This window comes from Madurella fahalii, assembly GCF_045866475.1.
Source record: "Madurella fahalii IFM 68171 DNA, scaffold_1, whole genome shotgun sequence".
NCBI lineage: Eukaryota > Fungi > Ascomycota > Sordariomycetes > Sordariales > Madurella > Madurella fahalii.
In genome coordinates, this window is record NW_027263971.1 from 7302057 (window position 1) to 7373477 (window position 71421).

General features: G+C 45.7%; 9 protein-coding genes across 9 annotated transcripts; 2 read left to right on the forward strand and 7 right to left on the reverse strand.

Annotated features, from left to right (window-relative positions):
• Positions 1–798: 798 nt before the first annotated feature.
• On the reverse strand, positions 799–1863 carry MFIFM68171_02132 (uncharacterized protein; the record flags this gene model as incomplete). The annotated part of the gene is made up of 1 exon (XM_071057554.1): positions 799–1863. One exon carries the CDS (start codon positions 1861–1863, stop codon positions 799–801), a length of 1065 nt encoding a protein of 354 aa, XP_070913655.1.
• A 5332-nt stretch (positions 1864–7195) lies between these two features.
• On the reverse strand, positions 7196–8043 carry MFIFM68171_02133 (uncharacterized protein; the record flags this gene model as incomplete). The annotated part of the gene is made up of 2 exons (XM_071057555.1): positions 7196–7663; positions 7825–8043. 2 exons carry the CDS (start codon positions 8041–8043, stop codon positions 7196–7198), a joined length of 687 nt encoding a protein of 228 aa, XP_070913656.1.
• A 1278-nt stretch (positions 8044–9321) lies between these two features.
• MFIFM68171_02134 (uncharacterized protein) lies at positions 9322–10153 on the reverse strand (the record flags this gene model as incomplete). The annotated part of the gene is made up of 2 exons (XM_071057556.1): positions 9322–9621; positions 9701–10153. The coding sequence occupies 2 exons, from the start codon at positions 10151–10153 to the stop codon at positions 9322–9324; spliced, it is 753 nt and encodes a 250-aa protein (XP_070913657.1).
• A 3266-nt stretch (positions 10154–13419) lies between these two features.
• On the reverse strand, positions 13420–14754 carry MFIFM68171_02135 (uncharacterized protein; the record flags this gene model as incomplete). Its single annotated transcript, XM_071057557.1, has 3 exons — positions 13420–13443; positions 13569–13929; positions 14087–14754. 3 exons carry the CDS (start codon positions 14752–14754, stop codon positions 13420–13422), a joined length of 1053 nt encoding a protein of 350 aa, XP_070913658.1.
• Positions 14755–16142: 1388 nt separating this feature from the next.
• MFIFM68171_02136 (SMODS and SLOG-associating 2TM effector domain-containing protein) lies at positions 16143–17327 on the reverse strand (the record flags this gene model as incomplete). The annotated part of the gene is made up of 1 exon (XM_071057558.1): positions 16143–17327. One exon carries the CDS (start codon positions 17325–17327, stop codon positions 16143–16145), a length of 1185 nt encoding a protein of 394 aa, XP_070913659.1.
• Positions 17328–20063: 2736 nt separating this feature from the next.
• On the reverse strand, positions 20064–22058 carry MFIFM68171_02137 (Inactive tetrahydrocannabinolic acid synthase; the record flags this gene model as incomplete). Its single annotated transcript, XM_071057559.1, has 2 exons — positions 20064–21441; positions 21547–22058. 2 exons carry the CDS (start codon positions 22056–22058, stop codon positions 20064–20066), a joined length of 1890 nt encoding a protein of 629 aa, XP_070913660.1.
• A 1583-nt stretch (positions 22059–23641) lies between these two features.
• MFIFM68171_02138 (uncharacterized protein) lies at positions 23642–24271 on the reverse strand (the record flags this gene model as incomplete). Its single annotated transcript, XM_071057560.1, has 1 exon — positions 23642–24271. The coding sequence occupies one exon, from the start codon at positions 24269–24271 to the stop codon at positions 23642–23644; it is 630 nt and encodes a 209-aa protein (XP_070913661.1).
• A 4677-nt stretch (positions 24272–28948) lies between these two features.
• Positions 28949–32854, forward strand: MFIFM68171_02139 (uncharacterized protein; the record flags this gene model as incomplete). The annotated part of the gene is made up of 4 exons (XM_071057561.1): positions 28949–29097; positions 29149–29354; positions 29445–29840; positions 29904–32854. The coding sequence occupies 4 exons, from the start codon at positions 28949–28951 to the stop codon at positions 32852–32854; spliced, it is 3702 nt and encodes a 1233-aa protein (XP_070913662.1).
• A 7119-nt stretch (positions 32855–39973) lies between these two features.
• MFIFM68171_02140 (uncharacterized protein) lies at positions 39974–41452 on the forward strand (the record flags this gene model as incomplete). Its single annotated transcript, XM_071057562.1, has 2 exons — positions 39974–40680; positions 40735–41452. 2 exons carry the CDS (start codon positions 39974–39976, stop codon positions 41450–41452), a joined length of 1425 nt encoding a protein of 474 aa, XP_070913663.1.
• Between the last annotated feature and the right edge of the window lie 29969 nt (positions 41453–71421).

Sequence of the window (71421 nt, forward strand, 5' to 3'; positions counted from 1 at the left end):
CGTGGGTCACGTGACTAGAAGGATTTTCCTCAACGCGAGGAAGCAGCGCTTGTTCGCTTTCCTTCTGCTTCCTCGCGCTACGTCTTGTATCTAGAATTGATCTGATTACATCTACTGATGATCCACAGCCTCAGATACCTGCCATTGGCCCCGATCTAGACGTGAAACCCTCACACCTATGACGCGTCTGGTCCTAGGATAGCTAAGTCCAGAACCGACTGCGCCAGGGTATCTTGAGCCTTCCACCGGGGTCCTTTGCCTGGATTGTCTCCCAGGTCAACAATCCGGGCGCGTGGCCGCTGCTCTGTTACGCTGCCTGGCACGCGGCTGACGGCCTGGCATTGCAGTACACTGAGCGACTGGGGAAGCTAAGGGACCTGGTGGAGATGGCGGGCGTGCTGGGAGCGGTGGCAGACCAGTGTGAGTGTAGGTATTTCGGGGGGCGCAGTGCAGGTCGATTCTGGAATCTGAGACAATGAATCGATGCTAGGGTAATTGGGTAGTAATTCATTGTTAGATTGTTGGAGCAAAAATAAGCAAAGCCTATATCCGTGCTTTCGTAGGCAGCCGAGCCCACTTGTGCAGAGCTCCTGTGTTAGACCGTTCTTTCGTGGCAGTCTGCCGTCAATCCGATCCCAACCGAGACAACATAAACCCAGGCACATCATACATCATAACTATACATGTTTGAGCAACAAAAGGAACATATTTTAAGTCCAGGACAAGCATTCTGATTGCCCGCCCCGCGCCCTAAATTGTGGGGATAGCCGATGCGATAAAAGTAAACATCGCCCTTACCTAGATCGTCGTAAAGTACTGACTTACATGGTATGCAGTGGTGTTGTTCTGCTGATCTTTGCTCCACTGGGACACTAGGAGGTGTAGATCGTCCCGAGCGCTGGTAGACCACGGATGGACGAACCCGCCGTACAAGTTCTGCCCAGTTGCGTTGGATATCTGCACTACCTCGTCCGACCACGGCTGATCGGGACCGCGCGCCGTACGGGACACGATAGCGTTGCGGTCCACGTTCAGGTAGACCATCACCCAGGTTCCGTCGTTGAGTTTCCTGACCGATGGCTCGCTAAACCACCCTTCGAGTATTGGCGTCGGAGGGTGGCCCCAGGCCCAGTCCGTGCCGTCCCAGCCCCAGCCCTCGTAGGCGCTGTAGTCCAGGATGGCGTTCCACAAAACACGTTGCAGCATCATCGGGCCTTGCTGGCGGCCGGAGCGCACCGAGAAGATATAGACAAAGTCTCCGTCCCGCTGCATAGACCACATCTGGAACGGATCGGCGTTGCCGTGATCGTTCCACCACTTGTGGCAGATGCGCATAAATCGGTTCCCGTCGTCTGAGACGGCAAGGCCCGCATAGTTGGTCCGCCAAGGCTGCGGAGGTGCATGCCAGTCCCTGATACTCATATAGGATAACACATGCCGGCCGGTCTCCGGGAAGCTGATAGCGTCGTTAGGGATCACGGTGATCTCGAACGTGTCCGCCCCGTCGTCACCATTGTGGCCGTTATGCATGAGCTCGGGAGCGTGGCCGTCCCCCAGGACGCCGGCAGCGCTGTCGAAAACGACACCGTTTGGTGCCGCCGGATGGATGGCGGACCGCAACATGACGGGAGACCGCCAGTCGTTGTTCTGTTCGGGCCGTGCGGTGGCATACGTGTCGCCAAAGAAATAGCCGACGGCACCGTTCTCAAGGATGTAGGGAATCCCTAGGTCCGTCCCGGCGACAAACCATCTGGCATTGGGGTCCAGGTCCTCGCCGGTGAGGCGCTTTTTCCACACAGCCTCGCTGTGTGTGGGCCGAAGTAGAGTGGTAGTCGCGAAGAGTAGACTAGTCAATGCGTGCATCGTCCTTTTTCTTTTTAATTTTTTTGGTAGTGGGCGATTCGAAAACGATCAGGTATGTTCAGAAGACGTTTGTCGAGCATATCTTGTTAATATAGTCGAGCACCGGACCTGGGTATGCGGTTAGTTGCCTGAGGGTAAAAGAGTTCCGAGGATCTTTTAACTACGTCATCCAAGAATGGTGTTAATAAGCGGGTCCCTAGAATGCCGTACTATTTGCAACGTCTCCCGTACAACCACACCTGCTTGATTCATTCCATCCTAGCCCCGAGTCGTGGAATTGAAATATCGAGCCTTAATTCGCTTGCTGAGCAGCAGGAGTGGCCCCACCTAACAGTCCATATGAGTCAATCGGGCGTGACCAGGATAATCCCAACACAGTAAATACTACCTTTTTCCTGTTCAGTGAGGTTGCAACGGCAGCGAACTTGCTGATCCCTTCGCATAGCTTTCTGATCGCCATCCGGCTTTTATAAGACGAATGAACACTCGCCGCTGATGTATGACTTCTTTTCGACTTCGACGACGGACTGCGGCGTGCATCGGCTGGATGACCGAGGACGCTGACACCATGATACGGTTGGAGGTATAGTCAATCAGATTTCGGCAGCCTTAACGCCCTCCCGCGGAGACTCAATACTAATTAGCATACGACCCTTGGAGATATCCTTGTCGAGCTAACCAGCCAAGATTCTTCTTGTTAGCTGAGTTGTCCACGACAACAGTGATCTGGATACGACACACCTCGATGATGTACACGGCCGGTATCAAACGAGAATCGGGCGTCAATCTCGGTGTATACTCTTCTCTAAATAATCCGGGGCATCTCTGTGCCGGAGCTGACCAGCAGATGCTCGTTGGTCAATCCTTCGTACTTTAAAGGAACCACGGCCGGGCGTGGCGTAGCATGTTGCGGCTTGTAAGTAGTCTGTGACGAATTTCAGCCGACTGAACTAAAGCCACTGGACGCTCTGGGTTCTCGTTAATGTAAAGCTCTATGGAGGCTCGTTTGCGTTCGCCGGAGGAGAGAACGCTCAAAAAGCACACCTTAAGCGTGAGGTCGACTGCCGCGGGCTCTACCGTAATGGCATCATGACCACGATCACGTGTGGCGAGAGGCTGGTATGACAGCGGAGAGGTATGCGGGGCGGGCGAATTCTTGGAAGGAACCTGGCGTTGGGTTGCTTGCCGTTGAGCCTGTCGTGAACGGGAGCCGGTGCACTGCAGACGTCTTCGCCGTTTGGGTGCCGTTCCGCTGGTTGTTGGGGCCGAAGTGCTGATACTACGGCGCTTCCCTCGTGCCGGCCGGACGACGTCATCATCCTTGCCCAGCTTGGCGTCACTTCCCACTACAGGAGAGCAGACCTCGCCATCGGTATCGCACCGTAGACGACGGAGTCCTATTCCAGGGGGCCGGTTTTCTTTCTTGAAGACCCTAGTTCCTCTATCTTGGACATTTATGCAACCCGTTCCTTTTCCAGTCATTTCAGTCATTTCCAGCCCCCTGCCCCACGTGAGGTTGGGTAAGCCTTGCGGCGGCCGAATTCCTGGCTCCTTGGGGATTGCCCAGCCGCCGTTTCGGCTATACGACGCCATTTAGAGCTCCCGGGGCGACAAATGAACTCCACCTGCCAACTACGTAAATTACTCCGCTTTGCTTTATTGCTGCTACTTATGTTTTAATTAGCCTGCTTACAGACTACTGATTAGTTACTCCAAAGTCGCGAATGCTTACTTGCCTCAACTTCGGCACGTCTTGCCTTATTTGCGTGACCCTGCCGTCCGTAGCAAGCTCGATCCTCTCCATATCGCCCAAGCCACCAACGACTGCAGGACCTGAAATGCATGTGGTCAAATGAAATGCCGCATGCTGCAAATCCGACCTGTTACAATCATCAATTTAGTATGACCGGCAATGGATGCGAGACGCTACGGCAACGTGATCCCGCCTTCGAGGCCAAAAACAGGTTCGAATGAGGGCCGATAGCATGCTGCATGCATCCGGTACTTGGAGTTGAAGTTCGCAACGTAGGAACGTGGCAAGAAATCGCCGGACATTGAAGAGCGCAGAAGGTATTTGGTTCTGTGCTATTTTGGTGGTGGGCGATCTCAAAAGACGCTCGGACAGTCTGCGAGTTTCGGGCTGTTCCTGTAATTTTCTGCACCTCCAATCAACCGGGTACGTCAGTATGACGTCTCCCAACGTCACCATCGAGCCCTCTCGTCGCCGAGACAGCCTCGATTTACCCCGCCGCACCTGACTGTTGCTCCGCCGCTGCGCCGCCGCTGCGCCGCCGCTGCGACTCTTTGCTTGCCGAACAAACACCTCGTACTTTCAATCAGCAGATCTCGCTTTAGCTGCCGAAGATGGGACGCTGAACACTTTGGAGAACATAACCAGGGGACCGGTATCACCTTCTTTTCGGGTAGGAACCGCTAGGTAATATATCCAGCTCATAGAGCAGCTGCTCTTCTCGCTCTCGCAACTATTTCGCTTCCTCGAATCGCTAGATTTAAGAACAGAGCGATTCCAACAGGTTTTTATAGCGTTTCGAAGGCGAAACCTGAGGGTCCAACAAGGTATAAGAGGGTATAGGCGGTCGAACAGCTGCTGTAGGTGACTCAGATCGATATAGCGTTACAGGGTAAGTAGGGGATTGCCGCCCGTTTCCTTGGCTATCTTCTCCGGATCCAGGGGTTGTAGGGGTGCTCAATGTATACGCCATCTCGGTCAACAGTGGAACGAGAAGGATCAGAATTATAAGGAGTTGTTCACAGGTACGTCGAGGGAGTTAGGATACGATATACCAGTACCGATAAATTTAACGATTATGGGGAGAAGAAGTCTTTACGAACAGCCTCCTTCTATTGATAGAGACTGATCCTTACGGATCAGAAGTTCCCCCGTATATGCAGCTGCCACGCAGAGTTCTTATCTACCAGGTAACGTGACATTATTGTAGGGCATTCGCCCGGTCGTCCTAATTCTGTCAAGAGGCTCTCGTTACAAGTTCAATGCAAGGAAATAAGAATAAGAGAGAGTTTTACCCTCATCTCCAAATTCTAGACAGTGATAATAAGTTAAGCAAGCAATGACATCTAGCACGTATATACACACAATTAAAATATACGATCAATTGCACTTACTTTGAAAAAACGTTTTGCACTTAAGATATAAACCCTGAACCTCATCCCTATCAATCTTCCAACCTACCACTGTACTTGCCGACCGTGTTCTCTGTTGCAAGAGTCTTCCGCTCTCATAGGTTAAGTAGTTCTATCCTAACCTTCCGCTTCTCACCTTGCCCTGTGCTAGGTAAAAAGGAGGTCTTTGCCTCTTGACACGAGTTTACTACTGTAATCGAAAAGGTTTAAAACAAGCTAATAGATTATGCTAATAAGGTTAAATACGAAAATATATTCCCAGTATACATTCTTTCAACCTTGTTAACTCTCTTTAGTAATGAGGATCATTAGTTTAGGAACTTGATCGAGATCAGGATCCAGAGGTTAGAGAGAGAGTTCAAAGAGAGAGCAAAGCGAGTGCTAATCGAAGCATATAAGCAATACTAACTACATCAGCTACTCTTAAATAGGGTATAAAGAGTAGTAACTAACTCTTATATTTTAACTGAGATTCTTCTGGACTTAAGTTCTTAGAAGAGAACTCTATAGAGAAATAGGAGTTAGGATCTAATTAAGAGCGAGATTAAAGAGGAGATTAATAACTTTATATAAGAGAGTAAGTCTATCTAGTATCCTAAATTTAATAGATAATTACTAAGGTAATTATAACTATTTAACCGAGAGAGAATATTCTTAGTAGTATAAATATAGCTACCGCTATTAAATTCTCTTTTAATTAATATGAGATTTCCTAAGTATTTAGCTAATATCTACTGATATCGAGTAGATCTAGAATCAAGTATCTGAGCTTATAGAAAAAAGCTAGTTTAGTTACTAGGACAATCTAATTAATATAAATCTCTTAATATACTATAATTATGTAATAAAGATATTTGTAACGAAAGCTACTACGCAAGACCGGGAGAACCGGCCGAATGACGGTGGATGATGTCACTATACTAGAGTAGATAAGAACCCCGTGGGAAACCCTCTCACGTAGGGAACTTTTGATCCGCAAGGATCAGTCTCTGTGTAGTCAATGACAATAGGAGGCTGTTCACCACGATATCGCCCGCTGGCCAAGGTCTTTTCGGTACTGAGACATCGTAGTCCATCTCCCTCAACGTGTTTCCAGAACAACCCACTTACAATATTAGAGTCTAAAGAGGATAATTTACTTAAAATATACTAGGCTCAGCTAAATATAATCTACAAAGCTCTTGATATTCAGTATATCAGTAAAGAGGAGTTAGAAGATATAGAGAGAATTGAAGTTACTAGAAATAGAAGTTATATAGCGAGTTTCACTCGTTATATTCGTGGTACTACTCTACATTCAGATAGTTCTCAGTCCTAGGAGCTAGAACAAATGCTAATTTCCACTCAAGGATTATAGGGGTAGATAAGAAGGAGAGTTAGCACTTTAAAAAGGGGTAGTGAAGTGGGGAATAGTGCACTGGCCGGATAGCACTCTAAGACAACTCCGGGACTTCGGGTCCGGCGGTATAGGTTCAGGGTATCGGGTTCCCGGCCCTCCAGGCTGGATCAAGTGATCGGACTAAGGACCCACTTTTTTCTGTATTTAAGACTGTCCTGACTGTTGACCTTGACAGTCAAGGACAATCAAGATCAACAGTTCAACCAATTCTTTCTTTCGATTTGCTTGCTCCATTGGGAGCTGTCTTTGCGGCCTCCCTCTGATCAGAGGGAGTCCTGCCTGTCTTTGTTGCTACTTTGTCCAAGCCGCGTTGCTGGGAATCCTGGTTTGTTGTCAGGTTTCTCAGTCGTTGTCCCTCCCTTTGTTTTGTTATCTTGTTTTGTTGATGGAGTGGATGTGTGTTTTCCGCTCCATTTCAGTAGTTCAAACATAAGTTAGCCAAATCTAGATAGTAGTGATAAGGAGCTCGGTTATAAAACAGGGTAGGGGGAAAGGCAAGGGGCGAGGAAAAGGAAGTATTAGAGGCAAGATGTTACTGAGGAGAGTGACCATGATACTGCCCTTCACAGTACATAGAGAGAGAGGGCGATAAAAAGAAGTGATTACTGTAGGCTTGCAAACGGATCATAGGAATATAAGAGAGTCAATATAATTGAATTTATTGCAGATGATGGTTATAAGGGTGATTACACTAATTGATATAGGTCTAATCACTCAAATCGTGGTAGGTAATACCCACCCGAAATATTTTGGACCTATAGGTTATGGGTTTTACCCATACCTACCTACATACATTTGGGTACCCACCCGGCCTACCCACGGTTCAACGGGTTTAACCCATTCGGGTACCCACGGGTTTTTCCCTGGCCTAGACAGTGCGCTGCGGTCCAGACCCCACGTGACGACGGACAGGGCGCCCATGACACCCGCGACGGGAGGCACCAGCTTGACCAGCTGGGACTTGTCGCAGATGTCCAGGAGGAACGCAATGTAGATAAACGCGCCGGCCGCCGGCAGCCAAAAGACGAGCGGGGCCACAGCCGCCTTGGCGCCCCGCGGCAGAGCACTGTCGTCCAGCTGCCAAAGTGCAAGAGTAATGCCCGCCAGGACACCGAGACCCACGATGCCGGCAATTACCCAGTTCCGGCGCGCTTGAACCGCCAGAGGCGAGCCAGCGGAAGGCGGCAATGGCCGACAGCAAGATGATGAGCGGCGGCGCGGCGCTGCGCTCTCGACGAGCTGCAGACGGCGACAGTGAACCCGGTCAAGACACACAGAGCGGCGCTCGCAATAGCAGCGACGGGGAGCACGTTGTAGTACCACCACGGGAGATTGTCGCGGACGGACCAGGTCGCGGCAACGGCGACAGGGAGTCACATGACAAAGACCGCGACGCACACCTTGACAGGCACGGGCAACAGCGGGCTCTCGGCGAGCTTCCAGGTTGCAACGGCCAGGCCCGCCGCGAGGGCCAGGACCCCGGCAATGACCAGGGCAACCGGCAGGCCACTTACGAGATAGCCGAGCATCTTGAGCCACCGAACGGCGATGCCGTTGAGCTTGCTCGTGCTGAGGCCGCGGACGGTGCTGGGGAGCACCAGCGCGCCGGAGATCGTCATCCTCATCGGCTCGAAATCACCACCTTCTCAGATCAACCAACAAATCTCGGAGGCCACTCGCAGCCAAAGAACAGGATGACAGGCTCTGCTACGAATGCAAAGTTTTGGGCAGGAGCTTCGGTGGGAACAATGGGGACGATGGGGACGATTTAGTCTCCAACCCCGCTGCTGCACTCTTTGAGCCGCTCATATGGACAGACTACCCAGGTAGTGTGTAGACCAGGAACGAGATGGATCTCAGCACGAAATACGTGGAAAAAACCGCGAACAAGCTGAGATACACAAGCATCACAACAATCTACTGCCATTGCTTCAGGTTTCCACCCGATTTGCCCCCAAACCTCTGCTAACTAGAAGTCCCATCCCAACTTCCATCGCCCCTCAAACCAACCCCTTCTCCATCGACCCCCCACAACCCCCCTTCACCACCATCCTCCTACGGGTACCCCTACGGACACCCCTCCGGCTTCTTCGGCTCAGGCTGACACCACTGCTCACATCTCCCCACAGCCACCGTAATCATCCCCGGGCCCACAGTACAATACAATGCACCCTGGTAACAGTATGGCTCCCACCCTTCCGCGGGCAACCCGGTACAAGGATCCGGCTCGCAATTCTCCGCTTGAGGTGGGCGTGGCGGCGGACACTTTGGCTTTGGCGGTTCGGGCTGACACCACTCCTCGCAGCGGCCCATGGGCATGGTGACCATACCCGGGCCTACGGTGCAGTACAAGGCGCCTTGGTTGCAGTAGGGTGTCCAGCCTGAGAATACGGGCATGTCGGCGCAGGGTTCGGGGTTGCATGGTTTTTTTTCGGTTTCGGTTTGAGGGGTGGGTGCAGCGTTGACGGGTTGGGAGAGGGGGGCGAGGAGGAGCGCTAGGAGACTCAGCGTGGATAGGAGGTTGGGGGGCATGTTGTTTTGCGAGAACGGTGAGTTGATCAGGGGTTGGTGTAAGTGAGATAGGTATGTTGAAAGCACGGCTGAGGAAGTTGCAAAGGGGCGTGATGTTGGTGTTTTAATAGCAACTGAACCGAGCTGTCCTGTTTTGACAGCTCGGGTTACCTACATTGCCGAATGTACTACCGGTTTGGGGTGGAAGGTATGATGCCGATTGGATGTTTATATTGAATCAGTAAAGTTCCGACCAGCCCCACCAACTCAAGTCTCGGCAAATTCCAGCTAGGTGGTCTGGGCCCATCAATAACTCAACTGGCCATGTTATAAATGAACCTAGTACTAATTTAAGATCATGTCAATGAAACAATAAACACCCCTTCTCAGCACTCCTTGATCAGCCACTTGAGGTTCAGCGTCGCGGCATTCTCAATCTGGACCGGTACCCCCGAGCCCTTGTCGGTCCAGGAACCGGCTTTCATGGCGGCGGGCCCGCTCGAAAAGCGGGCGTCTGCCTCAAGGCTGTAAGTGACAGTGAGATTCCCGACCTCCCCGTTGGCGTCGGCGCACGGCGAGAAGGGGTTTGTCGGGCCCGTCCCGAAGTTGATGGTCGCCGCCCATTTGTTATACTTAACGACGGGGGTATTAGTTGGGTTGAAGACAGACCTCGAACTTCCTAGAGTCTGTTTTCCATTGTTTTATATCAGTGACAACCAAACTCAACAGATCATGGGATTCCAAGTAAGGGACTTTGGAACTTACCCCCTTATCCAAGCCCTCCCACTTCGCACTCCCCCTCATCTTCAGCTCACTACCGCGCCCAATCTCCACATCCACATCCAAGACGCCGTCCCACAGCGAGACCTGCCATCCGGGCTCGAGCTTGTCGACGAAGAAAGTGATAGTACAATCAGCCTTAGCGTTACTCCCAGGTTCAGCCGAAATGTCCAAGTCCGGAATAAGAAGTTGCACATCGTAATCGTAGCTGCACTTCCACTTGCCCATGTAGTTGTGGCGAATCTTTCCACCTGCCGGGCACCCGGTGCCCGAGAAGGTGGGTGTTAGGATTCGAGGCATCGGCGGTCCTGTGTAGTCCCTCTCGTTGGCTCGGCAGAGTGCCTCCAGCTGCTCGGGCGGAATCCAGCTTTGAGGGGCGGCTTTTGCGCCAGTGGCGATGAGGCCAAGTCCGCTAAGGGTAAGGGAGAGAAAGCGCATTCTCTCTAAGTCTGGCCTGAATAGGTGTACTTTTGTGGAATAGTGCAGAAAAAGGAAAAGCAGTGCAAAGGAAAGGAGATGTCACCGGGACCTCTCTTCAAAAGCATTTCCAGGTTTTATTGCTTTTCCAACCTTTCTTGCCCACAGAGCCAATTCAGATTGCCGAATGCCTATATCCGTTCCGGGATCGTTGGCAATGCCAACGGCACATCCCACCAACGACGCAGTGCCGGGTGCTACTACCTGCCAACGGGTATTTAGCCGGACCAACCCAGGCCACAACCCACTTGGTTATTACTTGCAACACAGAGCGCTGCCAGGTGGATGTGAGATTGGAGGCATAGCCTTTTCAAGATGCATGGGAAGGGAGGAAACGTTGACGAGTCTTCTGCTAGTCCCTGGCAAAGAATGTGCAGTCGGTCTATGTCTCTTAGGGGGCAGGAAGTATTGCTATTGCGTCAAGTACCTAAGGGAGTATGTAGCCTGTGTCTAGACTGCCTATCACTTTCCTGTCCAGCAGGTGAAGCACATTTGGTCCGAGCCCTTTCCGCATCTCACCCAAATATTGCCTGAGTTACGCTCCTTGAGGGGACTGATGCGACATGTCTCACACACGCTGATATGTGCAATTGCCCACTCCCTTCGCTCCATTACAGCGTCGCTTACAATCTCAGGTACGGTTGTTCCCAGAGAGCGCAGAAAGGTGGAATGGTAAAGGAAGGCACAGCGCGTGAAAACGAGAAACTCGATGAATCGTCCGCGGATAGTCCTAGGGACGCTCGAAGCGTCAGGGATGATATGCTTGATGACTGGGATGCTATAAGCCAACTTTGCAGATTCCGTGAAGTCTGTGATGAACTGCTCCGTAGACTTCCAGGCTATACTTCTGTGAGCGGCCCGCGACTGGATATTCTGCACTCCCAGTATGGTATAGGTGTGAATCCGCTTGGCGATCTCGATACGAAGACCCTTCTCTAGGCCGAGATAGTCTGCTAATTTGTAGATAGCGACACCCTCTATGATCGGGTTGAAGCCGGACCTGTCCCAAGACTTGTCGCGGAACCGTAGACCGCGGATTTGACGGATGACTATATCCCTGTCAGTGAGATACCTTGCTATGCACCGCCTCCATGCTTATCTTACGATCTCCCGAGTATAGGAAACGCAAAGTCTTCTCGACTAGATCCGGGTCTTGATCCTAGAGGACGACTTCATTTGTTTGAGCTTCCTAGGTACACAGGAAGTTAGCACTTGGAGTATTCAGATCAAGGCGGTGTTGGGATGGGGGGAATGGGAATATTGCCAGTGTGCTTTCGAATGGAGAGAGCGTACCTGGAAGTCGCCCGTGAGGGCTGCCTTGAAGAAGCTGGAGCGGCTGCAGAGTATGAGCTTGTGAAGCTTCCACTCTCTATCTCCACACTTGACGGTGCAGTCGGCGAGGTATCCAGACTCGAAGATTCTACCAAGAAGCTTCGGTGAGCCCCAGCGGGTCGGGCCGTAGCCGTAGAACTATCCGTAACAGCTTTGAGGCCGCGTAAGTAACGGTACGGTGGCACATAACTGGCTCACAGGTTGCGTTCAGGTTTGCTGGCAGCCGCCAAGTGTCAGAGACGTTTTCGGTGAGCATCGTGCAGTTGTTGGTTTGTTTGAGAAGACGCCGTCTCGGGTAAGGTACCTATTTCAATGGTGCGCTTCCGAAGCTAAACGTTGGAACGGTCCTTGTCGCCCTTCTATACGGGCTTAGGTGCGGTAGTTGGACCTATTATTGCCTACTTGCTTGCAGAAGTTGACCTGTACGTGAGTCTTCCGAGTGTGAGCCAACAAGGGCACCCAGGTAAAGGAGCGTGATTTCGGCTGCGGAATAATCTGGGCTGGTTGTGCGGAAGTGGGGATGACCCTGGTCTCGGGTAAGGCACCATCCAGTGGGGCGTTTCCGAAGTAGTGGAATGTGCGTGGAGCTACACCTCCAACGGGGTATTTATAATTAGCTCGGTCAGGAACCACTGTTACTGTTCTCGCACTTTCTTTACCAGGACATAACAGTGGGCCCTGACCAAGCTAACCATAAGTACCGAGGCAGAGGTGTACTAGCCTTCCCGCCCCATAACTGGACCACTCGACGCAAAGTGGCCGGCAGTTTCCCGCAACCCCATGTCCTAGCAGCTTCCCGTTGAAGGGATTGGTTCCCGCCCATGGTGTGTGCCGAGGCGTACCAGCGAGGCGGGAGCGTTGACGCCAAGCAGATTCCCGTCGCGATTGTCTTAGTTCTCGTTATCAAGTTTAGCGGCGGCCAAAGGCATGCCATCAACTGCAACGCATCGCCATTCGACATGTGCTTCTGTTAAACAAATACAGATAGTATTACGGCGGTACGAAAAGTTGTTGAGTACACTACCTCGCGCCTTGGGTGAGGTCAGGCCTTCCGGTCGTTTCGTTCCGATATCAGGCATCCTCGGGCAGACTGGGCCAGTCGCAAGTTATTGTATCTGATCGGTCTAGCAGCTGGTTTGCCCTTACCGGGAGAGAGGGAAACCGTACGAAGTGCTGCCAGCAGGGCCGGCCACATGATAAAGTTGAGGACCATGGGGTGCAGCACGGATAGCTGATCCTGCGCCGGCCGTAACCAGCCAGGTATCGCCTCAAAGTGGTTTCGGCATAGCTCGACTATCCAATCCCACCATCCACCAACATACATGCACAGACGCAAAAGCCCTCATGTGATAGCCCGTCTCCTTGATGCTCTGAACAACTCTGGCAGCCTACCCGGATAATGCCGGCACTTTATCAAACTCGTCCTGGTCAAAGAGTGCTCCAATATAAGCACGCTCTCCCAGCACCCGAGCCCAGTCAAATCTTTGTCTCGGTTGTTCCTGTGCTCCGGAGAGGCTACCCTGTGCTGTGCTGTCAAAATCGGTGTGAATAGCCACCACCTTCCACTAGGATACAAAAGTTGGGTATGCTGCGGAAAGCCCGGGTTCCCATGGCCATTGCAGATGCCATCACGTTGGGCGCCCTGCCGGTCGTGCTCATGGGAACTTCGACAATGCCGGCGACATGCAGCTTCTGCGGGCAGCAAGATGGTATATAGACGTGCTGCCTCCTAATTAGGCTTCCAGTCTGTGACGACGCTATAGAATCGGGTATTGGGACCTCCACCCTCTCCGTATTGTAACATTCGCAAGCCGGGGTTGCCCAGTTCAAGCGCCCGACAATCCTACCATTTTTGACCAGAATTCCAACACCATCTCCACTTGTAAACCCATAGCTCAAGCCGGGAATCCGGTAGGCGACTGAGTTGCGGACCTCAGCTGGCGGCTTATAGAAAGCGGCGCGGTAGAGGTAGGTATCGCAGCATGCCCCGCAAGAGACACCGATGAAGCCGCCAAACCAACCCAGATGGACGGTGCTCCCATACATTTGTAGAAAGGTAAGCGGCAGTCAAGCCTGCTTCTCTCTCGAGTGACGCCCGCTGCAGATTCAGAAGCTGAGCGACGCGTCGAGCGCCCGAGAGATCCCTTTCGTTCACGGGCCCTTCGTCCGGCCCCGCGTTGTACCAGCCTTGCAAGATGTCCTCCAGCTCCTGTCTTCGGTCCTCGTCTCCCAGGACGTCCGAGACTTCGTCTTCGGACAAATGATACAGCCTACAGCCGACGGTGGTGGCAAAACGGACCGCGTCGGGGCCTGTGAAAGTGAGGACGGTCAGGGCGACCTGGGCCCAGTTGGCCATGGAATCGGCGTGCCTAGGCGACTGGTAAACAAAAGAAGCCTTGCCGATTCTGGGCCAGTTTCAGGCTGGGGAGGCCGGATCGGAGGACAAAGTCTTGATCAAACGTCGGTGGGCTAGTTTGACGTCCGAGGCCGAAGGTTATGACATCGTTGAACCCATCCTAGGTAATCCTTCGCCATTCGTGACAACGGCCATAAGGCTCTGACGTCGGAGTCATGAGGAGTGGGCTGTAATCCCCCGATGCCAAACAGACCGAGGCAATCTGCACGATCGCCTTCACCGCATCCTTCCCAAGGGGCTCCGTCAGCGTAGCCCTTAGCAGCCTGAGTAAGGCGTGGAAGAAGTCGTTGATGGACCTGCAGCCTCTGCGGGAGAGGAGGATCCAGGCGGAGGCGAAGTAAAGCTTTTTTAGATCCCGGCCAGACCACAGAGGTCCAAGGTTCCAGGGGACCAGAGTTGTGCCAATCCTAACCTTATCCTCGACCTGGACTGCGCCATGCATTTCCGTCTCACAATTCCAGACCGGGGAGAGTTTCCCGAGGAAGGCGTCCTCAACGCCCTCGACGATCCGATAGCCGTGAATCATCACTTTAACGCGGCTGGCCCGGACAAATTCTCTCACGGTCCAAACCCGCTTGAACCATGCGGCGTCGCACACACTGGTTACCGCAGCAAGGCGCTCATCGGTTGACCCCCCATGGTAAAGAGCAGTGACCGTCCCGATCTTTATGTCGCTTATGAACACAATGGTACATTCGGCGCGCTGGAAGATGAGGGGGGTGGTCAGCAAGATGCGTCCCTTGAGTTCTTGCTGCCACTGTGGTACGCTGAAATAGTCGTGCCAGATCTCGTGGTGCGGATATCGGACTGTCATGAGACCATGAGCGACAGCTATTACTGACGAAAAGACCCGCTGCTGTATTGAGCGTCCTGGGAGGAATGCCGGCCGGGGGCCTGCGTGCCGGATATTTCTCGATCCCATACATGAGAGACTGCAACATAGCGTCTCTCTGCCGCCCGCAGGCATTACAGATGTCTATCAAACAAAAGAATAAGTCCACCCAATGCTCTAGTGGACTTTGAGCTGTTCCTCTTCTCGCCGGCGCGATAGTCAGCTCCTTAGCCGATCATACAAAAGGTCCGAATAATAGCATCAACACCAAACGCCCTGCCACACTCCAGCAGCACAAATCGTCTAGAGTATCCTCAGTCCAAAAGAGTTTCAAGGGCTGGGACGCCGTCTTACTCAGTTGAAGCACCCATATTTTAACTGACTATGGGTACCCGCCAGGTTCAGTCGCTTATTTTGGAAACGTCTGAGTCTCGCAGAGCATGCCTTGGACTTTAAGAATACGATCGGGAGGTGACGCCACCGTACAGCTGGAGGATCCAAGCCACCGCCGCGCAATTCGTGTTACCCAGACTGGTGATCTTGATTGTAGTTGATTGGTTGATTGTTGAGAGTTGTTCGAAGTACCATCGAGGACAGTCACTTCGTAACTAGGTATCTACGTCAATCACGCTTAATACACCTAAGCGGGCCTTGGCAAGCCCGTTAGTGTGACGCAGACACTTTCGAGAATGAACGGGCCATTCCAGCATTATATAACCCTCCCAATGGCACAAAATGACAGCACCCGCTTCGTCTACAAGGATGCAATTCGTGTCCGCTACCTATTTGCAACTATGTCATATCTACTACTGGATTGCTCCTTCTGTAACGGATACTAGAGGTCGCATAAATTGTACATTTGCTGCTCCTCTACGATCGGCTTGATTGCACTAGTATTTTTATTTGTATATGGTAACTTTTTAACAACGAAAGATTAATTAAGTTACCTGAAACAGAGTTTTGTTTACAACGCAATACCCCACGCCGAAAAAGACTGGTAAAAAGTACTATTTGTATTTGCGCGGTCATATGTGTCTAGCTACAGGTTAAATCGAGGCAATACCGCTGTAGCAGCCGATTTGGTTGGCGCGTGCCGCCATTTTCTGTGGCCTTAGTGAGGGCGGTAGGTTGCTCTCGGTGACCACGAAGCGAGATTTTTTGCCTCTTCTAGAAGAATTAGCATTACCCTACAATCCAACACCCCAGTGCCCCAACAGTAACCGATGTCATTATTGTCATTCCCCAGCCCTGAAACAAGCAAGCCCAAAGACATCATGTCAGCTTCCCCGGACAGGTAGTGCTGCGCCAATGGGGGCCGCTTACGCTCGAGCCCAACTTAGGCTGCACGGCGCGGATGACGGCTTCTGGGGTCATTTCCTGGCTCCAGCCTCGGATTCGTCCGTTTTGTCGTTGCCATCACGATGCGAATGCGACAGGGTGACGGAGACCTCGTGAGGTGTGCGTGGCCTGTGCTCCTCAACTCCCCTGGCGACCGTATTTCCAAGACTCCAGAGCTCTCCCGTAAGCCGCTTTTTCTCGTCCCGAACGGCGTCCGCGGCGCTGCGCGCGGTATCCTGCGCGGCTTTGTATGCCGTGTCGTGGCTGTCATGCACCATCTGCTGGGCACGAGCTTTCTCCTTGTCGAGCGTGTCCTCCAGGCTTCGCAGTTTTGCCGCCACGTCAACCGACTTCTCTTCTACGCCTTCGGACACGTCGGTTCTCAGCTTCCGGACTGAGTCGTCTAGCCCCCGTAGACGGGCCGCAACCTCGTCCGACTTCGATCCGATGCCGCCGGACACGGACCCTATGTGACTTCTCAGCTTGCGGGCCGTGTCGTCGAGGCTCCGCAGCTTATTAGCTATAACCTCGGCCTTGGCTGTGTCAACGCCGTCAAGCTGCGTGGGAAACTTTGAGTTGTAGCCGTCGGGTGTGTTCATTTCGATCTCGCGTTTTGTGTTGTTATACATTTCCCTGATGGCGTCGACCACTTCATAGACGTCTAGAGTGCAGCCCTCGAGGGAGAAGTCGCGCTCCCGGTGCTCGATGAATTCTCGGACCTTCTTCCACTCGCTGGCGTAGTACTTGAGACGGGCGGGATAGCCGGAACCTTTGAGGTAGGTCAGGAAGCCGGCGATGATGGTGTTGATGGCCCCGAATGCGGTGACGGCCCTGCTATCCGCGTTGGCGGCGCCTAGGGCGGTCAAGGCGGCGGCGACAATGATCTGTGAAAAGTAACACACGTTGATGATAGCGGAAAAGACCTTATAGCTGTCCTTTGCCGTTTGTTCGGCGTGTACCACGCGGGCATAGAGACCGATATTATCGGCAGGCCGAACTGGGGATCCGTCAAAGCCGAGATGGGGAGCAATTGTGATGCCTAGCATCAAGCGGAACAGTGTCAAAGCATCATCGCTGGCCACGCGATTGCCTGTGGTCGGGATGTGGCTCGGCGCCAGCGTTGACACGATTGTCGCTTGTTCTTCGTCCGATTGGGCCCTTGGCTGGCGTGCCTTTAAACCCGCCAGGCGCGCGAGGGATTGGAAAAAAGAATTCATATCGTCCTGTGGATTTCCTCATAGTAGGGGTTGCCCACGAGAGATCTCTGACTCCGAGCTTAGCTGGGTGCTCCCAGTCTTTCAACAGGGTCACAACCTGCCGAGTCTTCAGTGCCATGCCACCAGATCGAAATTTGGAACCCGGTGTCATCGACGGCAGACCAATGATATGCGCCATGGGCTCGGCATCGGGGACCTATCATGTTGCAGCCCGCGACATCACAAAAATCCACTGTTTCCTATTACTATGACTGTGTCTAACCATGTTGGGATGCGCTCCCATTATATCAGCCATACCAAAAATAAACAGCCCGGACTTTACGTAGGCACATAACCCAATGATGGTATTTACGAATTCTAGAACAATTACCAACTTCAAAATGGGGTAATAGGCACGGATGTAGGTATGGGCGTGAGTATAAGGTAGGCAAACTTTCAATAGCTTCTACGCTTATCTATTGCCGTGGGCGCCTCAGCTAGAAGAGTCGCCTCCAAAGGCGTTTGTTTGGGTATCGTCATATTAAGAGGGGGACATGGTGGATTTAACAAGTCGAAGAAAGTATTTTTGCGCCTTGTCTGTCATTGGGTGCAGGGCCGACTAGGCGGCCCTCGCGGTCGATCAACTTCCTCAGTGGGATTTCCAGCTGAGACGTTCATCGCTTCGCTTGCCGGAATGGGTTAGCTCATCTTAACACAGGTGTCAACGGGCTCTTCCGTTATTCTCCCGGGCCGCGAACACCCCGCAATACAACGCTCTCCAGCACAAATGACAGCTTTAGCGTAATCGGCGCCGCCCCCGTCGTAGCGCCTTTTGGATCCCGAGTGTAACGTTCAATGTCGCAGTGGGCGACATCGCCGAACATCTCGGGCGGGGGGGCGAGCCCCACCATAGGCAAACCCGCTCCTTCGTTGCGCACACGACACTTTTTCTACTTGCATAGCAGTTACATATCGACGTATTCCGTCGCGCGTCTGTTAACCATCTTCTCCTCTTCTTGCTCGAGCTTCCTTCCCGTTTCAAAGGTAGGTAATGACGAGACGTGATGGCCAATTCAGCTCAGACCCTGTCTGGTGTGGTTATCGCCCGCGTCTCCCCCTTTCAGTATATTATTAAGTTATTAATACCACGGCTCTCATTATTTCCTATTATTAACTTTGGCATTTAATAAATGATAAGGAAAAGGATATCATCGAGCTATAGGTTATACTCTACGTATAAGTAGCTAGTCTAAGTAGCGGAAGTATGCGAGCAAAGCACCGACGTCTCGGCTTTCAGAGGCGAGCGCTACTAGGGTGTGGCAGTTACCCCCAACCGGACCCTTTGTTAAACGATATTTACGGCACAAATGTATTCATGCAATTGACCTATCGCCAGTGTCTAAAACTTGTTCAAAAGCCAACCACGCAGCTAAGCACACACTTTTTTTTAAGAGATGTTTGCTATATATTTTTATAGACGGGAGGTCGCAGGGGGGCAAGTTAGCAGCCACGAGGCCATCATCGGCCATCATCCGTTAGGTATATTCCAACGCTCTCGAGCTACAGCGTCTGGTGCAATCACAGAGTCACGCGTTCATGGCAAAATGCTCCAAGCCATAATCCCTCAATGGTCCCCTCCCATTTTCCAATTTCGTTCCCCCTGGATTCGGGTCAACGGCCGTATTTCAGCCAACACAGAAGCCACTGTACGCCGACCCAGATGGCCTCCCAGTGGAGTACGTCGAGCTCGTGGTCGTTCTCGAGCAGGATCTTGGAATCCCGCGTCCTACAGTGGGGACCTCCTACCGAAACCCGGGCAACCCGAGCCCGACCATGCAGAATGAACCAGACAAATTCGTCTCGCGCTTTCACGTTATGAAACTTTTCTCAGTCACTCTTCACAGGTAACAGCGTGTGCCTGACGACGAGCATTGCGAACTTCAATACGTCTATCGAAATGTGGCTCATTCCTTAAGGAGAAGGAAGACAGGACGGAGGAGGGAGAAAATGCGGAGGGGACGGATAAGTCCGAGAAGAGACGTACAAAGTAGAGCAAGAGAAAGGGCTTCTTCGTACTAAGCCGCTGTTGAGAAGTTTGCGAACACCTTTCCAGATAATATAGAGAAGTATAGGGATCCTTTCGCTGGAGCAAAGCCACTGCACTCAATGCTTCAACTCTCCGCAGGGTCTTGCCGAAGTGGCAGTTAAGCTGATCAAGACACAAGCAAGCCTACCAACATTACTAGCATAGGCCAGCAGGGTGCTGGTACCCGGTTTGCTTTTGATGTGTAGCAGAATGGTCACGCACCCGATTCCACTCAGTTCGCCCACCACGGCCAAGTCTCACGCGCATCCCTTTAGGTATTGTACAACGTTTGAGGGCAATGCGAAGACTGAAACTCTCAAGCTTCAATGGTCGGCTGGTAGCTGCGTCATCATCTGCCCAGAGCGCCGGGGTTAAGGAATGAACGAAAGGTACGCACCTACCTAGGTAGTAGTGTACCTATCCTTGTCCCAGCGACGGCCGCTGATTATTAATGTGTAAGGTAGGTGCTCTCGATATGCTTGACCCAATCTTAGAAATAAGAATAAGTAATAAAGATTGTATCGTCCATTCATGAATCGTGACTCTGCCTAACCTAATCACGCTCCTTGACCGGCGATAATGTCCCATAACCTACCGGCTTGACCTTGGGTTATCACGAACGCGCGCCCTCGCGTCCCACCCTATATGGTATATGACGAAGTGACGTCCGCTTACTCCGCATCCGTCCTACACAGCCTGCCATTCTGACTCCTCGGATACCCATCCAGCGTGACCACCTCCCAGGCCTCACTTCCGACGGTGGTCTGCGCCCAGAACACGCCCCAGGGATCCCGTTTCCTCTTGATCTGCAGCAACCGCTTATAGTTCGCCCCGAAGAATGACTGCTGCCAGTCGGGCTCGCCCGGGTCGCCCTCGTTCATATAACTTCCCGCGCCGGGCGTGAGATCTCTCAGCGGCTTCAGGAACCCCTGCATCCGAGTCTCCTCGTCCACTGCCTGCAGCGCAGTCAACCCGCTGGGCTGCGTCGTCATGTAGCACAAGTGCAGCACCGCCTCCCGCCACGCCGGGTTGACCGCCGCGCTCCGCCCCGGCCACCCGGCGGCCTTCTCCGAGGGGCCGATCGACAATCCGTGCAGGATATACCCGCCGTCCTCGACGACCGAGCGGATCGCCGCGAACGTCCGGTCCCAGAGCGCGTCGTCGTCCCAGTTCCGGCGCGGCAGCAGCCGGCTGCGGTACCGCGTGTTGGCCAGCCCGTTCGACGAGGTCGGGGTCTGCAGGCTCGTCGGGGCGTACGGCGTGGGCTCGAGCTCGGTGCGGTTGAGCGAGAAGCTGAAGCCCGCGCGCGCGAGGTCGTCGTAGAGCGGCTGGAGGAGGCCCGCCGCCTCGTCGGCCGTCACGCCGGGGAAGGTGACGCGCGTCCGGAACGAGTAGGAATCGTCGCCCAGCGGGTAGAGGTAATCCCAGTCGACGCCGCCGGCGTCGACGACGGTCTTCTTGTAGCGGAAGTAGATGCCCAGCGCGGCCCAGAAGCGCTCCGTGTCGTTGACGTAGTTGGTCGCCGCCGACAGCGGCGCGAAGGGCGCGCGCGCGTCCGTGTCGGGCGGCGGGTTGCACGCGATGCTCAGGAACGACGCGCTGAGCGTGGTCGGCGGATACGCCTTGACGATGACCGACGTCACCACGCCGTAGGTGCTGCCGCCGCCGCCGCGCAGCGCGTGGAAGAGGTCCGTGTTGTTGTCCTCGTCGGCGACGACGTAGCGCCCGTCGGCCGTAACGACGTGGATCACGAGGGCCTGGTCGGCGCCGAGGCCGTACCGCGAGGCGAGATTGCCGTGGCCGCCGCTGGCGAACCAGCCGCCGTTGGCGCCGATCCCCCGGTACCCGCTCCCGACGATCGTCACGTTGTGCCGGAACATGTAGTTGAAGAGCTCCCATTGCTCCAGGCCGGATCCGAAATGCGCGGCGGGACCGGAATAGTTGCCTTTGCGGAAGTGCGGGAGGAATTCAAAGTCTTGGAGGTGGTGCGTCCAGACGCTGAGGGAGCCTGCTCCGAGCGAACGACCGCCGAAATCATGGCCGGTGTTTCTAGTAACATACTAGTATTAGTACCTACTAGTACCCAGCACCCCAAAGTTAATAAGTACGATGGGAAAAAAAAAAAAAAAAAAAAAAAAAGAGGATAAAAATTACTTTATCACGAGACGGATATTCTTGTTGCGCGCAAAATTGACTGCAGCCTGCACATGCTTGACAGTCGTCGCGTTGACGACATAAACGGGAAAGCCGCCCAGGGTACAGGACCCAGTGGCGTTCAACGCTGGTAGACACGTCTCCCCCTGTGGCCACTGTGTGAGCACCGTCAACGGGTCGTCGTAGTAGAAATCGTCGTCGGTTGCGTTGTTCAGGAGATACGAGCACTTAGCCGCGTCGTATTCCGGCCCGCGATAGCACGCTGCCGCCGGCGGATTCGGCTTCAGCAGCGCCCGGTCCAGTGACGCGTTAAAGAGCTGCCACTCGGAATCTGAGGGCCAGTCGGTGTTCCCCGGCCAAGCCTTGCATTTGGCCTGCGGGGGTCGGCCTGGGCCGCGGGCAAATGATATGGCTGGGAACGCCTTGGTGTCTTCATGTTCGAGCTGGATCGATTCAAAGCCGAGTGATGCTTCAACGACCTTTGCTAGGAGGGTCAGTAGAAGGGGCCGCATGGTGGGTGGGCTGTGTTGGTAGGTGGAAACAATTGGTAGGTAAGGAAGTATAGAAGAAGATGAGGTCCGTCTGGTACCTAATCAGAATATGACTGAGACGGCGAATTCACCCTCTGGTTTTCATGCGACTCGTTGGCGCCTCGTGTCTGCATATGTATGCATATATATGCACATACACATGCGCACACACACACTCTCTCCTCTTGAGCTGACTCAGCTGGCGTGTTGTTGTCGTCGTCCTGTCTTAGCGGAGTTCCGCTCATCTGGGTAAATCCGGGGTCCCAAGTGAACAATGCCAACCAACCTTCATCCACGGCGCGATGGGTTTCCTGGACGGACGGGACGACATAACGAGCTGCCGTAATAATGTGCTGCTGCAGCTTGTACGGCTGTGATATTGGTTCTTCAGTGCAACAGTGGGGTATGGCCATACTGGGGTTTGGTAGCATTTAACGCAGCGAATGTAGTGTCTTGCCGGCTGATGCTGTATGTAAACGGCACACCAACTTTAGCCGGTGCTGGCGAGTGAGCATCGGCGTAAGCCCTGCAGGTAGGATCCAAACAATGGGATTTACGGATTTCCCCGCATGTCAACAGGGGTCAACAAATCTGGGGTTGCACTCGTCAGTCTCTGTCCAGCACCATGGGGGCGGGACACGTAGTGATCTGAGAGGGTCCAAAGCAGCCCACAAGAGAAATGCCGTACTATCAGACAGCTTTCGTCCTGACAGGCATGCAATCACAGGGAGCAACATGTACATCGACATCGCCAGTTATGGTTCGAAGGAGCAAAACACCTCAATCTAGGACACAGTGTTGGGAACATCAGGCTTAATCTCGAGTCAGGAGTACCTGTGGAGCAGGACAGGATCAATCTTCTTCTCAACTGTAATACGGCTATAGTTCCCAAAAAAGCATTGCGGGGTGGTATCGTAGGACCGGGTTATATATTGGTCCCTATCTTAGTAATATCTGGGTGGAAGAAATGTCAAGGAGGTAACGCTGATTTACGATACGTATATAAATTCCCTGCCTAGAATACGCTGTCGATAGCTCTACCATTTGCTCAAGAAAAACGAGGCCAATATCGCAAAGGTAGAAGCGGCCCTGAAGGACGTATTAGGATAAGGTGCCCTAGGGCTTGATAGATTAGCTGATCTAGTCTATGCCCAGGCGCCCAGCTGCAGTACACAAGGCACAGGGCTAGTATACTAAATATTGAAGGCCGGACAAATACGCCAATTTTTTCAAGTCCGCATTCAATTTGGTCCAATTTCAACTGCGTTGTGGCTGTTCTTGTGAGGGTGGTAAAGTGGGCGGGGGCGCCAAGGCGAGTGTGACCCCCCTTTTTGGCAGAGTCTTTACAACCAGGCTGATTTGTGCTGAAGGCCTTCAAGTTTGTATATTCTCTGTCTATCTAGTGGTGTCCGGGCAAGGAACGTATGTGGTGGGAACAAACGACGAACCAAGAAAAAGAAAGCAAGAACAGAAAAATTGGAAAGATCAAATTGCGACCAAGAATCCAGCGTCATCCCCCTCCCGCTGTCAACGTGCTGCCACGTGTAGAGCAGTCACCAGCATATTCAAGGAATGGTGTTCCAGACGTTGAAATAGACCCTCGCAGAATCATCATCGTCCTCGACCGAGTTGCGGACGGTGTAGTCAAATTGGTCCCTGACACCGCGCAGGATTTGGCGCGTAGTGTAAAGAAAGCCGTTGAGATCTTCGGGGTCGGTGGACTCTTCGGTGCCTTCGTAAAATTCCATCAGGATGGTCATGTCGAGGTCGTTGTCCGTGACGAGGTTAAAGCGCGTCTTGACCTTGACACAGATCTCTCCGCCCCCGCACGCTTGGAAGTCGTGCCAGACCGTCTGTCCAAAGTCGGCGCCGATGGGCAGCGTTACAACGCCCTGATCCCGTGTGTGCGTCTCATCGTCCCAGAACTCTTCGTCCGTGATGACAACGTACGTATCGAGGACGACGAGCCGCGTGGCCTGGGGCGCGCGCGAACCGAGGTCGAGGCCGCGGGGCGGAGGCTGCGGCTGCAACTTCTTGGTGGCGTTCCATGCGTTGAACTCTTCGAGGAAGGCAATGGCCTCGGGAGGCAGTGTCAGGCCCGTTGACTTGGGCAGGGTCGGGACAGTCGACGTCGGGGCGGCCGAGACAAGGGCGGCCCCGGCGATGCTGAGGATGGCAGCGAGGGTAAACTTCATGTTGAGGGTTTGTGGTTGGGTATGCCAGATACTTTAGTGGTGTTTGATGTACAAGTGTCAGGGTCTTTTGTGAGATGTCGATCTTTTCGGTGCTATTGGGAAGGCGATGGTGATGATCAAGAAGAAGGGGAAGACGAGAGCGACGACGTTGGATTTATACTTCTTCGAGGCCATTCAATGTGCGAGCTCGTTTACCTACACCCAATCCCATCCTCTCCACCGCCTTCTTCGTGTTTTCCTCTTCAATCATTATCCCTACTTGGTCTCTTCAACAATTAATTTTGACATACCCCTTCCGGGCGTTAGCCAAGGCTCTTCAAACCGTCCAACGCCACCTGCAACGTTGGATGGGATGCGCACTAATTGGCTTCACTCTATGCTACCTCGCTGACCGGACGCATTACAACGTACGAGTCAAGTCACAGCCTCACCTAGCCGTACTGAAAGACTGGTTGACGCATCAAGACAATTTTGAAGCCAGCTGACTATCCTATCGAGTTGTGATTACAGATATGACGTTAGGAAGGGCGAGATTGGCGGCCGGTTGCGATACGGGCTCGCCTGCGTGCCCTGTGTAACATGATCATGGCTCCCCGATATTAAATGTCATCCTCGCGACTGCTAATAACGGCAAACCCCGAAGGGCTGCATACTGCCGGGGGCAATTTTCAGCCCTGCATACCCGGGAGACCCTCTCTTCCATGCCCACCGCCTTCGCGAAGAAAAAGATCCGGGACGATGACTCGGATATGAGTCCATTCCCCGAGCCCTCTCCCCACATTACCTTGTGCCACCAGACGCAGCCGGGCTCGGGACGGACATACTTGTCACTACGGAAGCCCGACTAAGGCACGCGGAACTCGTACTCGGCCATGCAACCGACATCATTACCGCGAATTAATCAGATTATCATCTTCACAACGTCTACTAAATACATTGTCCGTGTTACCAACCACCAGAGCGAGCAACGTTAACAAAGAGAGCACATGGACCCAGAACTAATAAACGTCTTCATCCTAATAATGATTCCCGAGCTGCAGTATCGTCGGCCAGATGGCTCAACATCTACAATGCTTGTGGCCTGGAGTCTACAGTAATATTAGTCGCGTGAAGTGTATGACATTCAATTTTTCTTCTGGGGAAAAAAAAAAAAAATGAAAAAAGGAAAAGATTTTTTTCTAATAAAGGGGTTCATGTAATCTGTTGGCATTTCGCCTGACCCTCCAGCCTCGCCTGTTTTTTATCGTGTCAGCACCTTCATATTACCTACCGCCAGTCGTGCAAGGGATAGTAGTACTGCGAATGATTCACGCCGAACAAGACCTGTCTGGCAATGCCACACTCCCGTGTAATTACCCGGAGTACTCAACCCGTTCAGAAGTGCCTGAGGCCAATAATGCTCTGTACCATGCGTATTGTCTACTGTACGTACCCAGATACCCATCCTTTGCTCCGTGATCTTACCTTTACAAGTGTCTTGGTTGCGTACTAGATACATCCAGGTGGATACATATACAGCCCCGAGTGCAGCGAGAAGCCCCCCGCAAGATTCCCGCCGAAGGCGCCCCCCGAGGGCCACCGGAGGTATGGAGAAAGAGAATAAAAGGAAACGAGCTGCTGAGTGAGTGGGATACGAGGCGGTAATGCCGCTTCTTGTATATTTGCCACGGTTACGATACCTTTTCTATCCACCTAGATATGATGTACCTTGGCATGCTCATTTCCCTCCTACTATAGTATAACGTTTCTAAGACACGATTCTCAAGTTCCAACGTAACGGGGCATGCTGCCGATATAATGAACGCTAAAGTGGTGATGCTCCTTATCATTAAGTACTCCATATAACAATAAGCTCCCCTACAATAACTCCCTGCAATGTCCTGGTTAAGGCAATGCTCATTATACCGGTGGTCATTACACCTGACTTCGACTTTATTATCCCATTCTAACCCACCCCGTAACAACATGTATCCCATTCTAAAGCCAAGCTGTAGATCAAGAACTCGGCTTAGCCGGCGTGAAATTGAAGCAGCATCCACGAGAGTCTGCACAATCATGTAGTCGGAGTTGGGCGTCGTAGGTGGTTAGACGGCGCTCAAACCCGCTCCGTACGTGACCAGGACTGAGATACGCGACTTTTTCGAGTTTACAATACACGGTGAGACCAAACCAGGGGAGAGGCCTACCAAGCAGCTGGATGGGCAGCGGCCTCGCCACAAGGTAGTAGCTACCGGCCCGGGTTGGCAGGAAGAGGTCTGCATGCTGCTAACGCTTCGGCATCCGCGCCGTTGCCCTTGGTACTATCCTAACCAGATCCGTTATGCAGGGTGCTGCCGGGTAGGAACACGGCGGTAGCTTCGACGGGCTCGATTTCGCACTTACCTGTTTGACAACTCCTCGGAAGGAGGCATTGTCGGCCCATAATATCAAGGCGGATTAGAAAACAGCCAGATTGTAGCCTATATCAATGATCAAGCCACTAATAAACCCCTTGTTTTTGGATACTTCGAACAGGTCTACCCAGCTAAAAAGGCGGGCCTACCTACGGCACCGGGACTCAGGGAAATGGATCGACCAGAATTATAGAGTCAATGGCATTGTTATTTCGACTCCCAAGAAGAGGTCCAACTTAAAGAGCTACTTTACCACATTGACTACCCAGGATCCACATCCTACAATCCGTCGTTATCTGTTCTGTAAGATAGAGGAAGTCTTTTTCGATAAAGACTTCGAATTAGTGAGTTAAGGATAACTGCCCCCAGAGGGCAGGGTCCCTTTGGTCAGAAGGGCATACTTGCTAGGATGGCGCCCCGGGGGCTGGAACTTGGCGCTCCTAATATTATCTTGAAGACGAGAATGTTGCCATGAGCGTCTTCTAGCTGACATTGGAGGCTACCCACTGTCTTAGCAACGACTGGCGGTCCAAGATGCGCTGAGGTGAGAGACTAGTGGCTACAGAACACCCGATTCTGAGAATGGTCCTTCGGACACTGCTGCAGCAAGTGCGCGTAAAGAGATGAATTAGTCAGAGAGGGCAGGTGGCCGTGGGACCAATCCACCACCTTGAAGAAAACTGCACAGTTCCAGGGTACACAGTGAGGTGTTGAGGGCTTGGCAACCATATGCCTACACATAGTCACATGAAATGTGTGTGGGAGGACTTGAGGTGATAGTTGTTCCGCGAGTGTTAGGAAGAGAGGATGAGAGTAAAACCAGTGGGCCAAGAGGTTCATCTTTAACAAACATCTTTCCACGTCCTTCGGTTCGCAAGTATCCCAACGTCGCTACTGAGCATTTCTGTCCAAAGTCACTCATACAACAAAGCACTAAAACGAGCCCTAACGTGAGTCTCAGCATAGCCACTTATGGCAGATCTACCACCAACACAAACATGACACCATATCTCCTCAGCCGCGGCTGTTCACATCAACAGGACGCCCAGTGACAGAAGGAATATAGGAAATAACAGGCAGTCACATACGGTATCATGGTTGGAGTCTCTCCTCGCTCGATATCATGGATGTGAGATTGGGCCGCCTCTGGCAATGGGCAGGCAGGTGGTATGGAAGCCATGGTCTGACCGGGATCTAACAGAATCAAACGGTCAGTACCCCACCTCAAACACACCAAAAAAGGGCAAGAAAACAAAAAGAGAGAGAGAAAGAGAAAGAGAAAGCGAAGGGAAAGATTGCGATGATGGAACCTGGAATGAACCATGAAGCATACCACGGGTTTCTCTAATGTGGGTGAAGCGTCGCCAAAACTTCGCCCGATAGAGGAGTGCAGCCAAGGGAGGACACATAAGGACTATACCGACCAAGGCAATAACCGCCTCATCTGACAAGGACATGGTTTAAGAATTCAAAGGGGAAGAGAGAGCTCAACGAACCTCATAATGCTTGACAAGGGACAACATGCACACCACTAAGCAAGCTTCGTTAAATCGATGAGAGCGACGTCCAGAATCTGGCTCGGCGACAGAATTTGGTTCAACTGAGATTGGTGATTAGCAGCATCCGATCCGTGTTGCCCAGCACAGCCTCTCCCCCTCCCCCGCAATAATTCGTTGGGCCTTGGCGGCGTGCGCAGCAACGAATTAAAATGTACAGTACTTCGAAGCCCACCAGAATTTGGCACGCAGCGTTTGGTAGGCTCCCTCTTCCCGGGACAGGGAACGTAATTAACCCGCTTATAATAACGGGACCTGAATAATGCTCCAGTGACCGAGTCGTCCAAGTCCGTGATCAATACCAAATGGTCTCATATGAGTCCCGCCATATATCGTCGCGGCCACTGCCAGAACGGTTGGCCAGGGCCCAGCACACTGCGAGAGCCTGATCGGCTCGCATTCTGGTTAACGTGCATCGCCTTGATGAAAGTGGGACCATAGGGAGACATGAATGGCCGAGGCTCTCTGCTCCATGGCTCCTGGTTGGTCAGGACTCATGCAGCGCTGATAAGGTGCAGCCCAGTGGCTTCCTAGTTTGGCCATGCAGAAAATAGAAGGACCCCCACCAGAAACTGGCAAGTGGCACCAGATTCTGGAACGCCCGCGTAATCCTGCATGACCCAGGACCCCTCCACCTTGACCTCGTCGAAGTATAAGCCTCTCCTTCACTTCACCTTGTGTCGCTTAAGAACACTGAATATCATCGGATTTTTGTTTTTCTTCTTCAGATGGACCCATCCAAGAGCCAGCTAGCTCAGCCGCAGCCGCCATGGGGCCAGTACCATCACCTGCTGCGCCAGCTGTTTCAGGAGAAGAAAAAGTCTCTGAAAGAAGTAAAGGATATCATGGAAAATCAGCATGGATTCCCCGTGGTTCCGTACGCAAATTGCCGCATGATTCGGGTGACTAAAAAGCTAACACTCTCAAGGTTGTCAACCTACGAGACAAAACTGAGAGACTATCTGGGACTTAGGAAGAACATGAAGGCCCGAGACTGGATTGCTGTTCACCAACAGCTAGCTTCGCGAGGACACCGTAGGTCTGCAGTTTACCTTTGCGGTACCCTCATTCCCCCTAGAAAAGTAGTGAAGGAGACCGCGCGGTACCTTAAGCAGTGGGGTGCCAAAGCTCGAGGTATCAACCCCGACTCCACTTTCTGAATCAGCTCATTCCCTGGGAAAGGCAATCAGGAAGCTCAGGATGCTAAAGATCGTACGCGAACAGAGAACCTCCCGTTGTCCAAAGATGTCTCGATAGAGACACCACCACCTAGCCCTAGCGACGTCCTCCTTTCTGATACGACGTATGAGATTGGACTCCCTTCCCATAGAGTCGACAACCCAAGCGGAGATGATGGGCCCAGTTTCGGTCGCACGGTTGCGTCGCCGTCACACGCATCCACAGCCGTCCCGCATATCTCGGACTCTGAGTACTCAAACATTGCCATGCTACCGAACCCCATCAAGGTCGATGAGACGTTCCAGATATTAACTTCCGCTGCCAATCTCAGTAGCCCGGCGTTCGAAATACCCATCCTGAACGAGCGTTTTGTGAGATTATGGTCACCTTTGCTGGACAAGCTGCCCACTGTCCTGCTACAAACCACCCTCCGAGGATTTGGTAAGTCGAAACCTCGAATCGACATCCACTTTCTAATATCACTGCCCCGCTAACAGCCGTCAGCAACGGATCCCGCATCCCCTTTCCCGTGCCCCTCTGTCGGCCACGGTTCCACCTGGATGCCTCCCAGTCTTGAGATCGAGCTTGAACGCCGAGATGCCGCTGTGCTCAGCCTTTCCTCTACCATGAGCCACTTAGGAGATGAGCTTCCCTATGGATTGGATTTGCAATCGTCCACTTCTTTCGAGTCGCTCCACGCTCTCGGTATCGCCATGTATAATTTGGCGAACAATAAGTGGAACAATCCGTGGGACCATTCCCAGGAATACTTCGTTGTCTTGTGGAACAGATCACGGCTCATAAAGTACATCATGCTGAATATTCCACCATCTTACCTCAAAGCCTTCATGCAGCACCAATCGGTACGGTGGGCCCGGCTGGAATTCCTCAGATGGACCTGCGAGGTCGGAGACCAGGGAGACCAGGTTTTCTTCCGATCCCTTGCGCTGGCCCTTTTGCAGGACGTACAGTGGGTCGAGGAACACGGCATATGGCTTTTGCTCGTCGCAGCATGGCACGACTGCGACGATATCTGCAAGCTTCTCATGACGCAACGCGTGAGCCCAAATCAACAGCGACTGTTCCGAGTGCCGCATTGTCCGGGTTTGATGGATTCTTTCAGCTCACCACTCATCGAGGCAGCCACCAGAGGGAACATTAAGTCTGTTGAAGCCCTTCTCGCCGGTGGAGCTGACGTGAATTACCGTTGCGAAGGGTACACTGCTGCTGGACACCTGCTCATGGCTCTCCTGAGGGACAACTTGGATAGGGGCCCCCGCATTGAGGTGATGAAGATTCTTCTACGTAGGGGATCCGACATTGATGGATTATTTTTGGAGCTTCGAGAAGACGAATACCTCCTGGGTGCCGCTCTGTATCATGCGTCGCCCTGCTCGCTAATCTCGTCTTACTCGCGTGTCGAGACACTCCTCGACCAGGCTCTGTTAGCCGGCCATAGTGACCTTGACAGGTTATTCCGGCCTTTCTTCACCAACCCCACATCAGAGCGCCGATTGACTGTCTTCGGTATCATCTCTAATGCAGAGGAAGGTATCCAGAAACTGCAGAGCTACCTCGGCACTGCTTTCATCCCTCCAAACGTCTCTCGGTCGGCATTGCAGGATGCTTCGTTACTCTGGTGCCTTCGAAAATGCAAACTACGCGCGGTTGCGGCCATGATCGGGGCTGGGTTCAATCCAAAGTTGTTGGGAAACAGAGACGAAACCCTTCGGCGCACTTTCCTTGAGGACATGTTCCAGGACCAGCCACTAACCCCGCTCTCTCGGGAGATTGCCTCTCATATACTGCGAAACCACAAAGGGTCCGGAATCCAGGATCGGTTGATTGAGGCGTGCATTCGTAGCTGCTACGTAGATACGTTGTCATGCCTCCTGGACAACAGCAATGCCTCCACAGAGATGGACCGTGCGGTGATGATGGTGGCGGCTGCTCGGTCCAACAACCATGCAGCTATATCAGCATTGCGGTCTCAATACTGCGTGGATGTCAACAAGGAGATAGCAGTATGGAATACCCGATATTCCATTCTTTTACTCTCTGCAGCAATGGCTGTTGACGTTGCGCTTCCGCGCATCGTCCGAGGATCTGGACCGGCCAGCGCCGAGACGCTGACGTTCCTAATTAGCCTCAGGGCAGATATTCACACATGTCGTCCCTCGCTTTGGTCTCCTCAGTGCTGGGTAGAGGATGAACAGCTGCAGTGCCTTATCGACAATGAGATGGATTGTAGTGGCACCTCCATCTACGGAATCATGTTTCCTAGCATGCAGGTCCCCGAAAATCCCAAGCAAGAAGTCCGGCATCTCACAAACGAGGCCAATTCTATCAAGGCCGGGATATTGCGGTTCCTTATCGACAAGGACGTGCCTATCTTCTCTCCGCATGAGTCTGAGTCTTTCCAGGACTGCCGGAACTTCACATCTGACATACACCCTCTCTCCTTCTTCATATCGCTACATCCCAGTCTGGAGTTCATCTCTCGGGTGCTTCACACAAAAATCGACGTCAACGGCGGGGGTAAAAACCGGAAAACGGACACCCCGCTCCAAGCGGCGGTTAGAGTAGGAAACACCGCGATAGTGGAGGAGCTGCTCCGCCGTGGTGCGTCCGTGCTTGTCCACAGCGCAGCATCTGGATGCGCACTAACACCACTCAAGCTCGCCTGCGGAGCAGGGGAAGCTTTCCCCCAGATGTACGGAAATCATGAGGTGGTGAAGCTTCTTCTCGAGTACGGGGCTGATCCCAACTCCGACTACACCTCCAATTGTTCCGCTCCACCCCTTCATGTTGTATTATGTCATAAAAAGCCGGATCTCGGAATGACCGCCGCTCTCCTAGAGGCTGGAGCGCATCTCGACTCCCCGGTAGCGTATTGGCGTTCCTGCATGAGAATGACGGATAAGTTCATAGTAGACTATCCTCTTCACTTGGCGGTCCGCCAGGTCGCCATGGCCCCGAGTGAACTGGGGACGGATGCCAAGGACATTCGCGGTGTCGTTAAATTGCTTCTGCACCATGGCGCCAAGCCCAATGCGAGATTGCAGCATTCGGATCTTTTTGACAACAAGACGACCGGCCATAACGCCCTTGAGATGGCGTGCCAATATGACAGCCTCAACTGCCTAGAGCTCGTCGAATTGCTCTTGAGCCACGGAGCTAACTCCAACCCTCCGGATAACTACACGTATAAAAGCGCCTTGGCATTGGCCTGCGAGACAAAGAACCTGCGGCTCATCAGTCTACTGCTCGAATGGCCAGGTGGACTGGATCCGAACGCCGTGAACCCCCGATCTCCCTCTCCGCTCTCCATAGCCGCGGCCAAGGGGGACTTGGAAATCGCCATCCTCCTACTCGCCTCGGGGGCCAGGGTTTCCGCCGACACCTCTGGATGGTCGGGTACCCCCTGGTCGCGGCCGCCAGCCATGGTAGACTAGACATGGTCGCCATGCTGTTGCCTTTTGAGACGCGCCAGAGAGCCTGGGAAGAAGCGATTGCTCATGCTCAAAAGGATGACCATTTTGCCATTGTGTCGCATATTCAAGAACACGTTAGGAAGCAGCAAGGTCCACAGCCTCCACAAGAGCATCCGCAGAGTGAAGAGCTCGGGGATATGATGACTGATCGCTTCACGTACGAAGTCAACTAGGCGATCACAGTCACCAATCATCATCCATGGCGCTGCACGCCACCAAGTAACGGTGTAGTCGTCACACACGGATATATGGTCGCTCCGAGAAAGTTGGCACAGTTGTCATCACCGCTGGCTAGAAGGTACTTGCCGCACTCTCTCCGAAAAGCCACATCTATTATAGTTCGAAAACTGATAATGATATCCAGGTCGTCGTTCGGGTGTTACATTCATGGAGCGGGTGGTGTATGGCAAGATGGACAACAGGGCAAACACGAAGTAGCAGAGAACATTGGTATGAACTGCCAAACTCACTGTAATCTTTGATTATCATTTAGCTCCTTCTCGATCGTTTCCGAGACCTCATTAATGGAGACGTTGTGGCGAAGCGGGTATCTAGGGTACCCAGGGTAACCATAGTTTCCCGTGCCCTAGTTGGCGCCGCGACACTGGGATCGTAAGTAGGAGGTGACCCTGAAAACTCCGACTTGTGTAGTTGGTAAAAGAGAGACGATGAGGGATAAAAGTTGAAATGCATAGCGGACATTAATGCTGAATCAAAGCAGAACTGTATAGAGTATGCTCGGATGAGATGATGCTCTGTGCCGTGTCCGTGATACGATGTCGACGGAATGCCGGGGTGGTTCACCTCAGTTATGCCTACCTGAAATCGCTGTCACCTTCAAACCAGTTCATCCGTTTCTATTACTGGTGGAGTCAATTGGTTCTCGTGTTATTATTTCGAAGCTGGCAGCGATCTTGTGAACCAGAGTTTGGAGAGTCTAGCTCAAAAATCCGTCACCAAAGCTAGTACGGAGGTAGTTAGAGATTTATTTCCCTACCCATACTAATCCCCTAAGTATATAGATAGTCTATTAGTTCGTTAACGCCCTCTTTACTAATATATATTATTAGTAAAAGTGCTATATCACCGAAAGTTCTACTAAGCTGTAATGAGAGCCCCTAGGCAAGATTAGGAGAACCGGCCAAATGATAGTGGATGATGTCACAGTACTAGAGTAGATAAGAACCCTATAGAAAACCCTCTCATACAGGGAACTTCTGATCTATAAGGATCAGTCTCTCTGTAATTGATAGGAGGCTGTTCACCAAGATATTGCCTACTAGTCAAGATCTTTTTGGTTCTAATATATCGTGATCTATCTCTCTCAGTATGTTCCCAGAACAACCCCTTTACAATTCTGATCCTTCTGTTCTACCGTTAGTTGAGATAGTACCTATAATCAGTACTTTAAACGTATCGGAGTGAGAGGAGAGTTCCTAGGAGAATATACCTCAATCACCTGCAAATACTATTCGTCTTTATCGATCAGAGACACTAACTATCTAACCTCTTGTATCCTCCTATACTATCATAAACTCTTAAATCCTATATCCCGCTCTACATTATAATAACCTGTTGGAGTTGACTTATCTTCAGATTTAATAACTAGAAGCATTGAAGAGCCTATAAGAATAGGAAGAGAACTTGCTTCGAAAGTTAGGTATATCGCTAAGTAAGCCCTCTCTAAAAAGAAGATAATATCGCTCCTCCTTAGCAGAATCTAGTAATTTTAAAGAGAGCTAAAAGCAATTAAAGTAAAGTATCTAATTCAACTCCCTAATAATACTACCTATTGACGTTGCTTAGAATAACTCTAAGACTTATAGCAAGTGTTTATAGGAGACTCGAAGTGATTTAAAACCGGTATAAATCAAATTCTTTTCACTTTAAACTAGATAGAAGAGTGTCTTTACAACTACTAGTAATGTATATTATAAGCGAGCTGACTATATAAACGAGCTGACCACTTTTCCACTAACTCACCACAACTATCTCAATTACAACACCACCACTAGGAAATAACAATAACTGAACCAGAAATAGATGAATCAGACGATTCTCCAGCCTCCTGATACGTACGTGCATTATAGCCGGGCTTGCCACACGTACCACAGCACCGAATCTTCGTACTAGACCCCCTTATACTACTACTATTTTGTCGTCTTTCGTGAATTACCTGCTTATTTGCAGCCTTTTGATCTAGTAGATCCTGTGCCTCTTGTACGGTAAAAGATCCTCCAAGCCGTATACGTGTTTTTTTAGCTCTCTGTCGCTTACTAAGCCCTGTTAGATAAAACGCAGATTTAGCATCCTATGACTAACAATTGTGTAGCTTCTCACCTTTTAGGTGTTTAGTGTAGTTGGTAGTTTGCGACAATTAAGAGTCTCAGTGCCTCTTTGGTGCTAGCTGATTAAAAGGTCGTGGGTTCGATTCCTACGTAAAGCAGATCTGCCACCCGGCGAAAAACGCCAAGACCTTATATAAGCTCGAGACGAGATGTAGGCAAACGGAGTTAGTGGTCTCCAGGGGGTAAAAGATCTCTAGCCCTAAACTCTCAGGAGATCTTTAGAGCTGAGGGGATATGTCAGATAAAACGTAGATTTAACATCCTATGACTAACAATCGTGGAGCTCCTCACCTTTTAGGTGTTTAGTGTAGTTAGTAGTTTGCGACAAGCTCCTCATTGGCCTTTCGTAGTGCCAAGACCTCTGTATGTAAAAGAGCCACTTCGTGCATCACAGCCATCGTACCTTTGGCTAATTGGTCTATGGCAACTAGTATAGATGTCAGAGAACTACCTTGGTGGTTAGATATCCGGCTTTTGATAAGGTCTTTCGGTGAGGTAACCTCTTGGAGTTTTATGGTGTTTGAGATTGCCAAGGTAGTGCCGTACCTGGCTGCGAGATTGGTGGAGTTGAGGTTCGGAGACGTATATCCATCTTGGAAATAACCCTTTCTAGATCGTACGGTATAAGACCTGCTCCAGCAAAGGCTCCTTGGATATTCTTCTCGGTAAAAGAAGCAAAAAACGCTGCTCTGAATGCACAAAGGAATTCTAATTTGGTGATATATATGATATATATACGCATAAGTTCCTCGATTTGGTAGCCGTAAGCTCTCTTCAACGGTCTAAAACAACCAATATCTAATGGTTGGACTAGGTGCGAGGAGTGTAGAGGCATATAAAGTGTAATGATGTTGTGTTCCTGGCAGTAGACCTCGAATTGGTCAGAGTAGTAGCTCTCGTGGCTATCGAGAACTAGGAGCCTGTATTTGCCTTTGGTACGAGATGTTGTATAAAAATCGAAATGCCGAATCCAATCTAAGCCTTTCTTATTGGTAGTCCAGCCATTATCAGTTATACCGATATACCAGGTAGCTAGAAGATTGCATTCTCGATACTAACTTTTCTAGTAGTATTTCCCTTTCAAAAGGATGAATAGTAGGATAGTTTAGCCTTAAGTATTTACTCTTTAGATAACTATAGCCCACTTGCAATTACTAGGCTGAACTTTTTAGCTTTCCTATAGCTATCGGAGGTAGTAATAACCATGTTAGTAGTAATTACACCTATCAGAAACCTGATCTCGTCAAAGTTATATATATCTTCGTCGAGGATACCGTATTTGGCTTTAGTGTTATATACAAGTATAAACCACTCGCAAATAACTTTAGGATCTTCCATTTAGCCCTCTGGTAGTTATATCTACATGTAAAATGCGTCCGGAGTTCTAGTTGGCGTTTGACGAAGTTCTGAGCCCAGAGCTTACCGACAGAGGGCGCGTCGCGTTCGCATAGCAATCGGTTAACCATATCTTCTATAAAACGAAGCCGAGGAGGAAATGCGTGTATACATAACTCAGTTATATACTGAATAATCGTATACTCCTCTAGATCTATAAGTTTCCGTAAGTTGGGTCGAGCATCTTATCGTACAGGTATACTCTTACGTTGGCTTCGAAGAGTAGTTTTATTGACCCTATAGATCTGTGTTGCAGCTCAGATACTAAGTTTCGGATTGTTTTTAAAAGCGTCGATAGCTAGGTTTATCTTAGCTTCGTACGAAGATATTGCTATTGTTAGTTATAAAGAAATTTGGTATTTTGTATAGGGAGGATGCGTTGCGGTGGGAAGTGATCAGTTCGCTTATATAGTCAGCTCGCTTATAATATACGTTATAGCTACTGCAATAACCTTTTAGTAGATATATAATAATAAGCTCAGGAAGATAGCCCCTAGATGCACTTGTCACATGATCTGACACCTGTCGGCAGGTGCCCCCAGCTGTACAAAGTAAGTCGCTCATTTACGGCGATAGTCCTCATTTCCAACACATCCTATCTGCACCATTGCCTAGCTCAGCACCAGCGGGTAGGTAGAGCTTCACGTGCAGAGCGCACAGGCCAGCTCTCTAATATTTTCCTCGGTGATTCGGCATTCCCCACTGACCCCGCACGAAGCTAAATATCTGCCCAACTACAGCCCTACCAAAAATGATTCAAACGCTCATCCCCGATCACTCGACATTACTCCCTCTCTAGAACCGACGCTTCGTAAGTCGGACCGCTTCCACTTCAGCGACAGCTCTATCCCAACCCGGATCGCGATACCATGAATGGACTAGGAGCAGCCGTCAGCGTCACCGCTGTAATCGAACTGTCTACGAAAGTTACGTCGCTCTGCACTCAATACTCCGCTGTTAAGGACGCCAAATCCGATATTGAACGTCTGCAAGGGGAACTCGGCAGTTTGAAGACCACTCTCGAAGGTGCGCAGCAGCTTCTTGGAAGCCCAAATGGCGAGAGGCTTCGGGCTTCCCAGCGCTTGGAAGATAGCCTCGTCCGCTGTTCTTTCCAGCTTACGGCGTTGGCAATGAAGTTGGAAAGGACCCTGAATCCCGGGCACAGGCAGAGGGTGATGAGACAGTATAGCGTTCACGTCCTCAAGTGGCCATTTGAGAGCAAGGACGTGGATACCATTATCAAAGCTCTCGAACAGGGTCGAGATACATTATCTGCGGCTCTCCATATTGACCAGGCGTACGTCAATACTTTTTTACTTTAGTGTCCGTGGCACAACCTTACCTCGCAACTATAAACAGTTACACCCTGCTGGATTCTCTAATATTTGGCAGGAACTCGTCCTTCGAAGTAGCATCTATAGGTGCACAAGGTCCTCGCTGGATTCATGACAATTTTCAGGTGAGATTTCTACCCCGACTAGAGCCTTAGGTTTAAAATCTAATTTAAGATATAGCCAGTACGTTTTCATCTAAGAATTATAAGGGTAGTCGCTGATAATAACCACGTTTACAGGAGGTATGTAGATAGGCTGTGAATTAACAATATATATTGACCTTTGGTGTGTGTGGTGGTGTAGTATGTAAGTAGACCTTTTGAGATAGATGAGATGGTGGTGATTATTGACCTTGGTGTGTGTGGTGGTATAGGGGGTAAGTAGATCCTTTGAGATAGATGGGATAGTGGTGATTACTGACTTTGATATATTTGGTGGTATAGGATGTAAGTAGATCCTTTGAGATAGATGGGATGGTAGTGATTACTGACCTTAGTGTATATGGTGGTATAGGAGGTAAGTAGATCCTTTGAGATAGATAGAATAGTGGTGTTTACTGACCTTAGTATGTGTGGTGGTGTAGAGGGTAAGTAGACCTTTTGAGATGGATGAGATGGTAGTGATTACTGACTTTAGTGTGTGTGGTGGTGTAGTATGTAAGTAGACCCTTTGAGATAGATGAGATGGTGGTGATTACTAACCTTGGTATGTGTGGTGGTATAGGGAGTAAGTAGATCCTTTGAGATAGATGAGATGGTAGTGATTACTAACTTTAGTATGTATGGTGGTGTAGCTTGTAAGTAGACCTTTTGAGATGGATAGGATGGTGGTGATTACTGACCTTGGTATGTGTGGTGGTATAGGGGGTAAGTAGATCCTTTGAGATAGATGGGATGGTGGCGATTACTAACTTTGGTATGTGTGGTGGTATAGCTTGTAAGTAGACCCTTTGAGATAGATAGGATGGTGGTGTTTACTGACCTTAGTATGTGTGGTGGTGTAGAGGGTAAGTAGACCCTTTAAGATGGATGAGATGGTAGTGATTACTGACTTTGGTATGTGTGGTGATGTAGCTTGTAAGTAGACCCTTTGAGATAGATGGGATAGTGGTAATTACTGACTTTGGTGTGTATGGTGGTGTAGATTGTAAGTAGACCCTTTGAGATGGATAAAATAGAAGTGATTACTAATCTAATATATGTGGTGGTGTAGTATGTAAGTAGACCCTTTGAGATGGATGAGATGGTAGTGATTATTAACCTTAGCGTGTGTGGTGGTGTAGTATGTAAGTAGATCCTTTGAGATAGATGGGATGGTGGTGATTACTAATCTTAGTATATTTGGTGGTATAGGATGTAAGTAGATCCTTTGAGATAAATGGGATGGTAGTGATTACTGACCTTAGTGTATATGGTGGTATAGGAGGTAAGTAGATCCTTTGAGATAGATAGAATAGTGTTGTTTACTGACCTTAGTATGTGTGGTGGTGTAGAGAGTAAGTAGACCCTTTGAGATAGATGAGATGGTGGTGATTACTGACTTTGGTATGTGTGGTGGTGTAGCTTGTAAGTAGACTCTTTGAGATAGATGGGATGGTAGTGATTACTAACCTTGGTGTGTATGGTGGTATAGGAGGTAAGTAGACCCTTTAAGATAGATAGGATAGTGGTGATTACTGACCTTGGTGTGTATGGTGGTATAGGAGGTAAGTAGACCCTTTAAGATAGATAAGATAGTGGTGATTACTGACCTTAGTATATATGGTGGTATAGGATGTAAGTAGACCCTTTGAGATAGATAGATTGGTGGTGATTACTGACCTTAGTATGTATGGTGGCATAGGATGTAAGTAGACCCTTTGAGATGGATGGGATGGTGATGATTACTGACTCTACTCTCTTCTGTAGATGTCGTGGGCTCGTAAGCGTGAAGGCCAATTCGCCGCGGAACTTCGGAACCACCTGCTACCAAATGTCTCCCATAATGCTGTCTCATCCGGTTCAATGGCCAACCTTCCGTACCTTCTCTTGCTACACAAGTGGCTTCAGTCCTGCGACAAAAACCACACCCAATGCCATCGGCAACCAGGAAAGGAGAACTTTTGGCCGACGAGGGTTATTTTTGTTGGCGACCGCAACAAATTAACGCTCGTCGAAAAGCCGCTTCACGGTGAAGACTACCTTGCACTCTCGCACTGCTGGGGCCTTCTCACGGAAAAAGATAAGGACCGTTTCTGCACCACCACCAGAAATTACGAATCTCGACTACAGGGTTTCAGCTACGATGAGCTGCCGAAGACATTTCAACACGCAGTTCAGGTGACTCGAGCACTTCAGAAGCAGTACCTCTGGATCGACGCTCTCTGTATCATCCAAGGAGATGACAGTGATTGGGGAACCCAGGCCAAGACCATGGCGGATATCTTCGCCTACGCCTACTGCACCATTGCCGCGAGCTCAGCGCGTGGCTGGGGAGATGGCTTCCTAAATCCACAATCGGATCCCCCGGATATTGGAGTACGAAGCACTCCAAGCACACCGATTTGCGAATGTGACTTCAACAAAGACGTGGATGAAGGGCCCCTTATGAAGAGAGCTTGGGTCCTACAAGAACGGGTGCTTTCCCGGCGAATCATCCACTTTACTGCGGCACATACGTATTGCGAGTGTGGAGACGGAGTACTATGTGAACAGCTTACAAAACTATCCCCGTAAGTCTATAGAATTAAATATCAGATGTAGTACTAAGTCTTACCTTGCTCTAGACCGATTGGGAAACAATTTTTCATCCTTGATCCCGCTTTTCCAAACAGACTCACCAGCTCTTGGTTTGAACTTACCGCCGATTTCGTCCAATTCTTGTTCAAGAAATATTCGGTATCTGACCTCACTGTACCAACCGACAGGGACATTGCGATTTACAGTTTGGTCGAGCGTATAGGGCAGGTGCTGAAGACTGAAGTGAGATATGGGATCTTCGATTGCTTTCGTGGCTGCCTTCTCCTGTGGAAGCGGACTCAGGAGAACAAGACAGCCCGGATTTCCTACAGAGATCGAACTGTACCATCATGGTCTTGGATGGCATATTCCGGGGGTATTGATTTTATCACAGATATGAGGCAGGATCTCATAGTCCCACGCCGCATAGATCTTAGTTTCATCGACAATGGGAAGGCGTTGGACGTCAAAGTGAGGCACTTTGGTGGAAATTGCCGGATGGAGCAAAAAGGGGAGGAACATGCTATTTTCGATGGGACGGAAGAAGTAGGCTCTTGTTGGTTCGATGTAGCAGGCTGGATCGAGTTCAAACATTGTGTTGTCGTTGGCGTGGACCGGTATGACAAGGAGGAAGGCGCTCGGAAGACTTACTATGTCCTCGTTGTTGGGAAGAAAGACGGGAGCGGGAGATATGAAAGGCTGGGGGTTGGGAAGGTGGAAGCACAGTACGTGTCTATCGACTGCAATGCTGGAACGCTTTGGTAAGGTGGTTTTTCCTTTCTAGCTTGACATTTTCCTGGCACGATGGTGATTCGAGTTTAGCCGTAGGATGAGAAATTTTCGGCATATTTGTCTCCTTTCTGTCTTCGTGCGTGGGCGAAGCGATCAGACCAGAAGGCCCTGTGGAGAAACGGAAGGAATTATAAAGTTTGTGCGGTGTAAAGTACAGTAGCAGTATGATGAGAGTATCAGAGGGCTGGCTGGAAGGCGCACAAGGCAAGTTGTATGTCTCGAGACCGGGGAAAGACGCTGAGAGAGCATAACAATGTTGATCAGCCACACTGTTGATGGCGGCTAAGATCTCGGTGGGAAGATCATCCTTGCTCCGCAGATCTGTTAGAGCGCGGGCAAGAGCGTTCCACTCGGAGGGCAGGTCATCAATCCCCTGCTCATCACAGTAAGAAGTAAGAGAACTGATTGCAGTCGAAATGATCAAGTCTGGAGGCTGTCGCATTTTGTTCGGTGGATAGATTCCATGACGGAGGAAATGCGAAGAAAACAGCGAGGGGGGGATGGAACTTCCAAAAGCGCGCCGAAGGTGGGCGAAGCGCCACTCTCAAGTTAGCCAATAAGAGTACCAATCTGATGACCCCACTTTTTTGTGACTTGGTAGAATACATGTGACAAAACATACATACTGTGTCAGGACCAAAACTAGCTGATATGGTTAGTGGCTAGAGTCTTTCCTAAGAGAAAGGGGGCAACACCGATTTTGCAAATCATTATAACTATCTACTGTACTGTGACTTTTCACTCAAGTCCACCGAAGTCCACAAGAGCCCACTGAGCCGGGGAGGGCCCCGCCGAAGTTCCGGCGAGAGCCCACTAAAGTCACTATACATCACTTCGTTCATGTACATAATAAGTGACTTGTACGTCCTTTCGATCTAGCAAATGGCGCTCCTAGTACAAGGTGCTCGTGATGACGTTCCTAAGCCCCATATCATTTCTAAAGTAGTGTTGTAGACCTCCTCCATCGCTTGAAGAAAGCTGTCGACGTTGAAGTGGTCGCGAACTGAAGCCGTGAATTTCTAGAGCGCGAGGGTCTTGAGGCCGCTAATGAGATATTTCTGTGCAAGTATGTAGACCCTAGCGTGAGCTACAAGCTCAAGGCACGTCTTTGGCGCTTGAGTCAAACCTAGAGGAGCCCCATTTTCACCTATTTGAGATACATCAATGCCGTTATAGCCATAGTCAAGGTAGTAAAGGTAACTGATCTTGAGCGAACCTATCAGACCGAAGGACCCTCGTGTCAGGGGACCGAGGAGGGCCCAATTCGGACCCGAGGGATACAGGTCCTTACCACCATCACCGCCTTGATTTGTCCAGTTCAGGAGGCAGTCGCAGTCGTCTGAAAATCATCGTTTCGCATTGACAGGCCTTAAACCAAGATCGTATGATTGCTGCGGGGAGGGGCAGGATATGGGGCTTATAGAGTTGGCAGGCATGAGCCGCTTGCCCCGTGCAGCCAGAAACGGTTGCGGCTCTTCTAGCCACGTAACAGCAGAGGAGCCGCAATACTCTGCGAAGAAAAAAAAAATCATGTCCCGGAATTACTGTAACGTGTCGGAAAGCACGGCATCTCTGAATCGTGGGGAATGACAGTTGAGGATCTTTTTGTGTCTTGTCTTCATTGTCTTCCTACTAGAGAGCTCGCTCCTTTTATAGACGAGATACACGTACAGGATGACGTCTGTACAGTGGCGCAGTTAGCTGCCAGTCTTCCTCAGCTCAATAGAGTACATGGGTTTAGCTCCCGCACTAGATCCTGTGATCCTGATCCTTTGGCACCTGATCCTTTTGACAGTACCTCGTTAGCCTTACAGAGCAAAGAGACCTCTGCCTGAAGGAGAGCTACCTGGTATATTACAGCTATCGTACCTTTAGTAAGTTGGTCCATAGTAGCTAATATTGATAGGCGTATAGTTGCTAGATCGAGGACTTGATATAGATATATATCAACTATATAAATAAGCTCGAGTTTCTCTATAGTTTTTGCAAGGCCTTCTTCGCCTCGATGACAGAGAAGAATATCTAAGGCGGCTTTGTAGGGGCTGGCCTTATACTGTACGATGTAGAGAGAGTGCTTTCTAAGCTAGATATCAAACTTTATATACCAATACCCTAAACCTTACAAGTTAGTACGTTACAACCTTAGGTATTCTAGATGCTATATTGAAATGGTGCAGAAACACACATCTACACCCACATACCCACCAAAAGCAAGGGGAGGAGCAAAGACGGCTAAATGCCAGACAGACAAGATAGACAAGACAAGCTAGGCAACACTACCACAAATCGGATCCCTGCAGTCTAAATAAGGTCAAAACAACATATGCAAATAGAGCTCCCTCTAATCAGAGGGAGATCGCTTTGCACGCAAAGAGAGCTCGTCAATTGAGCTTGCAACAAGTGTGAAGAAAAGTATTGAATTGATTGTCCTGTCTAAGGAGCAATGGCCAGGATGGCCCTACTTATGGTGCGAAAGAAAAATGGGCCCACGGCAAGTTCCAGCACCCGAGGCACCATCCTAGCAACTGTGTTCCTCTGATTAGAGGGACCCTGCCCTCTAGGAACTGTTTTCTCCAACTCAATATAACCCTTAATATATAGTTAACACTTATTAAGACTTATATTGCTAATCATCAAAATAGTTATCCCATATTTCAACGGCCTAAAGTAGCTAATATAAAGAATATAAAAGTATGTAGAGTGTAATAATATTATGCTCCTAGTAGTAGAGCTCGAATTTGGTCGAGTGGTAACTCTTGTGGCTGTCGAGAATCAACAACCGGTATTTACCTTTCGTATAAGATGCTATATAATAGTCGAAGTGCTTGATCTAATTGAGGTTTATAGTATTAGTTATCTAGCTGTTATTAGTAGCTACGATATACTAGTCAGTTAGAAGGTTGTACTCAGTATACTAGCTAGCGAAGTAGTATTATACAGCTAAGATAATGAAGAGTAGAATAGCCTAGTTGAGGGCATTGACTCCCTAGATTACTATAGCCTACTCGTAGTTGCTAGGCTAAGCTAGCTTTACCTTACTATAGCTATCCAAAGTTGCAATAACTCTGCCAGAGAAGATGATACCTATTATAAACCTAGTCTTGTCTAAGTTATAGATATTGTTATCTACAATATCATACTTGGCCTTGACATTCTATATAAGAGTAAACCACTTACCGATAACCTTTAGATATTTGTACTTAGCCTTCTAATAGTTGTATCTACGTGAATAATATATATAGAGCTCTAGCGAGTGTTTAACAAATTGATAGGTCTAGAGCTTGCTGATAGGGGGTATATTACATATATATAGTAAGTAGTTGGCTATATCTTCTACACTATACAGTCAGAGTAGAAAAGTGTGTTTAGATAGCTCAATAATATATCGAACGATAGCCTTGTAAAGGGGTTGTTCTGGGAACACGTTGAGGGAGATGGATTACGATGTATTAGAACCGAAAAGATCTTAACTAGTAGGTGATATCTTGGTGAACAGCCTCCTATCAATTACAGAGAGACTGATCTTTACAAATCAGAAGTTCCCTACGTAAGAGAGTTTCCCACGGGGTTCTTATCTACCCTAGTACTATGATATCATCTACTGTCATTCGGCTGGTTCTCCCAGTCTTTCCTAGAGACTTTTATTATAATTTATCCTCCCCTCTATAAAACTTGTCCTCAGATTTATATTATCTGAAATTAGGGAAGGATAGAAGTTAGGATAACATCGGGTAGATATCGAGTGCTGTTCGAACTGTATAAGGTTAGATAAAAGTGTTGAACTGCTGTACTTTACAGGGTTCCTTCGTCTCGGTAGTTGTATAGTGAGAAGGAATTGTAGACTTTGGTAAGGGGTAATAAGTTTTTGTACTCGAGGGGGTTTTAGCAAAATCTCAGTTGGTACCTAGGTTTAGTAGGTTATACAGCTCTGCGGTACTGGTACTCCACTTTTCTATCTCTAGTGTACGTCCCCAATTATCGTCAAATTGCCTAGATTTCTATCCGATTTTACACATCACCTTTTCTATAGAATTTAGACAGCGTATATACTATTACAACTATATAGCTGGTATATAAATATAGATTGCAGGTATATATTGACTCTCTTTGCTTAGATATAAATACCCTTCTCCTCTCCTACCCTTTCTAAAACTTTTCTTCTTTAGGCCCTTTTCTATACGTTGTTTCGCTCACTTTTCGCTCTACACCTATATATAGCTCGCTACCTACCTCTACCTCTCTCTCTCTCTCTCTCTCTCTCTCTCTCTCTCTCTCTCTCTCTCTCTCTCTCTCTCTCTCTCTCTCTCTCTCTCTCTCTCTCTCTCTCTCTCTCTCTCTCTCTCTCTCTCTCTCTCTCTCTCTCTCTCTCTCTCTCTTCCCCCTACTTTCTCTTTTTATCATCGTTTCAGTCACTTTTCTATCGCGATAGACGCTTTTGCTACCTCCGCTGCTAAGGTTATACTGTATATAAAATGCATTTGCTTGGTACTTAAAAACACTAACCTTTGCTCTAGCAAGATCTTTATAATTGACTACTCTTTCGAGTAGTCGACCTCCTCACAATGCTTCTACTACAATGCAAAGAAAGAGTTGTATATACCAGTAAGTTATATCATTTTTTAACTGATTAGCAGGGAATTTGTTGACAATTGTAGGCTGCTACTAGAATAGTTGACAACTCTATTGACCTTATAATTCTTATCGATGTATGTAAGGGTCAAGGACCTAAGGGTAGTAGGACCAGAGTGCCTGGGTACGAGCAGTGCACGCGCAACGTAGGAGCAAAGTGCTCGTTAGGGGTAGAATGGTGGTTTCATTGAACTCTGTCTCTCTCCTAAGTCCTGTCTTCCACCCCCCTCTTTATGCCCTACGATGACAGCGTCTGAGCTCACTTACCCCGCTCGCTGCCCCGTTATCGACCTTGCTTGTACGCTCCTTCGACGCTCCTCTGACGCGATATCCTCGCCCTTCTGGCCTAGCGTTGTTGTTGCTTTTACGACCCCGCCGGCGCTGCGGCTTCGGGGCTTCCGTCCTGCGCCCACGCCGACTTTACCTAGCCGGTCCTCACAATGTAGCTTATACTATTATCGATTATTATATAGAGGACACTAAGAGCAAACTCGATAAAGAGAGTAATCGCCTTTAGGTTTCTATATTATCTCGCTATAGCTATAAGAAGATCGCTGCTGCTACTAAAGATCTAGTCGGAGCTTTCGATACTACTAAAACTACTTATTGCTACTAATTCGGTATTTCTAGTACTATTAAATTATCTTCTATAAGTATATTTATCTCGTTTGTTTTCATATATAATTCGCTGATATTTTGATAGTAAATTTATATAGTATATTGCTCTATAGTTATATTATATAACTAACTCTACTTATAATAGTTATCTTGCTCTAGCTGGAACTATAGTTACAATATCAAGGTCAGTCTTAGTCACTATATTTCTACTATATTATCGCTGACTTTTTATAGTATAAGTCCGAGTGTAAAGGGGTTGTTCTGGGAACACGTTGAGGGAGATGGATTACGATGTCTTAATACCGAAAAGACCTGGACCAGCGGGCGATATCTTGGTGAACAGCCTCCTATCAATACACAGAGACTGATCCTTATGGATCAGAAGTTCCCTGCGTGAGAGGGTTTCCTACGGGGTTCTTATCTACCCTAGTACAGTGACATTATCTACTGTTATTCGGCCGGTTCTCCCGGTCTTGCCCTGTAGCTTTCATTACAATTTATCCTCCCCTCTGTGGAACCTGTCCTCAGGTTCATATTATCCGAAATTGGAAGGGTAGAAGTTGGGATGATATCGGGTAGATATCGAGTGCTGTTCGAACCGCGTAAAGTCCTTTGCTCCGGAGGTTGTGTGGTGAGATGAGGGGTGATAAGTTTTTGCACTCGAGGGGTTTTCGGTAAAATTTCGGTTGCTGCCCGGGTTTGGTGGGGTGCGGCTCTGCGGTGCCGGTGCTCCACTTTTCCGGCTCCGGTGCGCGTCCCGAATTATCGTCAAATTGCCCGGATTTCCATCCGATTTCACGTATTACTCTTTTCGCGGAACTTGAGTAGTGTGTACGCGTTTGCAACTGCGTGGCTTGTGCATAACTGCAAATTGTAGACGTGCATTGACCCTCTTCGCTCGGGTATAAATACCCCTCTCCTCTCCTACCTTTTCCAAAACTTTTCTTCTTCAGGCCCTCTTCTACGCGTCGTTTCACTCGCTTTTTGCCCTACTCCTATGCGTGGTTCGCTACCTGCCTTCGCCTCTCTCTCCCTCTCTCTTACTCTCTTTTTCGTCGTCGTTTCAGCCGCTTTTCCGTTGCGATAGACGCTTTCGCTGCCTCCGCTGCTGAGGTCACGCCGTGTATGAAGTGCATTCGCTCGGCACTTAAAAACACTAATCCTCGCTCCGGCGAGGTCCTTACGATTGACTGCTCTTTCGAGCAGTCGACTTCCTCGTATTGCTCCTACTGCAATGTAAAGAAAGAGTTGTGTACGCCGGTAAGTTGTATGCATTCTTTGACTGATTAGCGGGGAATTTGTTGACGATTATAGGCCGCTGCCGGAATGGTTAGCGACTCGGTCGACCTTATAATTCTCGTCGATACGGCTCGTACTATCGTCGACCATTGTATAGAGGACGCCGAAGGCGAATTCGATGAAGAGGGTAATCGCCTTTAAGTTTCTGTACTATCTTGCTGCAGCTGTAAAAAGATTGCTGCTGCTACTAAAGATTTAGTCGGGGCTTTCGACGCTGCCGAGACCGCTTATCGCCGCCAATTCGGTATTTCCGGTACTACCAAGCCGTCTTCTGTAAATGCACTTATCTCGCTTGTTTTCGCATACAATTCGCTGATATTTCGATAGCAAGCTTATATAGTATATTGCTCTATAGTCGCGCTGTATAGCCAACTCCGCCTATAGTAGTCGTCCCGCCCTGGCCGGAACTGCGGCCGCAATATCGAGGTCAGTTTCAGTCACTATATTTCCGCTGTATTATCGCTGACTTTTTGTAGTACGAGTCCGAGGTACGTGCCTAGGAGGTATAGTCTGTTGCTCGTTTATTACTCGGCGATATTGGTTTCGTAGGCTAGTCGGGTGCTAAATGCCGTTTTATTAATGCGGTAAAGGAGGAGGTTGCCGCCAATGTAGAGGAGGACGCCTGGTAGGTTTGGGTGGAGGTGGCTCCGGACTTGGTGTTGGTGCCGATTTCAATTTTTTAAATGTTATATAGTTTTCGGGAGGTTTTTCTTTTATTCGGGTTAGGGTTGGCGTCTGGGATACCCCGGGATATAGTTTCGTACAGGTAGATATTAATTAATATCTTGTCGTCTATATTTTCGCTGGTTTTCACGTATTTTTCGAAATTGCGATACCAACTTCAGTATATTCGCTATATCTTCCTCTAATACCTATTGATTATACTCCGAAGGCCAGCCTGTCCACTTAACTAAAAAGAAAGTTTTATCCTGGAATCGTCTCTTATCTCGAATCTCTTCAACTTCCTATTCTCCATCGTCTTCTAGGTCTGGTATTGGTATCGCAGATATATCGTCTTCTTTTCGACTATACTATAGTTCTAATATCGATATAGGAAAAACGTTATATAGACGATTGTACTTTTCTAGGAGTGCCAGCCGATAAGCTAGGGATCTAACTCGATTTAGGATACGGAATAGGCCGATAAATTTAGGTACCAACTTCTTCGGCGACTTGAACCTTAAATTCCGGGTTGACAATAAAACCAAACTTCCTCTTCTAAATTCTCTTTTTGTATGCCTTTCGTTGTAATATCGCTTCTAAACTGTAATTGCTTTAGCCTAATGTTGCTCTAACTATTTTCTTAATTCAGTAAGTTTTTCAATTCTTTCCGTTATATTAGGTACCCTCTTTCCTTGAGTATCGTCCCCGATACGACGTGAGATCGGAGGTTGATAACCTATTAGTGCTTCAAAGGGATTTATCTTAATTGTAGAATTGACAGTACTATTGATAATAAATTTGGCTTCTAGGAGAAGATTCGCCTAGGTAACGGGGTTTTGGTATACGAAATAACGGAGGTACTGAATGAGTATCTGATTTACTCGCTCCGTTTGCCCGTCGGTTTACAGGTAAAAAGCTATAGACAACCGTTGATATACCTTTTGTAGGTAATATAAATCGCTCTAGAACTGTGATGTGAAAACAGAACCTCGATTACTAATGTAGCTGTTAATAGGGCTATACTTAAATTCAATTTCTTTATAAAGGAGTTCTGCTAGTTCTTGGCTGGTGATGGTAATAGAGACTAGAAAAAACCGGTTTATCTTGGTATACCGGTCGACAACTACTAGAATTGTATCTTTCTCTAAGCTATCTAGGCTCTTTACTATAGGAAAACCTACGATGAAGTCTATAGTGATCTCGCTCTAAGGACGCGTTGGGATCGGCAACGATTCGAGTGATCTATACGGCCTGTACCGTCTTGCTTTACTAACTTAGCAGGTGTAGCAGGTTCTATAATGGTCCTTGACATCTTTGGTTATACTATGCTAGAAGTACTTTCGTTGCAGTAATTCGAGAGTCTTCTCGATACCAAAATAGCCTGCTAACGAATCGTTATAAAAAAGCTGGAGTAACTCCTGTTTAACGGCCTGCTCTACTAGGACGAATAATCGTCTTTAATACAGCAATTCTTGCTTACGTCTAAGTGCCTATTCGGGCGAAACACTTTGGTTTTGTACTGAATTCAGTAACTTTTCCTTGATTTTCAGAGTTACCGGATCCGTAGCTTGCAGCTCTAGGATCAATTCTTTTATAGACTTTAACGGGTTTATAGTATAAACTACTTCCAGTCGAACGTACCTCTTCGTATATTAACGAGTAACAATTTGCTCTCGTCTAAGCCAATCGGCTTCTTAGTAATCCTGAGGTTCTCGTAGGTAGATACTTAGCGATCCTACGGTAACTTCTGATAGACAACCCATTGTTCCGGGTTTCCAACTAGCGAGTTTGCTAGGGTCCTGTATACAGGTATCTTCGCCTTCTTCTGGTGCATAGTAGGCTCTCTTATCCCCTTCTGCAGTCGTCTTTCCGACCCGGGTACTAGCCGATTCGCTAGGATCTTCTGCGCGAGCTCTTCCGCTCCTTTCTATGTAGTAGGCAAATTTGTCTCTTTCTACGATCAGTCCTCTAATCCGGTTTACCCGAGCAATTTTGCTCTCCAATGTAGGCATCCACTCGAGTCTGGTTGGACGTTCTTTGTTCTTATAATCTAGTCTTCTCGAGGGGCTATCGGCCGGATTTCGCTTTCCAGGCTGGTACTTGATAATAAAGTCAAATCCTGCTAAATATATATACTATCTAGCCTGCCGGCCGTTTAATCAGTTTTGTTTTATAAACCTCTAAAGGTTATTGTAATCCGAAAATACAGTGACTTCCTATTGACTCCCTTCTATATAGTGTCGCTAATGCTTGAAAGTTTCTACAATAGCTATTATCTCCTTGTCAGGAGTTCTATAGTCTACAGCCGGTCTAGAAAACTTCGCCGACTAGAACGTAATAGGGTGTTTTCGGCCCTCTCTTGGAACCTATGATAAGACGGCTCTTATTACGAAGTTAGAGGTATCTGTTTCGATAACGATAGGAAGTTCAGGATCAAAATGATGTAAGACCGGTGTATCTCGGAAAGCCTTTTTAAGTCGTGCGAATACTGTATGCTCTTCGGCCTTTAACCGGAGGGATCCCGGTTTTCGTCCGTTCTATAACCCCTTTAGTAAACGAGTAACGGTAATGTAATATCCGAAAAGTTTCGGATAAACCGACAATAAAAGTTACAAAACCTTAAGAAAACTTGAATATCTCGATAGGATTGGGGTTCAGGCTAATCTTAGATAGTCTGAATTCATACCGGGTCTATACCGATACCTTCTGAAGTAAGAACATAATCTAGGAATTCTACCTTATCCTAATAGAATGAACATTTACTGGGCTTACAGTATAACTATACTTCTCTTAGTCGTTCTAGGATACGTCGGAGGTGAGTTATATAGGTCTCTCGATCAGGGGAGAAAATTAAGATGTTATCCAAATAACATATATAACAATCGTCTAGTAATCTACCTAAGGCCGTATAGATATAGCTCTGGAAGGTAGTAGGAGCATTTATCAGGCTAAAAGGTATAACAAGATATTTAAATAAACTGTATTAAGTACGGAAAGCTGTTTTCCACTCGTCTCCTTCTCGGATGTGAATCCGGTAGTAGGCGTCTTTAACATCCAACTTCGTAAAGTACTTTGTTCCGGATACTCGGTCCAAGATCTCTGAGATCAACGGTAATGGATACCGATTCTTGACGGTTATGCAGTTGAGTCCTCGGTAATCTATATATAAGCGTAAGGTGCTGTCCTTCTTGAGGACAAATAAAATAGGACTTACAGCGGAACTCTGGGATAAACGAATACGGCCTTTTACTAGGTTCTCGCGCAGATATTCCTCTAAAATCGAGAGCTTATATTGTGATAAAGGATAAATCGTTCTAACTAGAGGGGTAGTATTGGGAAGTAGATTAATAGCATAATCAGTGCTTTTGAAAGAGGGTAAAATATCTATATTACTGGGGTTTATAATATCTGCGAAGTCCGAAATTTCCGAAGGGATATTATCCGGTTTTCGAGGGGTATTTTCTTCTTCTTCCTCCTCTAGGAAAAGTGCCTCCGGTATATCCGGATATTATATCAAGGAATAAATAAATACTTCTCCTCGATATATCTTAAAGAATTTCTTAGGACTTTCGATTTAGATATACTCCGATTCTGCTATAAACTACCAGGAGGAACCTTCGGGGTATAATAAGATTTTTAAGGACGTTAAACTTAGTATCCTAAGAAGAATAGGGGAGTTGTTTGTGACTAGCAGATAATTAATAGCGGTATATAGAATATATATTCTCTTAGTAATCCCTTAGTAATCCGTTAATTCTAAAGGAATTTCATAAATACCAAATGCTTCGGCAATATGGTGATCTATATATCGAATACAGGGTGATTGCATCCCGATCTATCGGAGTTTATACTTCTTTATAAATTCCAGGCTAACGATATCAATCTCTACTCCTATATCCAGATCGACTGTTACGGGTTTCAGGACATAATCTAATAAGGTTGCTAAAGTATATATTCGTTCTTTGACTGGAACCCCTAATTCATTATCTTCACCGACATAATAGGGATTTATATCTATCGGCTTCTGCCGTTTCCCCGGCGATATAAGCGGAATCCACCGCTATAGGTACTGGGGTACCTAGCAGCTTTGCCTACTGACACTCCCTTTTGCAGGCAGTCATTGGCGAAATAGGTGTTGCTGCCGCAGATAAAACAAGTCAAAGGGTTCCCATAGCTGTCTACGGGATTCGACTGGTCAAAGTGAGAAGGGGTTGACGTAGGGTGATTATTATATTTCGTATATAGTGTCGTTAATTGTGGGTTTCGGGGGCGATTTCTGTATAATAATGCCCTTTGTGGACGAAATGACGTTTTGTAGGTTGGGGGAGAACGAGATGAATGAAGAGGACGCTGGGTCGAATACTAGGGGGTTTCCTGAGGTTTTCGGTGCTGAAAACCGTACCAGATTTGGGTAGCTAATTTGACTATTTCTTCCCGAGTTTCCGGCTTGTTGTAAATATATAGGTCGATATAGTTGCTAATTGCGGACAAAAGCTTTATATAAAAGGCTAAAGTACGAGCCTTTTCGTCCTGCTTAGGAAACTGGGCCTTAAGGGATTCCAGGTATTGATGAAAATCTAAGGGGGACTGAGCCTCTTATTACTTGGTATCATTGAGTTGCTTTATAATAGTAGACTCCTGATCGGCGAGATCTCGAATACAATTCAGTGTCCAATCTTCAAATGTCTTCCAGTCCTTCTCGGCCTGTTGTCGTATGTCTGTCGAAAGGTTATTGTAGTGGCTGTACTAGCGATTGCGAGGACGCTCTTCCATTTGGTCTAAGGCGAAAAGAATTCGATTTATACCCGTTTTAAATCGCTTCGGGTCTCCTATGAATGCTTGCTGTAGGTCTTGGAGCCATTTTAGGCGACGTCGATAGGTAGTATTGTCAGGGAGTTGAATCAGATGCTTTACTTTAATCGCTTTTCGGCTCTCTTCAGGATCGCTAGATTCTGCCGAGGAGGAACGATATCGTCTTCTTTTCGGAGGGGGCTCGTCTAGTAACATGCCTAACCTTCGAAGCAAACCCTCTTCTTATTCTCGTAAGTTCTTCAACGCTTCTAGCTGTTGAATCCGAAGACGGGTCGATTCCAACAGGTTATCATAGTATGGAGCGGGATGTGGAATTTGAGAGTCTGAGACGGTATGGGAGGACATATGAGGTCGAATGTTTGGTGTCTCTGACCGATGAAGACGAATAGGATTTGCGGGCGATTGAGGCGTATTCTCCCGGGAACTCTCCCCTCGCTCCGACATGTTCAAAGTGCTGATCGTGGGTGCCATCTCGGCCAACGGTAGAACAGAAGGATCAGAATTGTAAAGGGGTTGTTCTGGGAACACGTTGAGGGAGATGGATCACGATGTCTTAATACCGAAAAGACCTGGACCAGCGGGCGATATCTTGGTGAACAGCCTCCTATCAATACACAGAGACTGATCCTTATGGATCAGAAGTTCCCCGTGTGAGAGGGTTTCCTACGGGGTTCTTATCTACCCTAGTACAGTGATATCATCCACCGTCATTCGGCCGGTTCTCCCGGTCTTACCCCGTAGCTCTCATTACACCGAGGTATGTACTTAGGAGATACAGTCTATTACTCATCTATTACTTAGTCATATTGGTTTTATAGGCTAGTTAGGTACTAAATACTATTTCTTTAATACAGTAAAGGAAGAAATCGCTGCTAATATAGAGGAGAATACCTAGTAGGTTTAGGTAGAGGTAGCTCTAGACTTAATATTGGTACTGACCTCAATTTTTAAGTTTTAAATAGTTCTTAGGAGATTTTTCTTTTATTTAGATTAGAGTTAGCATCTAGGATACTCTAAGATATAGTGTTATATAAATAGATATTAATTAACATCTTATTACTTACGTTTTCACTAGTTTTTATATATTTTTCGAAATTACGACACTAACTCTAGTATATTCGCTATATCTTCCTCTAACATCTATTGATTATACTCTAAAGGCTAGTCTATCTACTTAACTAAAAAGAAAGTTTTATCCAAGAATCGTCTCTTATCTCAAATCTCTTCAACTTCCTACTCTCTATCGTTTTCTAGGCCTAGCATTGGTATTATAGATATATCGTTTTCTTTTCGACTATACTATAGTTCTAATATCGATATAGGAAAAACATTATACAGACGATTATACTTTTCTAGAAGTACTAGCTAATAAGCTAGAGATCTAACTCAATTTAGGATATAGAATAGGCTGATAAACTTAGGTACTAACTTCTTCGGTGACTTGAACTTTAGATTCTAAATTGATAATAAAACTAAACTTTCTCTTCTAAACTCTCTTTTTATATACATTTTATTATAATATTGCTTCTATACTACAACTGCTTTAGTTTAATATTACTCTAACTGTTTTCTTAATTCAGTAAGCTTTTTAATTCTTTCTATTATATTAGGTACCTTCCATTCTTAAGCATTGTCTCCGATATAATATAAGATCAGAGGTTAATAACCTATTAGTACTTGAAAGGGACTTATCTTAATTGTAGAATTGACAGTACTGCTAACAACAAATTTGGCTTCTAGGAGAAGATTCGCCTAGATAACAGAGTTTTAATATACGAAACAATAGAAGTACTGAATAAGCGTCTAATTTACTTATTCTATTTACCTGTCAGTTTATAGATAAAAAGCTATAAATAGCTGTTGATATATCTTTTGCAAGTAATATAAATTGCTTTAAAACTATAATATAAAAATAGAACCTCGATTACTAATATAGCTATTAATAGAGCTATATTTAAGTTCAATTTCTTTATAAATAAATTCTGCTAGTTTTTAGCTAGTGATAGTGATAGAGACTAGAAAGAACTGGTTTACCTTAGTATATTAGTTGATAACTACTAGAATTATATCTTTCTCTAAGCTATCGAGACTCTTTACTATAGGAAAACATATAATAAAGTCTATAGTGATCTTGCTTTAAGGATATATTAGGATTAGTAGCAACTCGAGTGATCTATATAGCCCATACTATTTTACTTTGCTAACTTAGTAGGTATAGTAAGCTCTATAATAGTGCTTGACATTTCTAGTTATACTATACTAGAAGTATTTTCATTATAGTAGTTCGAGAGTCTTCTCGATACTAAAATAACTTACTAACAAATTATTATAAAAAAGCTAGAGTAACTTCTATTTAACAGCCTAATCTACTAGGACAAACAATTATCTTTGATATAGTAAGTCTTACTTGTATCTAAATGCTTGTTTAGACAAAATACTCTAGTTTTTTACTGAATTTAGTAGTTTCTTCTTGATTTTCAGAGTTATTAGATCTATAGCTTATAGCTTTAGAATTAATACTTTTATAGACTTTAATAGATTTATAGTAAAAACTACTTCTAGTCGAGTATACTTCTTAGTATATTAATAAGTAACTATTTACTTTTATCTAAGCTAATTAGCTTCTTAGTAATTCTAAAGTTCTTGCAAGTAAATACTTAACGATCCTATAGTAACTTCTAATAGATAATCTATTGTTCTAAGTCTCCAACTAGCGAGTTTACTAGAGTCCTATATATAGGTAGCTTCATTTTTCTCTAGTATATAGTAGGCTCTTTTATCCCCTTCTACAATTGTCTTTCTGACCTAGGTACTAGCTGATTTACTAGGATCTTCTATATAAACTTTTCTACTCCTTTCTATATAGTAGATAAATTTGTCTCTTTCTGCAATTAATTCTTTAATCTGGTTTATCTAAGCAATTTTGCTCTCTAAGATAAGTATCTACTCGAGTCTAGTTAGACTTCTTTATCCTTATAATCTAGTCTTCTCGAGGGGCTATTAGCTAGATTTCGCTTTCTAGGCTGATACTTGATAGTAAAGTCAAATCCTACTAAATATATATACTATCTAGCCTATTAGCTGCTTAATCGGTTTTATTTTATAAATCTTCGAAGGTTATTATAATCTGAAAATATAGTGACTTCCTGTTAACTCCCTTTTATATAATATCGCTAATATTTAAAAGCTTTTACAATAGCTATTATCTCTTTATTAGGAGCTCTATTGTAACGAGAGCCTCTTGACGGAATTAGGACGACCGGGCGAATGCCCTACAATAATGTCACGTTACCTGGTAGATAAGAACTCTGCATGGCAGCTACATACGTAGGGGAACTTCTGATCCGTAAGGATCAGTCTCTGTCAATAGAAGGAGGCTGTTCGTGAAGACTTCTACCTATAATCGTTAACTTATCGGTACTGGTATATTGTGTCCCAACTCCCTCAACGTACCTGTGAACAACTCCTTACAATTCTAATCCTTCTCGTTCCACTGTTAACCGAGATGGCGTATACGATGAGCACCCCTACAACCCCTGGATCCGGAGAAGATAGCCAAGGAAATGGGCGGCAATCCCCTACTCACCCTATAACGTTATATCGATCCGAGTTACCTACAGCAGCTGGTCGACCGCTTATACCCTCTTATACCTTGTCGGACTTTCAGGTTTCGCCTTCAAAACGCTACGAAAACCTATTAGAATCGCTCCGTTCTCAGATCCAGCAGCTCGAGGAAGTGAAATAGTTGCGAGAGCGAGAAGAGCGGCTGCTCTATAAACTAGATATATCACCTAGCGGTTCCTACTCGAAAAGAAGGCGATACCGGTCCCCCTCTAAGGAATCTAGCGACTAGGAGCACGTTAGAGCGATCAAAGTGAAGAACCTTATCCAGCTTCCTGATAATGTCTCCTACCGATACTACCTAGAATGGCTCTAAGATCTGTACCGAACATTCCTAGGGGACCTAAAGTGGTTTAAGACCGATATAAATCGGATCTTTTTTGCCCTAGACCAGATAGAAGAGAAGCCTTATAACCGATAGTATAGTTACTATAATAACCTCTCGATAACTGAGCGATAAGCCGTTGAAAAGGACTGGAATGCCTTTAAGGAATAGATATTAAATTATATTCGAGACCTTGCCGATTCTAAGACTATAGTCATTAAGTAGCTTAACGATATTAAATAGCGAGAGAACCAGTCCCCTTTAGATTTCTATTAATATCTAGAATCCCTCGAAGCCTAGTTCCTATAGTAAGATGACAAGAGCTATACTCGGACGTTTTATACTAAACTTTCGCCTTCAATTATCAACTATATCGACCTATACGTCTATAATAAGCTAGAGACTCGGGAAGAAATAGTTAAACTAGCTACCCAGATTTAACTAGGATTCCAGTACCGAAGATATCGGGAATCCCTTTAGTATTCGTCCTGTTATACTCCTTATTTATCTTCGAATCGGTAACTATTATCCCGCTCTCGAAGAGGGTTGTCTTATCGGAATCGTCAGTATAACCCCTACTTTCCGACGCTATATACTAAATCTGACAACTACCCTACGGCGCCCCCCTCGTACTCCGACCAGTTAAATCCAATAGATAGTTATAGAAATCTATTAACCTGTTTTATCTATAGTAGTAACACCTATTTCGCTAATAATTGCCTCCAGAAGGGCGTATCAGTTAGCAGGGTTACCCGGTTCCCGACTAGGGGATTCCGCGGAAATCGCCGGGGAAACGGTAGATACCGGCGGGCATAAACTCCGGTTATACCGGTACCTCAGAAACAGGAGTTCCTATCGAAACCCGTATATATACTATCGGAACCCTACTAGGTTATTCCCCTAAATCCATTACAGTTGATCTAGATACTAGAGCTGAGATTGATATAGTCAGTATAGAATTTATAAAGCGGAATAACCTCCGATAGGTCGGTATAGAATCGCCCCGTATCCGGTACCTAGGTTTCTACATTACCGAGGTTTTTAGTATTTACGAGGTCCCTCTAGGATTAACGGACCGCCAAGGGGTTACCAAGAAGATATCTATATCCTATACCGCCGTCAATCACCCTATTGTTATTGATAATTTCCCTATCCTCCTAGGGATAACAAGTTTGACTTTACTTAAGATTTTACTTTTCCCCTACGACTACGTATAGTAGTTTATAACAGAAACGAATAAGGTTCGTATAGAAAGCCCTAAGGAATTTAAGAAGACGTGCTAGAGAGAAGCAAAAGTCTACTCCCTTATCCAATACCCAGACGTACTAGAGGCACTATTCCTAGAGGAGGAGGAAGAAGAGAAAACCCTTCGAAAACCAGACGAAATCCCCCCTGAGATTGCAGATTTCGTAGACGTTATAAACCCTAATAGTATAAGCATTTTACCTTCTTACAAGAATACTCATTACGCTATTAACCTACTCCCCAATATAATACCCCCTATTAGACCAATTTACCCCTTGTTACAAAAGGAGCTTGCGATTCTCAGGGAATATTTAGAGGAAAATCTAGCGAAAGGTCAGATTCGCTTATCCCAGAGCTCTATAGCAAGCCCTATTCTTTTCATATCTAAAAAGGATAGTACTCTACACCTTTATATAGACTACTATAGCCTCAACCGTATTACAGTTAAGAATCATTACCCACTACCTCTGATTTCGGAAATTCTAGATCGAGCCTCTAAAGCAAAATTCTTTTCTAAACTCGACCTCAAGGACGTATACTACAGGATTCGCATCCGAGAAGGAGACGAATGGAAGACCGTATTCCGAATTCGATACAGGTTATTTAAGTATCTTGTTATACCTTTTAGCCTAACAAATACTCTAGTAACCTTCTAGAGCTATATCTATACAGCGTTAGGAGGACTTCTAGATAACTATTATATATATTATTTAGATAATATCTTTATCTTCTCCCCTAACCGGGATACCTATACAACCTACCTCCAATACGTCCTAGGACAGTTATAAGAGGCGTAACTATATTACAACCCCAGTAAGTGTTCTCTTTACCAGAATAAAGTTCATTTCCTCAGCTATGTCCTCAATTATAAAGGCATCGCTATAGATTCGTTATGAATTCAGACTATCCAGGAGTAGCTAGAACCCCAATCATTCTATAATATTTAAGTCTTCTTAGGGTTTTATAACTTCTATTGCCGTTTTATTCGCGATTATACCAAAATCGCCCTACCTTTGACCAACCTACTGAGAGGCCTATAAAAGGGACGGAAACTAGGAAGCATTCGATTATAAGGCGATAAGCGTACGGCTTTTACCCGGCTTAAGAATACCTTTAGCAAGGTGCTAGTCCTATACTACTTTAATCCCGATCTCCCTATTATTATCGAGACCGATATCTCTGACTTCGCAATAGGAGCTGTCTTGTCTCAGGTATCGAAAGGTAGCTGAAAATATCTAGTTACGTTCTAGTCGGCTAAGTTCTCTAGGTACCCTAAGGACTATAGTACGCCAGATAAAGAAATAATAGCTATTATAGAGGCCTTCAAGCATTGGAGGCACTATATCGAAGGGAGTTAGTACGAAGTCACTGTATTTTCGGACTATAATAACTTATAAGGATTTATAAAGTAGAACCGATTAAGTAGCCGCTAAGCTAGGTAGTATATATATTTGTCGGGATTTGACTTTACTATTAAGTACTAGCCTGGAAAGCGAAACTCAGCCGATAGGCCTTCGAGAAGACCCGATTATAAGGACTAAGAAAGCCTAGACAGGTTTGAATAGATGCCTATAATAGAGAGTAAAATTACTCGGGTAAACTGGATTAAGGTACTGATCGCGGAAAGGGATAAAATTATCTGTTGTATAGAAGAGAGTAAAGAAGCTTATGTATAAAACCCTGGCAAATCTACTAGTTACCGGGTCGAAAGAGAGACTGCGGGGAAGGGCGACGATACCTATTATATACTAGAAGATAGCGAAGTTACCTATATACAAGACCCTAGTAAATTAGCTAGTTGGGAACCCGAAGGAATAGGTTATCCCCTAGAAGTCACTGTCGGATCGCTAAAGGTTTACTTATAGGAGCTTCGGGACCGAGAAGAAACCGGATAGCTAGGGTAAAAACAAATTATTACTCGTCGGTACGCGAGAGAATATACCTAATTAGAAGCGGTTTATACCGTAGACCCGTCGAAATCGATAACGGAAATGATCCTGGAGCTACAAACTACAGATCCGGTGACTCTGAAAATTAAGGAAAAGCTTATAAATCCTATACGAAGCCCAAAGGTATTACCTAAATAGGTATTGGGAAATCAGTAGGAATTACAGTACTAAGGACGATTATTCGTCCCAGCTAAAGAGGCTGTTAAATAGGAGTTACTCCGTTTATTCTATAACGATCCGATAGTAGGCTATTTTAGTACCGAGAAAACTCTTGAATTACTATAACGGAAGTTCTTCTGGCACGGTATAAGCCGAGATACGAAGGATTACTATAGAACCTACTATATTTGCTAAGTTAATAAGGTACGACGGTATAAGCTGTATAGGTCCCTCAAGTCGTTGCCGATTCCTATACGACCCTAGAGTGAGGTCACTATAGATTTTATTATAGGTTTTCCCGCGATCCGTACTCTAGACGGCTCTAAGAAGGACGCTATTTTGGTAATCGTAGACCGGTATACGAAGATAAACCGATTCTTCCCCGTTTCTACTACTATTACTAGCTAAGAGTTGGCTAAGCTAGTTTATAGAGAAATCGAGCTCAAGTACAGTGTCGTTAACGGTTGTATCAGCGACTGCAGGTCCGTCTTTATATTATAATTCTAGAACAATCTGTATTACCTTCAGAAAGTATACCGGTGCCTTTCGACTGCTTTTTACCTGCAAACTAATAGGTAGACAGAACGAGTAAACTAAATACTTATTCAATACCTTCGTTGTTTTATATATAAGAACTTGGTTATCTAGGTAAACCTCCTTCCCGAAACAGAATTCGTTATTAACAATGCTATTAATACAACAATTAAGATAAGTCCCTTTGAAGCTCTTATAGGCTATTAACCCCCGATTTCCCGTTATATCGAGGGCGATACTATTGGGAAGAGGGTACCTACTGCAATCGAAAGAGTAGAAAAACTTACTGAATTAAGAAAACGGCTAGAGTAGAATTGGTCGGAAGTAATAGCGACCTAAAAGCGATACTATAACGAAAATCATATAGAAAAGGAGTTTAGAAGAGGAGGTTTTATTTTATTATCTACCTAGAATTTAAAGTTTAAGATACCTAAGAAGTTAATACCGAAATTTATCAGCCTATTTTATGTCTTAAACCGGGTTAGATTATTGGCCTACCGCTTGGCTTTACTAGAGAAGTATAATCGTTTGTATAATATATTTCCTATATCGTTATTGGAACCCTAGTACGGTCGAAAAGAGGACGATTCGCTTAAGATGCCTCTGTTAGAACTAGAGGATAATGAAGAATAGGAAGTCGAAGAGATTTAGGATAAGAGACATTTTAAAAGGGAGTAATATTATTTGGTTAAATAGACGGGGTGGCCCTCAGAATATAATTAGTAGGTGGTAGAGTTGGATATAGGCAACGTATAGAAGCTTATTACCCGGTTCCGAAAAGAGTACGATTCGCGATAGAAGAGAAAACAACGAGAGATCAATTGATCTACAGACGAACTATTACCCGGGATATCATTCCTTTAATATCGAAATACCTATAAAAACACCCTGAACCCTTTAGAAAGAACTGTTGGGAATATAAATAATATAACCTCCTAACTGACGCACGAGCATATACTAATTCTCCTCGGGCAAGTCCGCCTATATATACTCCCGAACCTTTATAAAGAATATATATTTGGCATTCGACTAAGCTACGAACCCCAAGTCCCCTATCTCTAGATATGCAGTAATATGTATATTCTAGATATATACCTCTTCGGCGAACTACCGATTTATTAGCGAAAACTCGGGGACAAGAATAGGAAGATAAACCTCGGAGCTGATAGCTCCTTCGGCTCGAATAGGACGGAGAAGGAGCTACGAATTAAGTTAATAACAAGTAGTTACTAGAGATATATACGTAATATAAACGGGCTATAGACGATAATTAGCCGAGTTAAATATAAAAGCCACCTTTTACAGTACTTATAGGAGAGGGTTTCTTAGTGCTAGCCAGGCTGAATTAATGCCGATACGCTATCTCTATAGCTACGAAAGTGCTTAGTAGGCCCTTATTAACAGCTATAATGGCCTAGCAATTCTCCTCTGTAAATGTATAGACATTATCGCCCTATATATCGGACTCCGTGTATACGACCAGTACATTGCCGAATACGAGTATTAATATAAGATCGACGGAGTTACCGATTATACTACCCGGAGCCTATATAATTAGGGCACGAAAACAATACGAAATAGGTATAATTTACTATAGAGCAAATTTCTTTCTTCTCCTAATAGCCTATACAATATAAAGAGGAAGAGCAGCTGAAGTCGTAGACAATATCGATTGTAAGTACGTTAGTATATTCGAGTTGTTTCTAAGCTGTACCGATATAGCGCATATATAGCACTAACTGTAAAACGGAGGCTGAACCGACGTTCATCGTGATAAAGACGGAGGTAATAAGATATAACTGATTATTACGATGGAGGAGGTAGAGGCGAAGAGCGTGTAATAAGTAGGAGTAGAGAGACGATAGCGCGTGCGAGATGAGGACCTAAAGAAGAAAAGAGGGAAGAGTTTAGAAAGAATTGAAGATACGCGGGGTATTTATATTTGTATAAGGTGGCCTATATACACCTGCAATTTACAGCCGTGTACTAGCTACGCGTATACAACGTATAGGACTCTTCTACGATAACCTACTGATAAGGGGATCGCGATATTTTGTTTTGGTGTTAAGGCTATGCACGTACCAAACCGCGTTGCTATAGCAATGCGACTGCGAAACCTATATATATACACCACGATTCCAATGCAAATACGGCACCACCCTAATAGCACGGAACCTCTTAATAACGCGTCTGCAATGGGCCTGCAGATAGGCTATTTGAAGGGAGAGGATAATTGTAACGAGAGCCTCTTAACGGAATTAGGACGACCGGGCGAATGCCCTATAATAATGTCACGTTACCTGGTAGATAAGAACTCTGTATGGCAGCTATATACGCGGGGGAACTTCTGATCCGTAAGGATCAGTCTCTGTTAATAAAAGGAGGCTGTTCGTAAAGACTTCTACCTATAATCGTTAACTTATCAGTACTGGTATATCGTGTCTCAACTCTCTTAACGTACCTATGAACAACTCCTTACAATAACTTCTATTACGAAGTTAGAGATATCTATTTCGATAATAATAAGGAGTTTAAGATTAAAATAATGCAATACTAGTATATCTTAAAAAGCCTTTTTAAGCTATACAAATACTATATACTTTTTAGTCTCTAACTAGAGAGTTCCTAGTTTTCATCTATTCTATAACCCTTTTAGTAAACAAGTCAATAGTAATATAATATTCGAAAAGTCTTAGATAAACCGATAATAAAAGTTGCAAAATCCTAAGACAACTTGAATATCTCGATAGAATTAGGGTTCAAGCTAGTCTTAGACAGTTCGAATTTGTATTGGGTCTATACTAATACTTTCTAGAGTAAGAATATAACCTAGAAATTCCACTTTATTCTAATAGAATAAATACTTACTAGGTTTATAGTATAACTATATTTCTTTCAGCCGTTCTAGGATACGTTGGATATAAGTTATATAGGTTTCTCGATTAGAGGAGAAGACCAAAATATTATCTAAATAATATATATAATAATCGTTTAGTAATCTACCTAAAGTTATATAAATATAACTCTAGATAGTAGCTAGAGCATTTGTTAAGCTAAAAGGTATAACAAAATACTCAAATAAACTATATCGAGTGCAAAAAGCTATTTTCTACTTATCTCCTTCTTAGATATAAATCTGGTAGTAGATATCTTTGATATCTAACTTTATAAAGTACTTTACTCTAAATACTAAGTTGGGGAAAACAGTCCCCAGAGAGTAGGGTCTCTCTGATCAGAGGGACACAGTTACTAGGATGGTACCCCAGGGGCTAGAACTTGCCGTGGACCCATTTTTCTTTTACACCATAAGTAGGGCTATCTTGGCCATCGCTCCTTAGATAGGACAATCAATTCAGTACTTTTTCACATTTGTTGCAAGCTCAATTGACGAGCTCTCCTTGCATGTAAAACGATCTCCCTCTGATCAGAGGGAGCTCTATTTGGATATGTTGTTTTGACCTTGTTTAGACTGTAGGGACTCGATTTGTGGTAGTATTGCCTAGCCTGTCTTGTCTATCTTATCTGTCGGGCATTTGGCCATCTTTGCTCTCCCCCTTGTTTTTGGTGGGTATGTGGGTGTAGATGTGTATTTCTGCACCATTTCAATACTCGGTCTAAGATCTCTAAAATCAGCAGTAATAGATACCGATTCTTGATAGTTATATAGTTAAGTTCTCGGTAATCTATATATAAATGTAGAGTACTATCCTTCTTAGAGACTAATAAAATAGAGCTTACAATAAAACTCTAAGATAAACAAATATAACCTTTTGCTAGGTTCTTATATAGATATTCCTCTAAAATCGAGAGCTTATATCGTAACAAAGGGTAAATTTGGTCTAATAGGAAGAGTAGTATTAGGAAGTAGATTAATAGTATAATCAGTACTTTTAAAAGAGAGTAAGATATCTGCATTACTAGGGTCTATAACATCTCTAAAATCCGAAATTTTAAGAAGGATATTATCTGGTTTTCGAAAAGTATTTCCTTCTTCTTCTTTCTCTAAGAAAAGTACCTCTAGTATATCTAGATATTATATTAAGAAGTAAATATATACTTCTCTCTAATGTATTTTAGAAAACTTCTTAAGACTTTCAATATAGATATACTCCAACTCTGTTATAAACTACTAAGAAGAATCTTTAGAGAATAATAGGATTTTTAGAGATATCAAACTTAGTATCCTAAAATGAATAAGAGAGTTGTTTGTAACAAGTAGATAATTAATAGCAGTATATAGAATATATATTCTCTTGGTATTCCCTTAGTAATTTATTAATTCTAAAGGAATTTTATAATCACTAAATACTTTAGTAATATAATAATCTATATATTGAATATAAGGTAATTATATTCTAATCTATCGGAGCTTATATTTCTTTATAAACTCTAGGCTAATAACATCAATCTCTACTCCTACATCGAGATCGACTAATATAGATTTCAGGATATAACCTAGTAAGATTACTGAGGTATATATCTATTCTTTGACTAAAACCTCTAATTTATTATCTTCACCGATATAACTGGAGTTTATATCTATCAGTTTCTGCTATTTCCCTAGTGATATAAACGGGATCTACTACTATAGATAAGGGTACCTAGTAGCCTTATCTATTAATACTCCCTTTTACAAGTAGTTATTAGCGAAATAGATATTGCTACTATAGATAAAACATGTCAAAAGATTTTTATAGCTATTTATAGGATTCAACTAGTTAAATTAGGAAGGAGTTAATATTGGGTAATTATTATATTTTATATATAGTGTTGTTAAATGTAGGTTTCAAAGGTAACTTCTAGATAATAATGTTCTTTATAGATAAAATAATGTTTTATAGATTAGAGGAGAATGAGATAAATAAGGAGGGCAATAGGTTAAGTACTAGGAGGCTTCTTAGAGTTTTTGATACTAAAAACTATACTAAATTTAAATCGCTAATTTCACTATCTCTTCTTAAGTCTCTAGCTTGTTATAAATATATAAATTAATATAGTTACTAATTGTAAGGGAAAGTTTTGTATAAAAAGTCAAAGTACAAGCCTTTTCATCCTACTGAGGAAATTAGGCTTTAAGAGATTCTAAATACTAATAAAAATCTAAAGGGGATTAAACGTCCTATTGCTTAGTATTATTGAGCTACTTTATAACAGTAGACTCCTAATCGGTAAGATCTCGAATATAATTTAGTATCTAATCTTTAAATGTCTTCTAGTCCTTCTTAGTCTATTATTGTATATCTGCCGAAAGGTTATTACAGTAGCTATACTAGCAGTTGTGAGAATACTCTTCTATCTAGTCTAAAGCAAAAAGAATTCGATTTATACCCGTTTTAAATTACTCCGGATCTCCTATAAATACTTACTACAGATCTTAGAGCTATTTTAGGTGATATTGATAGATAGTGTTATTAAAGAGCTAAATCAGATACTTTACTTTAATCGCTTTTTAGCTCTCTCTGGGATCACTAGATTCTACTAAAGAGGAGCGATATTATCTTCTTTTCGGAGAGGACTTGCCTAGCGATATACCTAACTTTCAAAGTAAGTTCTTTTCCTATTCTCGTAGGCTCTTCAACACTTCTAGTTATAGAATCTGAAGATAGTTTGACTCTAATACGTTATTATAGTATAGAGCGAGATATAAAATTTGAGAGTTCGAAATGATATAGGAGGATACAAGATGTCAGATAGTTAGTATCTCTGACCAATGAAGACAAACAGGATTTGCAAGCGATTGAGGCATATTCTTCTAAGAACTCTCCCCTTACTCCAATACATTTAAGGTACTGATCATAGGTACTATCTCGGCTAATAGTAGAACAGAAGGATTAGAATTATAAAGGGGTTATTCTGAGAATACGTTGAGGGAGATGGATCACGATATATTAGAACCGAAAAGATCTTGACTAATAAGCGATATCTTAATGAACAGCCTCCTATCAATTACAGAGGAACTGATCTTTATAGATCAGAAGTTCCCTACGTAAGAGGGTTTTCTACAGGGTTCTTATCTACCTTAGTACTGTGACATCATCTACTGTCATTCGGCCGGTTCTCCCGGTCTTGCCTAGGGATTCTCATTACAAACCTCCTCTTCTAATTGAGTAAGCTTCTTTAAATTGGGCATCGTATTGCATTGTACAATTCAGCCAGAACGTCGGTAACAAATCGTAGCTTCTAGGATGTTATATAGTTTGACTATAGCTCGGATACTAAGTTTCTCACTCTTTTCGATAGCTTAGAGGGCTAGAAGAAGTCTAGCTTCTTTTGAGATGCTACTCATTGTGTGTTGTAGTAGAATACAGTAGAGAAGGTAGAGGAAATATATCGCGGTAGACAGTACATTGCTCGCTGATATACGTCGTTTGCTGATAATAAACATTACCTTCCTATAAATAAATAAATCATTACACCTTTCTACCTATCTTACTACCAAAAGGGCTATCTATAGCATATCCGACGACAAAGTCACCATTTTTTTAGGAGGTAACGAGAGTAACTTTAGTCTTGATATAGAAGACTTTTATGTATGTTTGCTATTCTTTGCTTTCGCACTCACTAAATAGTTCCGAGAGGCTAAAGATCAAATTATATAATTCTCGGAAGTTGACGCTGAGACTTTTGAGTTATTTGAGAAATAGCTACGCAATCAACGTATATGTGAGCTCAAAGAGCGAGACTGGAAACTACTCTACAAATTCTTTGTTCTCATAGACTATCTTCAGCTGTTCTCTATTCAAGAACTACTTTTAAACGTTCTATACTTAAAATGCTACGAATCTAGAATCGTACTGATTTCGCTGATACCATTTATATACGATAATACGCCGAACGGCTCACCTCTACGGCGTTTGTAGGTCAGCTAGGTTATAGAGCTCCCAGCACCTGAGATATTTGACGAGAAATAGATTTTCCCAATGGAATTCATATGTGAGCTAGCTGCAACCCAGATGCGACACCGAACACATTATTGAAAAGATGAGAGCAGCTCAGCAGCAGGTGGATATAAACGCTTTAATGCAAGGTGGCATTGCCGAGTAGATAGAAAGAATGCTATGAATGTATAGTATCTACTAAGTTCTTGCAATCTTCTAGCTAGTTGATATACAGATTAGCTCTATAAAGTAGAATAATGTACTGGTATATAGTGGGTTATTTCAGAATATACAAGTTGATTTTATGATTATGAGCTAAGTAGGATAGATTCTAACTCAGAATACAGATGTAATAGTTTGGGAATTTCCTACAACAACACCAAATTGCTATACCCTTAGCTTTACTCCATGTACGCTCTCTATATAGTTCTTAAAATAATTCAAGTGCTGAAACTCTAGCCCCTCTCGATTATACTTGGGATAGTTGTAAGAGATTTGCTCCACACTATATAGTTCCTTCACGTACTCCCTTTTAAAATGATTATATAAAACTATTAGCTGGTAGTACTAAAATGTCCTCTCTTTATACGACTGTTTCTGATGCCTAATATAGTATAGATACTACGTTCTCTCCGTTAATAATGGAAATAGGTCTGGTCTAGGAGACTCTTCTTTTACTCAAATATTAGCAGATACTCTTCGTTAGCTCCTTGCTTTACCGTTTCTCATTTATAGTAAATGGTAACTATAAACTCAATGGTCTAGATACAGAGTCGTCTCAGCTCTTCTCTAGTGAGGTAGTCTGGTTAATTGATAAGAACTTCAGTTAACTCTATATGTTCGGCGATATAGAGTTTGATAATAATGAAAACATAGTTTTTCTCTTCCTCGAATATAGTTTATTGCTTAATATCCTATATCGGTCAGTTATAGAAGTAATACTAATAGTACTTACTCTTAATCCTCTTATTATACTCTATTTGCTTAGTCTGAATTTACTTAGATAGGCCTTATATCACTTCCTTATCGTTATAGTCCTTAATCTGGTATATATCTCCTTTAAACTATACTCATTACTGCTCTAATTCCTCAATTTCTAGATCTAGAGGTAGAGAAGACTATACTTTACCTAGAACTATATCATAGCTATATAAGAGTCTTATATAAAACTTATATTCGTGAATAGATAGATAAGTCTATTCTCGGATAGCTTATTTAAAACGGTATTCTAAATATCAAATAGAACCCTCCTATTAATATAAGTACTATTAAATATTACTTCCTTAGGATCGTAGTACATTATCTAATTACAAATGACATCTGATACTTTACCTATAGCAGCATCTTATCAGTATTAACATCTAGTAATAATTTATTAAATATATTGTTGACTATATTCACTACTCCTCTATAGAATACCTTGGACTTATTAACCTTTCAAATTTGGTATCAAGTATCTACTACTCTATATTATCTCTCAACTTATAATATAGAAGTATGTAGTTATTAGAGAGAATACTACTATTATAACCCTAGAAGATAGAAACCTTAAATATAGACTTCTTCTATTAGAGTAATATATAGAGGATAGTGCTCTTATTCTAGATTTAGAAGACTTACTTCGTACTGATCAGACTCAATATAACAAATATCTGATTACGAAGTACTAAGTTGATAATTATAGTAATTAGGTATAAGATTACCTTTCTTATTATAGTAAAGAAGAATATAGTCCTAGTATATATCAATATATGCTAATATATAAGATTATAGCTAGGTAGATTTTATTGGAGATAATACAGCACCTAGATCAAGGGTACAGTACCCGGAATAAGGCTACAACGCTAGGAATAAGGCCACAACGCTAGGAATAAGGTTATAATGCCAGGAATAAGGTCACAACGCTTAGAATAGAGCTTTGGCTCCTAGAATAGGGTTCTGGCACCTGGAATAGGGTCTGATATCTCTAAATACACTATAATCTCACCTGTGGAGCAAAGGAATCTCGTATTCAGATTTCTCCACTATAATCATACGTGAGGAATGAAGAAATCTCGTATTCAAAGAGATCTTCAAAATTAGTTCTACAGTAAGTAGGTGATCTACAATAAGCTCCCTATCTAATTATTCTGAAGGCTGAAACGGCTAATAATATCAAATCTATAATAACTACGGCTTTTCCTCACTTAGATAAAATCAATAATCAAGTACTTTGAAGTCTTTTCTTCACCTTCCTTCTTTTCCATCATTATGAGAACTGATTGGGTGGGGTTGGTGCTAGCGTAGGACGGAAGCCCTAAAGCCGCAACGTCGACGAGGTTACAAAAAGCAACAACAATGCTAAGCTAGAAGGGCATAGATATCGCGTCAGAGAAGCGTCGAAGGAGCGTATGAGCAAGGATGATGATGGGGCAGTGAGCGGGGTAAGTGAGCCTAGATGCTGTCATCACAGGATATAAAGAGGTGGGTGGAATACAGGGCTTAGGAGAGAGACAGAGTTCAATGAAACCACCGTTCTACCTCTAACGAGCACTCTACTCCAACGTTGTGCATATACTGCTCGTACCCAGGCACTCTAGTCCTACTATCCTTAGATCTTTAATCTTCACAATTATCTACTATATACCTTATCTAATTAATAGATTTGCTATACTATATATATACAGCTTTAGTTTATTATCTATTCTCTTATAATGGATAAACTTAAAAGATATAACTAGTATGTCTACTCTAATATATAGATAATAGATAACTATTAGCAGAATATCTTTATAATAGAGTACCTTAGATTATTTATGCTAATAGTCTCTTAGCAAAGTATCTCTTTGAGTAACTATAATATATCATCTTATATCTTCTTATTATGTAGCGGAGACTAGTACTACTCAGCAGTGTCTGGGCCCATATCTCATTAGTGGTGACAGTCCAGAGATTACTGCTTATGTCTATAAAGACGCCTCAGATTTGTCCCTAGAGAACCTTCACTGAATCAACTATCATCATATCTTACTTTGTTATAGATCATACCAGTGTTCATGAAGTGCTACCTCAGTATCAAGGTTAACGCCCTTGAGATTACTAGTTACAGGACTACAACGGAAACCTCGTAATACTTCTCATCTAGATTATTGTTAGTAATAAGATTAGGACCGAAAATCTCTTCCCAAAATCTATTTTTTAGTCTGCTCTTCTTATTATCAACAATCTTAG